A 72089-nucleotide genomic window follows, 5' to 3' on the forward strand; every position below is an offset into this window, starting at 1 on the left:
TGACATAATCGACATTTTGTATGTGGCCTCCATTATTTGAGACTGCTATGTAAATAACAACAGTATAATAGGTGGTATGCAAGTAGCCATATAGCAGTTTTTTTCTTTTTTTCCCTTTCAAGCTTATATCCAGATGTTTTTATTCAGATAACTATTTCCCCCCGTTTCTAAGTTCCTTGAATCAGAATTAACAGCATTGTGCATTAGGTTGTGTAAGTACCTCCTGCACATTGTACGCTCTATTTTTCCAAGACATTTTTGTGGATTTCATCAACATTTTGGATCTTCAGCTGGTTTCTTTAATAGTCCATGGCAATGCATTGGATAGGGGCATCAGTGTTACACTGAGTAAGCTAAATAACTATGGGGAGGAATGCCCAGTCATCTACTTGAGTTGTAAGCTACTGCCATGGGAAATAGCTTATTCAGAAATTGAAAAAGAATGCCTAAGCAACATTCGGCCACTTCAGAAGCTAAAATTATGTAGTTATGGGACTACATTTGCAGTGTATTCTGACCACAATCCCTTAGTGTGGTCACATTTGACTTACAACAAAAATAAAACATCCCCTTGTAAAATTACAACATGGTTATCAACAGAAATGTGGGGCTGGATTTTGCAGGGGGTCAGCGGGCATGATCTGTGGCGGGTCAGGTGGGAAAGTGTTTTTTTTCCCCAGCGGGTCGGGACTCCACTGTCAACCCGCCGCCACGCGCCTTTACCGAATGTCGGGTCTGTCAACACTGAGCAGACCCGACACGCAGTGGCGGGGAAGACAATTAAAATCATTAGTGGCTTGTTTACAACCACTTAACAATGGTTATTTCTCAGCTTTTTGAATTTGACAGGTCGCCCACCGGTTTCCCGCTGTGCCTAAACCGTGTCTATGAAACTGAGGCGGGAGGTCAGTGGCCATTGAATCAGCTGATGAGTTGACAGCTTCAAATATCAAGTCAAAGCTCCCAGTTGACTGAGAAATGTTCCTTTAACCACTAGCTTCTCTAAACTGCATTTCCACTACAGATTCAGAATGCTGCAAGTCTTTACACAATTCTACATCCATTCTGACCTTATTACCTCTTCCACTATTGACAGATTGCTTCTGTCATCTCTAGTTCACCTACCATCTATTCCATCAGCATGGGTGCCCTTCAAACTCTCTCACCTTGGTCCTCAGAATCCCACCACGATCAGCCCCAACACCAGCATCACCAGGCACAACAGCAGCACTAACCTTCTCTGCAATTAACTGATGCTGCACAGGACACAGGGCATCAGCACCCGAGCACAATGCTGCCTGGCAGGCCAGGGATGGCCTCACCATGGCCAGATTTACTTCACTTGATGCTGTACACCCTGGCTGCAACACGTTGCGCCAGGTTGGCACCATCCCAAACCAACACGATAAAGCATCCCTACAATGCCCAAGCCATTCCTTTCACACTCATCACCATTGACGGGGGGGGGGCGGGGGGGTGGCGGGGTACCGTTATGTCTCACTATTTACTGCTACTCACGAAGCCACTTCCAAAGGTGCACATAAATCTGTCCAAGAATGCAAAGTGTTGAAAATAAGGGTTTCAATGTTTCATTTAATTTATTCATTTACAGGATGTGGGCGTCACTGGGTGTTAAATCTGTGAGTTGCTCAAGTAATTAATACTCAGACTTAATCAGTAACAATAAAACAGGTCTTTACTGGTTGGAGGTAGGGACTATACGTAGGTCTTTACTTCATGCCCACAGGCGGGAACTGAGGGGAGATCAGTACCCACAGTACTATTTATACCCCTATGGCCAGGAGTGGTACTGCGTATCACTACGCCCTACAAGTAGTGCAGTCCTGTCCATAGGTTCAAAGTAGCACACATATTACATACACAACATTCCTCCCTTCCTAGCTTTACAGTCATCTCCCCATTTAACATAACGTAATAACATATATACATATATAACTTCAGGTTTACATAACAGAATAACATAGATACATAGATAACTTCATGTCAAAACAGATCACAGATTCAGTCTCTGCGGAAAACAGTTCACAGATTCAATCTCTGTGGTGTAGTCGGTTCACGTTGCTGGAGTGACTCATTCAATAGTCCTTCCATGGATTTAACAGTTTGAACTTCCGAACTGAATTGGCTCCGTTCGGAGGGACCACGTGTGTGATCTGGTAGAGGTAATAATGGTTCAGATGGGTCATCTTCTGTTTCGACTTTTCCTTTTCTGCTTCTTGGAGACTCTCTGGGCTCCACTGTCAGCTGCCAGCTGCATGCGCAGTTCCTCCTTCTCTTCCTCCTTTTTCCGTAGTAGAGCCACCTTCTCCCGATGTTCCGTAGACTTTCGGTGCTCCTCCATGATTTCTGTATGGTGGGAGTCGAAGTTACAAGTTGGGCAGGACAGGACATAGTAATATTCGGTGTCGTCCTGATCTAGGCCAGCGAGAGGGTCTTCTATTTCCTCCATACCCAGCTGGGCGTTAGCCAGCTTTTGTTCCAAGTCCAGACATCTTTCCTGAAGAGACTTCTTCATGCGTACCTCTTCATCCAGCTTTTTCTGGGCTTTCAGCAAGTCATTTACTAATGACCTCATTTGAGATTTTACTACTTCAACTTCTTTTGGAGATTGATTGATCGGACTATTCAATCCCTCTACCGGAGCAGCTGTTTCAGCGGTCTGTTGTTCTACGTTGACGTGAGTCAGCGTACTTTTGGCATCCAAGGGCTGCTCTGTTGCAGTCATCTCAGTCTGTGTTGCCACCTCAGCTCTTCCAATAACCTTTGAGAGCTCCGAACCCCTTTCGTTTGAATATTGAAGTTCGTGTTCAAGTTTTTCCCATTTCAGAGTCCTGTCCTTCAGCATATGCAGGAGTTGGCTGACCGTTAACTCCTCTGACATCAGACGTTTTGTGTGCTCCTGCTCCATATTCTCCATCAGCTGCTTCTGTTGTCTTTCCAGATTCTCCAACTCTATATCAAAGAACTCTTTCGTTGCATTCAACTCTTGCTCAAAACGGCGAAGCATTTGTTCTAATTGCTGTTGTAGTTTGAAATGGAGTTGAGTTCGAGCCCGGTGTCCCTCAGAAATGGGCACATCAGTAGACTTGCCAGACTCAGAATCCACAGTTAAACTATGTTGTTGTTGCTCAGTGGAATTCTGTGCTGAAACTTTGTCTTTTGCACCTGAGTTGGGCTTACCATCATCCGTTCCAGAGTCTGGGCCGACTATCTTCACCGAGTTCTCACTCGTTATTGTTTGTAGGAAATGCCAGTCCATATTCATTTTCCTAATCCACTCCCGTCCTAGTAGTGGAGGACCTCCTTCAGATATCACATATAAGTCCATTATTTGACTGTCTTCGCCCTTGTGGACCACTGCAACCTCTATTTTCCCGATGGGGTACACTCTTTGCCCCGTGTATGTTTTCAATATAATCCCCGTATCCTGTAGGGGAATATGTTGGAATAACTTTCCGTAATCTTTCTTATTTATGACCGTCAATGCCGATCCAGTGTCCAATTCCAGTTTTACTTGGACTCCTTCTATCTGAAGAGTGACCCAAATTGTCTGGAGGTCTGCACCCTTACCAGCGTTGAGTACTCTTAAGCTAGCCAGTTCATTACAGCTTAAGCTAGCCAGTTCATTACTGCTAGCGTCTGAATCAGACTCCTGTTCGGTCACCTTGTGTACCTTTGCGTATTTTCCTTGCGGTGACTTCTTGTTGCTGGTCTTCTTCCCTGACCTGCATACTCTAGCTATATGTCCAAGCCTACCACAAGTTCTACATTCTTGGTTTTTAAACCAACACTGGTTCTGATCATGCGTTGTCTTTCCACAACGATAACATTTGCCAGAACTCACACCCAATTTGTGTGCACTGAGCTCCGGTGACCGTAGCTGCATTACTGCCGTGCTTCTCGCTGCGGCTTCGTGTGCTGCTGCCATAGTGACCGCCTTCTCAAGCGTCAGCTCATTCTCCTCGAGCAGTCGCTTTTGTGTATCCTGTTTAAATAAACCACACACAAATTTGTCTCGTAGTGCATCTGTCAGTCCCGTTCCAAACTGGCAATATTTCGCTAATTTACGCAATTCCAGCAAATATTCAGCATTGCTTTCATGCTGTAGCTGCCTTCTGTCGTAAAATTTAAATCGTTCCGCTAGCATCAGCGGCGTGGGGTTTAGATGATCTTTCAGGACAGTAACAATCTCATCGAACGTCTTATCCGCCGGTTCATCTGGTGATAACAGGTGTTTCAATTGCCCGTATGTCTTCGCACCCATTAAATTTAATAATGTTAGAGCTTTATCTTGGTCACGAATTTTATTGGCCTTACAATAATTTTTTTACTCTTTCAACATATATGGCCCAATCTTCGAGGTCACTATCAAAGGTGCTAATATTCCCGTGTTTAGGCATTGTAGATTTGCAATTTCTCAGATTTTCTTTTCTTTACTTGTTATCAAAGATGGCGGCTTCCCGCTCTTGCCGTCGTCCTCCGCCCACAAAATGGCGGTTTTCCCGCGCTTGGCGGTCTTCACCCGTCCCCCGACGCCGTCTCCCTTCAGCCCCCCGAGTGCGGCCCTTATCTTCGCCGCGATCGCCCGAGTGCGGCCCTTATCAGCGGATGCGATCGCTGGATCGCGAAGCGGCTCTCGGCTCTTATCAGGAGATGCGATCGCTCTGTTGAAACGCCTCCCGCTCGAAGCGGCTCTTGCGCCCTATTCCTCCAGCTCCCCCAGCCCCGTTCGTGCGGCCAACGCGGTCGACTGCCTGTCGCGTCGCTGCCCGGCTCAGACAACGGCTTACCCACCACCAAGCTGGAGAAGAAGCTGACGGTCGCCGATGGAGGCTCCGAGGTCAGGATGTCTTCCAGTGGGGTGGAGAGGGTGGAAACCTCTCTGCAACGTCCTGGCTGTGGACGAAGCTGCCGTGGAGTGACTGCCGCAGGGTCCGAATCAGACTCGTCGCCAGTGTTAAATCTGTGAGTTGTTCAAGTAATTAATACTCAGACTTAATCAGTAACAATGAAACAGGTCTTTACTGGTTGGAGGTAGGGACTATACGTAGGTCTTTACTTCATGCCCACAGGCGGGAACTGAGGGGAGATCAGTACCCACAGTACTATTTATACCCCTATGGCCAGGAGTGGTACTGCGTATCACTACGCCCTACAAGTAGTGCAGTCCTGTCCATAGGTTCAAAGTAGCACACATATTACATACACAACACTGGGCATTATTGCCCATCCCTAATTGCCCTTGAGAAAGTGGTGGTAAGCCGCTTTCAGTCTGTAGTTACATAGTCACCATTACTGATTCTAGCTTTTTACTCCAGATTTAATTAATTAAACGAGATTAAATTCCCCAGCTGCCGTGGGATTTGAACTCATAGTTAACAGGAACTTTACATGCGGAGGCAGTGGACCTGAGAGGGAGCAAGAGCGGAGTCTGAGGATATAAAGAGCGCGGCAGAGCGAGGCCCGAGAGCGGAGGCAGCGGACCTGACAACAAAAACAAGGAGTGACATCACAGGAAAGCAGGGAAGTGATTGGTTGGTCAGTATTTCTCTCTTTATCTTGGGCATTGGTTTAAATTAAGAGCCGGGATTAAAAACTAAATGTCCAAAAAGAGGGAGCTGATTAGTGAGTATCTGGTAAGTGTATTTACTTGGCTTTCTTAAAGTTTTTAAGTTTATTCCAGCTAGGTTAGTAAATAGTCTGCTAATTAGAGGCATGGCAGGGCAGCTCACACCCGTGGAATGCACATCCAGTGACATGTGGGAAGTCCTGGACGCCTCCTGTGGTCTGGACAACCACATGTGTGGGAAGTGTCGCCAGCTACAGCAGCTCGAGCACCAGGTTACGGAGCTTGAGCGGCGGCTGCAGTCATTGCTGCGCATCCGCGAGACTGAGAGCTACTTGGATAGCATGTTTCGGGAGGTGGTCACCCTGCAGCTTAAGGGTGTGAAGGCAGAGAGGGAATGGGTGACCGTCCGACAGAAGAGGAGGACCAGGCAGGTAGTGCAGGAGTCCCCTGAGCCCATCTTGCTCACGAACCAGTATTCAGTGCTGAGTACTGATGAGGGCGATGGTTCCTCTGGGGAGTGTAGCCAGAGCCAAGTTCACAGCACCATGGGAGGTTCAGCTGCACAGGCGTGGGGGGGTGGGGGGCGGGGGAGAGGAGAGGGAGAGCAATAGTGATAGGGGATTCAATAGTTAGGGGAGCAGACAAGCGTTTCTGTGGCCGCAGATGTGACTCCAGGAAGGTATGTTGCCTCCCTGGTTTCAGGGTCAAGGATGTCACTGAATGGCTGCAGGGCATTCTGAGGGGGGAGGGTGAACAGCCAGAGGTCGTGGTTCATATCGGTACCAACGACATAGGTAGGAAGAGGGATGAGGTCTTGCAGACAGAGTTTAGGGAGCTAGGAAAGAGGTTAAAAAGCAGGACCTCAAAGGTAGTAATGTCCAGATTACTACCAGTGCCATGTGCTAGTGAGTACAGAAATAGTAAGATAGAGCAGATGAATGCGTGGCTGGAGAGATGGTGTAGGAGGGAGGGCTTTAGATTCCTGAGGAATTGGAACCGTTTCTGGGGGAGGTGGGACTTCTACAAGCCAGATGGGTTGCACCTCAACAGGAATGGCACCAATATCCTCGCGGGAGGGTTTGCTTGTGCTGTTGGGGATGGGAATCTAAGTATAGAGTCAATAGGGAGGGAAGAAAAACTGGAATTGGGAAACAAAAATGTAGAAAGTAAATAGGAAGGACAGAGGAATCAAGGGCTAGATAGTAGTCAACAAGGAGGTTTGCCTGTACTAAATGGTATATATTTCAATGCAAGAAGTATAGCGAACAAGGCAAATGAACTGAGGGCACAGGTAGATACTTGGGACTATGATATAATAGCTATTACAGAGACGCGGCTGAAAAAGGGGCAGGTATGGCAGCTCAACATTCCTGGTTACAGGATTTCCAGATGGGATAGAGAGGGAGGTAAAAAGGGAGGGGAGTCGCAGTATTGATTAAAGAAACTATTACAGCTGTGAGAAGGGATGATATGTTGGAGGGATCATCAAACGAGGCCATGTGGGTCAAATTGCAAAACAAAAAAGGGGCGATCACACTGCTGGGAGTGTACTACAGACCCCCAAACAGTGAGAGGGAGATAGAAGAACAAATATGTGGACAAATATCTGAGAAAAGCAAAAACTATAGGGCAGTAATAGTAGGGGGTTTCAACTACCCCAATATTAACTGGGATAAAATTAGTGTGAAGGGTATAGAAGGTGCGGAATTCCTAAAATGCATCCAGGAGAACTTTTTTAGCCAGTATGTAGCAAACCCAACAAGGGAGGGGGCAGTTCTGGACAGTTTTAGGGAATGAAGCTGGGCAGGTAGGGGGGGCATTTTGGTGCTAGTGACCATAATTCTGTTAGATTTAAGGTACAGGTAGTTATGGAAAAGAACAAGGATGGACCAGGAATAAGAATTCTAAATTGGGGAACAGCAAATTTTGCTAAGCTCAGAGGGGGTTTAACCATAGTGGGCTGGAAACAACTACTTGAAGGTAAATCAGTGTCAGAGCATTGGGAGGCATTCAAGGAGGAGATCCGGAAGGTTCAGACCAAATATGTGCCCTTTAAGAAAAAAGGTGGGACTAATAAATCTAGAACCCCCTGGATGCCTAGGGACATACAGGGTAGGATAAAGAAAAAAAGGGAGGCGTATGACAGATACCGAGGGCTAAATGCTCCAGAATCTTTAGAGGAGTACAGAAAGTGCAGAGGTACAATTAAAAAGGATATTAGGAAAGCAAAGAGAGAGCATGAAAAATTCTTGGCAAGTAAAATCACGGAAAACCCAAAGATGTTTTATAAATATATTAAGAGTAAGAGGATAATTAAAGAAAGGGTAGGGCCTGTTAGAGATCAGGAGGGTAATCTGTGTGTGGAGGCGGGAGGCATCGGTAGGATTCTTAATGAAAACTTTGCGTCCGTTTTCACAAAGGAGAGGGGCGAAGCAGACATTGCTATCAGGGGGAGGAGTGTGAAATACTAGATGAAATAAACATAGTGAGAGAGGAAATATTAAGGGGTTTAGCAGCTTTAAAAGTGGATAAATCCCCAGGCCCAGATGAAATGTGTCCCAGGCTGTTAAGCGAAGCAAAAGAGGAAATAGCAGAGGCCCTGACCATCATTTTTCAATCCTCTCTGGCTTCAGGTGCTAATGTGGTACCCTTGTTTAAAAAAGGAGAAAAGGATAGACTGAGTAATTACAGGCCAGTGAGCAAATTATTGGAATGAATTCTGGACAGGATAAATCTTCATTTAGAAAGACACGGATAGTCAGCATGGATTTATTAAGGGAAGGTCGTGTCTGATAAACCTAATTGAATTTTGTGAGGAGGTAACAAGGAGGGTAGATGAGGGTAGTGCATATGGACTTTAGCAAGGCTTTTGATAAGGTTCCACATGGCAGACTGCTCACCAAGTTAAAAGCCCATGGGATCCAGGGCAAAGTATCAAGTTGGATTCAAAACTGGCTCGGAGACAGGAAGCAGAGGGTAATGGTTGATGGGTGTTTTTGTGATTGGAAGGATGTTTCCAGTGGGGTTCCATAGGGCTCAGTACTAGGTCCCTTGCTTTTTGTGGTATATATCAATGATCTAGACTTGAATATAGGGAGTATGATTAAGAAGTTTGCAGATAATACTAAAACCGGCTGTGTGGTTGATACGGAAGAAGGACGCTGTAGACTGCAGGAAGATATCAATAAATTGGTCAGGTGGGCAGAACAGTGGCAAATGGAATTCAATCTGGAGAAGTGTGAGGTAATGCATTTGGGGAGGGCTAACAAGGAAAGGGAATACACATTAAATGGTAGGACACTGAGTAGTGTAGAGGAACAAAGGGACCTTGGCGTGCATGTCCACAGATGCCTGAAGGTAGCAGGCCAGGTAGATAAGGTGGTTAAGAAGGCATACATATAATACAAGAGCAGGGAGCTTATGCTACAACTGTATAAAACACTAGTTAGGCCTCAGCTGGTGTACTGCATCCAGTTCTGGTCACCACATTACAGGAAAGATGTGATTGCACTAGTGAGGGTACAGAGGAGATTTACAAGGATGTTGCCGGGAGTAGAGAATCTTAGCTACGAGGAAAGACTGGATAGGCTGGGTCTGTTTTCCTTGGAACAGAGGAGGCTGAGGGGAAACTTTATTGAGGTGTATAAAATTATGAGGGACACAGATAAAGTGGATAGAAATGACCTATTTCCCATAGCAGAGGGGTCAAAAACCAGGGGGCACAGATTTAAAGTAATTGGTGGAAGGTTTAAAGGGGATTTGAGGGGAAATTTCTTCGCCCAGAGGGTTGTGGGGGTCTGGAACTCACTGCCTGAAAGGGTGATAGAGGCAGGAACCCTAACCACATTTAAAAAGTACTTGGATGTGCATTTGGGATGCTCTATCCTGCAGGGCTACGGACCAAGAGCTGGGAAGTGAGATTAGGGTGGATAGCTTTTTGTTGGTCGGTGCGGACACGATGGGCCAAAATGGCTCCTTCCGTGCTGTAACTTTCTATGATTCTATGATTTTATGAACATTGCATAAAACACCCAAGTACCTACTCTTGAGTGTTGTTAGTTGGTATTATTGCACGAGGTTGAGGGTGAGTGTGTGGGGTGGCTAGTGAAATGGGGATATGATAATGTAGATAGACAGGGATGGGTGAAGGTACAAGGTAAGTTAGTGTGAGTAAGGATGTGTAGGAGTAGGGTAGGGAATGCAGATTGATGGGGATGTGATGAGAGGCATAGTAGGATGAGGTTGAGTGTGGCTTTGTACTAATGTTTCGTGATCTACTGAGATCATTGAAATGTTTGCGGCACTGCACCCAGGTCCTCCTGACCACATCTCTGCTCGTGCCCTCCTCTGTAATGTGCAACCTGGCTGTGTTGGTGTCCTGGGGATGTCTTTTCCGCCCATGGGAAGGGAAGAGGACCTCCCTCTGTGCTGTGACTACCTCCATAAGCATATGGAGGGAGTCATGGGACAGCTTGGGTTCAGCCTTGCACCTCTTTGCAGTGCTTGTCAGTGTTTGCAGCACCTCAGTGCTGAAGAACACTGACAGCACAAACGTCAAAAATAAGGTGGCTATGGTCCCTTTAAGGAAACCGGCTGATGACGTGTCATCAAATGATGTCACCAGACCCGCTTCCTCTAATTGGCCGGCAAATGCGTTGGGAGGGCTTAACAAACCCAATCAGGGGAAAATCATTTCAGACGCCGGGATGGAGACAAAAGAACATAAGAAATAGAAGCAGGAGTAGGCCATTTGGCCCTTTGAGCCTGCTCCACCATTCAATAAGATCATGGCTGATCTTCTACCTCGTCTCCACTTTCCTGCACTATCCCCATATCCCTTGTTTCCCTTAATATTCAAAAACCTATCGATCTCTGTCTTGAATATACTCAACGACTGAGCCTCCACAGCCCTCTGGGGTAGAGAATTCCAAAGATTCATCACCCTCTGAGTGAAGACATTTCTTCTCATCTCAGTCCTAAATGGTTGACCCCTTATTCTGAGACTGTGACCCCTGGTTCTAGACTCCCCAGCCAGGGGAAACATCCTCCCTGCATCTACCCTGTCAAGCCCTGTTTCAATGAGATCACCTCTCATTCTTCTAAGCTGTAGAGAATTTTGGCCTACTCTACTCAATCTCTCCTCATAGGACAATCCCTCCATCCCAGTCTGGTGAACCTTCGTTGCACTCCCTCTATGGCAAGTATATCCTTCCTTAGGTAAGGAGACCAAAACTGTACACAATACTCCAGGTATGGTCTTACCAGGACCCTATATAATTGCAGTAAGATGTCTTTACTCTTATACTCAAATCCTCTTGTAATAAACGCCAACATACCATTTGCTTTCCTAATTGCTTGCTGTACCTGCATGTTAACTTTCAGTGATTCATGTGCAAGGACACCCAGGTCCCTCCGAACACCAACATTTCCCAATCTCTCACCATTTAAAAAATGCTCTGCTTTTCTATTTTACCTACCAAAGTGGATAACTTCACATTTCTCCACATTATATTCCATTTTCCATGTTCTTGCCTGCTCACTTAGCCAGCCTATATTCCCTTGATGCCTCCTTGCATCCTCCTCACAACTTACATTCCCACCCAGCTTTGTATCATCAGCAAACTTCAGCCATCAGCAAACTTCAAACCATGTTCAGCCAGAAGTGCCGAGTGGATGATGCATATCGGCCTCCTCCTGAGGGCCCCACCATCACAGAAGCCATTCTTCAGCCGATTCAATTCAGTCCACCTGATATCAAGAAATGGCTGAGTGCACTGGATACAGCAAAGGCTATGGGCCCCGACAACATCCTGGCTATCGTGCTGAAGACTTGTGCTCCAGAACTAGCCGCGCCTCTAGCCAAGCATTTCCAGTACAGCTACAACACTGGCATCTATTCGACAATGTGGAAAGCTGCCCAGGTACATGTCCTGTCCACAAAAAGCAGGACAAATCCAATCCGGCCAATTACCACCCCATCAGTCTACTCTCAATCAAGTGGCACTTACTCACTAATAACCTGCTCAGTGATGCTCAGTTTGAGATTCACCAGGACCACTCAGCTCCAGACCTCATTACAGCCTTGGTCCAAATATGGACAAAGGAGCTGAATTCCAGAGGTGAGGTGAGAGTGACTGACTTTGACATCAAGGAGCCCTAGTAAAACTGAAGTCAATGGGAATCGGGCGGGAAAACTCTCCACTGGCTGGAGTCATACCTAGCACAAAGGAAGATGGTTGTGGTGTTTGGTGGTCTATCATCACAGCCCCAGGACATCGCTGCAGGAGTTCCTCAGGACAGTGTCCTAGGCCCAACCATCTTCAGCTGCTTCATCAATGACCTTTCCTCCATCATAAGGTTGAAAATGGGGATGTTCACTGATGACTGCACTGTGTTCAGTGCCATTCGTAACTCCTCAGATAATGAAGCAGTCTATGCCCGCAGGCAACAAGACCTGGACGACATTCAGGCTTGGTAGCTGATAAGTGGCAGGTAACATTCGTGCCACACAAGTGCCAGGCAATGACGGTATCCAACAAGCGAGTGTCTAGCAACTGCCCCATGACATTCAATGGCATGACCATCACCGAATCCCCCACCATCAATATCCTGGGGGTCACCATTGACCAGAATCTTAAGTGGACCAGCCACATAAATACTGTGGCAGCAAGAGTAAGTCAGAGGCTAGGTATTCTGTGGCGAGTGTCTCACCATCTGACTCCCCAAAACCTTTCCACCATCTATAAGGCACAAGTAAGGAGTGTAATGGAATACTCTCCACTTGCTTGGATGAGTGCAGCTCCAACAACACTCAAGAAGCTCAACAAGATCCAGTACAACTTGAATGTATGCAAGATAGTTTGTTAGATCAGTATGTTGAGGAACCAACTAGGGAATAGGCTATTTTAGATCTAGTATTGTGCAATGAGAACGGGTTAATTAATACCCTTGTAGTAAAGGGGCCTTTAGGGAAGAGTGACCATAATATGATAGAATTTTATATTGAGTTTGTAAGTGGTTTAGTTAAATCCGAAACTAGGGTCTTAAATCTAAACATGAGGGGCGAGTTGGCTAAGGTAGATTGGGAAACTACACTAAAAGGTATGATTGTAGACAAGCAATGGCTAGCATTTAAAGAATTAATACATAATTTACAACAAATATAAATTTCTTTAAGGCACAAAAACCCCACAGGAAAGGTAGTCCAACCATGGCTAACAAGAGAAGTTAAAGATAGTACTAGATCAAAGGAAGAGGCTTATAATGTTGCCAAAAAGCGTATTAAGCCTGAGGATTGGGATGATTTTAGAATTCAGCAAAGGAGGACCAAGAAATTGATAAAGAAAGGGAAAATAGAATATGAGAGTAAACTAGCAAGAGACATAAAAACAGACCGTACAATCTTCTATAGGTATGTAAAAAGGGAAAGATTAGCAAAAGTAAATGTAGGTCCCTTACGGGCTGAGACAGGAGAAATTATAATAGAGGATAAGGAAATGGCAGAGAAATTAAACAAACACCAACTAACAACACACAAGGGTAGGCACTTGGGTGTTTTGGGCAATGTCCATGTAAAGTTTCTGTTAATGTGGTGTTAAACATTGAAACCTTTATTTTCAACACTTTGCGTTCTTGGACACATTTGTGTGACCTTTCGAAGTGTGCGGTCTGCACAGAGTGGGATTAAAACAGAGTGTACTTAAATAGAGTGCTTTATTGGGAATTTGGAAAGAGTGGGAATTTCTGGTAAGTATTGGGTAAGTAATAGATGTAAAAAGTGAAATTTAGTTTAACATTTTGATTTTAACCTAGAACTTTAAAAACTGTAGTTAATAGAAGCTGCCTGCCAGTGGCAGTTAACTGTCAGTCAGCTGTAAGTGTTTGTCTCGAATAGGTGCAAATCACCAGGAGCAGGGGAGTCGAGCCAATACTTGTAAATTGGGTGATACTCCTAGAGTATAAGAGTAGGATGAAGGGTCAATAACGAGAGGGCACAGATTTATGGTGATTGGCAAAAAAAACAGAGGCGACACGAGGAAGAACTTTTTCACACAATGAGTGTTTAGGATTTGCATTGCCTGATAAGGTGGTGGATACAGATTCAATAGTAGCCTTCAAAAGGGATTTGGATAAATATTTGAAGGAGAAAAAATTGCAGGGATATGGGGAAAAAGCAGGGGAGCGGGACTAACTGGATTGCTCTTCAAAAGAGCGAGCGCAGACCTGATGGGCCGAATGGCCTCCTTCTGTGCTGTACTATTCTATTCTATAATTCTATTCTATAAGAGTAAACAGGTCTGCAGAGCACAGAACGGTCTGCACAGAGAGGGATTAAAAAGGAGTGTACTTAAACAGAGGCCTAGAAATTCAGTATAGCCACGTTTAGGGCGCTACAGCATGGCGTTCGCTAACTTTTGCGCACGGCACAACTTAGCGCCACCTTCACCGATATTCAGTTGCATCGCCCCAAGAGGTTGCTGCTGCACTAAAGCAGGCGATGCACGACTATCATTAGGCGCTAAGCCGGCGATCCGGGGTGCTAACACCGAGGGCGGGCGCAGCGCAGGTGCGGCGAGTTGCTCATTGAGGGCAGACAGTCAGGTGCCGGTCAGCACTTAAAGGGGGAGGGTGGAATTGTTTGGCAGCCACGCCCTGCACACTGCAGCCCTAAGGCAAGGGCTCAACACTGCTTCTGGAACAGCTCCACGCCCAGGAGAATGGAGAAGGCCAGGGAGAGAGCGCAGCGCTTCGGCGAGGGTAACCTGAGGCTGCTGGTTGGCGCAGTGGACCGCAGGCGCCATATCCTCTTCCCTGAGGGTGGCAGGAGGCCGCTCCCAGCCAAATATCGGAAAGCATGGAGGGATGTGGCAAACAGGGTCACGTCCAACAACGTGGTTGGCAGGACACCAACCCAGTGCCGGAAAAAAATTCAACGACCTCACTCGGGTTGTCAGGGTGAGTACCCTTTCCAGTATCCTCCTCATCCCTGCATGTGCACCTCACTTTATGGCCAAAGGGGCCTGAAAGCCCTAATGGCCAGCCCTCATCCAGCAGCTATGGGACTGTCATGAAAAGCACTTGCGCATTCAGAACTTTAGACACTGTCAGGGCTATTCGACCATGGGAGGCAGTGCGGGCAAGATCAGGGCTTGACACTGTCAGGGCTATTTGACCATGGGAGGCAGTGCGGGCAAGATCAGGGCTTAACACTGTCAGGGCTATTTGACCATGGGAGGCAGTGCGAGCAAGATCAGGGCTTGACACTGTACTTAGAGGCTGTCCTTTCTCTTGCAGGCCAAGCTGGCGCATAACAGAAGACAGCAGCGACAGACCGGGGGAGGCCGTCCTGACCTGAAACAGCTGAGCGACCTGGAGCTGCGACTGGAGCGGATCATGGCAGGCCGGCTGAGTGGCCCCGTTGCCACTGGAGATGCTGACCCTGTTCTGGGCACCAATGGTAAGGTCATCACCTTTTTGACCTCTCCCTTTCCACTTGCGCCTCACACCAGCATCCTTTGCCACTATCGAACCAATGCTATGCACAGCAGCACTCATGCCTCCTTCGCTGCCGCCCTGTCCTCACTCTAAAGCAACTCTTGTGCCTCCCTGCTTACAGATGGTGACTCGCCAGGTGAGGAGGCGGCCCCTCAAGCTGGCACTGTGTCCGAGTCAGACATAGAGGAGGAGGAAGAGGAAGCCAGCTCATCAGGGACACCCTCAGCCGAGGCAGCCCATGGCCATGATGGTAACACGTCTTCCCTGGAGGGGAGCAGGGGAGAAGGGTCGGAGGATAGTGAAGCTCCGGGGACCAGCGGGCTGCAGCAACGCGGGAGGGGTGGGGAAGCTCAGCGGCCTTCTCTCCGGAGGGTGAGTGCGGCCTCCAGTCCTGCTACCGTGAGCGCAGAGGAGGTGCGGCTCCTAGCGGAAATGGGCGCCCAAGCTGAGCGCAGGCACACTGAGCTCATGGCTGCAGTGGCAAGGATGCCTGACTCCATAGAGTCACTGGCAAGGAGTGTGCAGGAATTCGGGGCAGCACAGGCCAGGAGTCTGCAACAATTCAGTGCAGCACAGGCCAGGAGTCTGCAGGACATCGCGGCAGCACAGGCTAGGAGTCAGCAGGACTTCGCTGCTTCACAGGCGGCTTCTAGCCAAGTGCTCAGTCGTGCCATGCATTCACTGGCTGCTGTCATGCAGACACAGACCAGGGCCACACGGGCACTAACTGCTGCCACACTCGCTGGATCGGCCAGGCATCGCCGGGGCACTCGCCGTGCCGCAGCAGCCCAGCAGTCTGTGCCTCAGAAGATTGCTGCGCATGCTGCAGTGCTGGCCCGTGCGCGTGCCAATGTATCAGCCGACCAGGGAGTGCCTGTGATCTGTCAGGTTGGCAGCATTCCTGCAGCCAACACTGTCACTCCTCCATTGCAGCTGCCACCAGCTGTTGGACAGACTGCTGCCGCCCAAGCAGAGTTGGAGCAGTCAGCAGCCGGCTCCTCCAGGCCCAGAGCTGGTCCAGGCCGACCCCCAAGGGCATCTGCCGTCTCACCATCTGACCCTCAGCAGCCTTCCCCCAGCCTTGCTGCAGCCACTGGGGTCCCATTGAGGAGGAGCTGCAGGGCAGGTAGGGGCCAGTCACGGAAGCGAAACGGATCACCCTCGCAGGGGAAAAAGTAGAAGGTGTGGTCAAATGTTTTGTTTTATATATAAAGGCCGAGACTGGTGTATTTGTTTCATATTTAAAGGCCGAGACTGGTATATTTGTTTCATATATAAAGGCCGAGACTGGTGTATTTGTTTCATATATAAAGGCCGAGACTGGTGTATTTGTTTCATATTTAAAGGCCGAGACTGGTGTATTTGTTTCATATTTAAAGGCCGAGACTGGTATATTTGTTTCATATATAAAGGCCGAGACTGGTGTATTTGTTTCATATTTAAAGGCCGAGACTGGTGTATTTGTTTCATATATAAAGGCCGAGACTGGTGTATTTGTTTTACTTATAAAGGCCGAGACTGGTGTATTTGTGTTTTTGGGGGGGGTTTCTCTCCATTAGTTTGTCATGTGGGAAGGGCACAGAGGTATCACAGTAAAAAAAATTCTTAACTCGCTCTGTCCATGCTTTCTTTTGGAAGTCCTGGTTGCCCTACTCGGCTGAGGGCTTGTGGAGTGGCTACATTCATCTTCTGCCATTGGCACAAGCCATTCCCTGAGAGGGGGCCTAGATCCGACTTGCAATAAGCCGCCGACGGGCGGCCCTTGCATTTTCTGCCTCCCTCCTGTGCTGGTCCTCCTCCTCCTCCTCTGGTGGTCCTCCAATGTCTGCTGGCAATGGCTGAGTCCTGCGGATAGCCAGGTTGTGCAGCATGCAGCACACAACAACGAAATGGGAGACTCGCTCAGGCGAGTACTGTAGGGCTCCCCCGGAACAATCCAGACAGCGGAACTGTTGCTTCAGCACGCCGATTGTTTGCTCAATGATGTTCCTGGTTGCTTGATGGCTGTCATTGTATCCCTCTTCAGCAGGGGTGCTGGGCGCATGGAGCAGCGTCATCAGCCAGGTGCACAAAGGATTGCCTTTGTCCCCGAGAAGCCATCCTCGTGGGTGAGGCTGGGCCTCGAACATGTCTGCCACAGAAGTCTGGCGCAGGATGAAGGCATCGTGGCTGCTGCCTGGAAAGTGGGCATTGACAGCTAGGATGAGCTGCCTGTGGTCACACACCAACTGCACGTTGAGCGAATGGTAGCCCTTCCGGTTGCGGTAATCCTCGGCATTCTCTAGAGGTGCCCGCAAAGCCACATGCGTGCAGTCAATGGCGCCCTGCACCATGGGGAAGCCCGCTAATGCTGCAAAGCCCATTGCACGCTCTTGCTGCTTGTCAACGGTCATGGGGAAGGAGATGAACTGACGTCTCCTTCTGAAAAGGGCATTGGTCACCTGGCGGATGCAGCAATGTACCGCAAACTGGGAGATGTTGGAAATGTCCCCAGTAGCGGATTGGAAGGAGCCGGTGGCATAGAAGTTGAGAGCCACCGTCACTTTCACTGCCACTGACAGAGACGTCCTGCTCCTCAGCTGTGGCTGCAGATCTCCGCGAAGCAGGTGGCAGATCTCAGTGACCACCGCCCTTCTGAATCGCAGCCTCCGAACACACTGCTCCTCAAACATGTTCAGATATGAGAACTGCTGGCGGTATACCCTGGGTGGGTAAGGCCTCCTTTGCCGACGCCTGTTGGCCCTTCTCCATCTGGCCATGACTGGCACTCTCTCACGGCATCTCTGAGCCCTTTGAATGCAATGGAGAAGCTCAACGTTTCCACCCATTGCAGCCCCCATTATATGTTTCCAATCAATGCTATGACACTGAAGTTAAAGACAAGTGCAAAGCCGTGGCCTGAAGCCACAAGTACCTGTGTGGGTGTTGAGCCAAACCAGAAAGCTCTCTACCTTTGTCTCTCTCCAAGTATCCATCTCTCACAAAGAAGGAGTGGTGCAAAATGGCTGCCATTTAAACTGCAGGAGGAGTCCCCTTTAATTAGCGCCCCCCGCACCCCGCAGCGACTGGGAACCACTCCCGTCTACCAGTCACTAGGGGCACCAGGCGCACAATAGGCCGGTGCCACTGAATTTCCAGTTCGGGGCACACAAAGGGCGTTGCACCGTGAAATGACGTCAGGATCTGTGCGCGCAGCTGAGCGCGCGCAAAGGTTTTGCGCCGCCACTAAATCTTAACTGAAGTTCGCGAGAGGTGCAGATCGTGCCGCGCCCGGGCGCTAGCCGCTTAGCGCCCCACTTCTCCTCCTCCTAAGGCGCTAGCGGCTGGCGCAAACAACTGAATTTCTCGGCCAGAGTGTTTTATTTGGGAATTTGGAAAGAGTGGGAATTTGGAGAAGAGGGGGAAGGAGTTGCTGCTTTTTGCCTACACTACTTGTAGTGCTTTATGTTACAGGTAGATATTTAATTTCAGTACCCATAACTTAATCTAGATCAAGTAAGCAGTCAAGAAACTACACTGGAAACTAAGTTACCAAATTACAAATTTAATTAAATTTAATTAAATAAAACAAGGTCATATAGGGATGGTAGTGCAGGTGTGCCGCAACTGCCGCATGTGGGAGTTTGTGGAGAGCATTGTGATCCTGGACAATCACGTTTGAAGTAAGTGTCTGTATCTTGAGGAAATTCAGCTCAGAGTTTTTGAGCTGTAGTCTGAGGTGCAGACATTGCGGGGCATCAGGGATGGGGAGAGTTACACAAAATCATAGAATCATAGAAATTTACAGCGCAGAAGGAGGCCATTTGGCCCATCTTGTCCGTGCTGGCCAACAAAGAGTTATCCACCCTAATCCCACTTTCCAGCACTTGGTCCGTAGCCTTGTAGGTTATGGCACTTCAAGTGCATATCCAAGTAATTACCACCCTTTCAGGCAGTGAGTTCCAGACCCCCACCACCCTCCGGGTGAAAACATTTCTCTACCAATCCCCTCTAAACTTCCGACCAATTACTTTAAATCTATGCCCCTTGGTTATTGACCCTTCTGCTAAGGGAAATAGTTCCTTCCTATACACTCTATCTCGGCCCCTCAGAATTTTATACACCTCAATTAGGTCTCCCCTCAGCCTCCTCTGTTCCAAAGAAAACAACCCCAGCCTCTCCAATCTTTCCTCATTGCTAAAATTCTCCAGTCCAGGCAACATCCTGGTAAATCTCCTCTGTGCCTTGTCTAGTGCAATCACATCTTTCCTGTAATATGGTGACCAGAACTGCACACAGTACTCCAGCTGAGGCCTAACTAGCATTTTATACAGTTCAAGCATCAGTCCATTGATATCTTCCTGCAGTCTGCAGCTTTCTTCTTCATTATCCACCGCACGGCCAATTTTTGTATCATCTACAAACTTCTTAATCATGCCCCCTACATTCAAGTCTAAATCATTGCTATATATCACAAAAAGCAAGGAACCTATTACTGAGCACTGCGGAACCCCACTGGAAACAGCCTTCCAGTCACAAAAACACCCATCGACCATAACCCTTTGCTTCCTACTTCTGAGCCAATTTTGGATCCAACTTGCCACTAGCTTTGCTAAACTCCATATAGACTACATCAAATGCACAGCCCTCATCGACCCTCCTTGTTACCTCCTCAAAATATTCAATCAAGTTAGTCAGACACGAGCTGCCCTTAACAAATCCATGCTGACTGTCCTTGATTAATCCATGTCTTTCTAAATGAAGATTTATCCTGTCCCTCAGAATTTTTTCCAATAATTTTCCCACCACCGAGGTTAGGCTGACTAGCCTGTAACTATTCGGTCTATCCCTTTCTCCCTTTTTAAACAACGGTATGTAGGAATTAACGAATTCCAATGAATAATGGAGATCGACACAAGAGAACAACTAAACAGGTCTTTACTCAACGGAGATGCCACAAGGACTGCCTGGGCAGCCCCGTGGTTTGCGATGTGACGTCATCGCATTTGCCCGCGCTCTTAAAGGGGCCACGCCCCGTACATGCAAACTCTATATACAAAACACAGTAATGCCTAACACAATGGTACAGGTTTAGGCTGGTGTTAGAACATCATTATAGAGAATTATATACAGTTAGCCAGAGTCATTCAGTGGTTCTGCCACATGCGCCCCCCCAGAATTCGCTTTAACGGACAAAGTCAAATGGTGAGCGGGTCTGACGAGCCTGTCAGAACGACTCCTGTACTCTCGAGGCGGAGGCTGCTGGTCGGCTGGCGGTCTGGCGGGCAGTCGCACTCGGTCTGCTGGAACGACGATGGGTGGCCGACCCCGTATCGGCGGTTGTGCTGTCTCGATGGGGCGGTCGAGGTCTAACTGTGCTGGCTTTAAGCGGTCAACCGAAATGTGGTCCGGTTTACCACCGACATCTACCGTGAAGGTTTTGTCCCCTGCTTCCAACACGTGGAAGGGATTGGTATATGGGGCCTTGAGCGGATCCCTATGTGTGTCATGGTGAATAAAAATGTATTCAGCCTTGTGAAGCTCCGTGGGAACGTGTGACCTCTGCAGCCCGTGGTGAGAAGTGGGCACCGGTGCGAAACATCTGGCCACCTCTTGGTGACTAGCAAGCTGGGCAGACGCAGACCATGGCTCCGTCGATGTTGGTAGGAAGTCCCCTGGGACTCGCAGCAGCTGACCATACACAAGCTCCGCTGATGAAGAGTGAAGGTCTTCTTTGGGGGTTGTGCGAAGGCCCAACAGGACCCATGGTAGCTTGTCTGCCCATCCAGCGTCCTGAAGGCTGGCCCTTAGGGCGGCTTTCATTGACCGGTGGAAGCGTTTGCAGAGACCATTCGCCTGTAGGTGGTAGGCTGTGGTGCGGTGTAATTTGACACAGAGTCCTTGGGCCACTGCATTCCAGAGTTCGGAGGAAAACTGCGGTCCCCTGTCTGATGAAATATCTGCGGGCACTCCGAAACGGGCGATCCAGGAGGAAATGAATGCCCTGGCCACGTCCGCTGAAGTAGTGGATGACAGGGGGACCGCCTCCGGCCATCTGGTGGTGTGGTCAACCATGGCCAGGATGTGTGAAAAACCATGGGAGGGTGGGAGTGGTCCTAACAGGTCCACGTTGACATGGTCAAAACGTCGCTCCGGAACTGTGAAGGTGGCCAACGGAGCTTTGATGTGGCACTGTACCTTGGCCTTTTGGCAGACCACGCAGGTGTTGGCCCAGTCGCGGACATCTTTATGCATGCCATGCCATACAAATTTCGCTGACATCAGTTTCTGAGAGGCCTTCATTACTGGGTGTGACAACCCATGTATGGCGTTGAACACTTTGCGGCGCCAGATAATCGGCACGACAGGGTGAGGATCCTGTACGGAGACGTCACACAACAGCGTGGTACCTGCCAAATGGAACTTGACGTCGGCCAACTGGAGGCCAGTGATGGCCGTTCTGTAAGCTTGGACTTCTGGGTCTGAGGCTTGGTCTGCTGCCATGAGGGCATAGTCAATGCCCAAATGAACCGTATTGACGATCGCGCAGGAGAGGCAGTCTGCCACCAGGTTGTCCTTACCGGCCACGTGCTGTATATCCGTGGTGAAATCGGATATGTAGGTCAGTTGACGCTGCTGTCGGGCTGACCACGGTTCGGCGGTCTTGGACATTGCAAAGGTTAGCGGCTTATGGTCCACAAAGGCGGTGAAAGGACGTCCTTCCAGTAGGAACCGAAAATGGCAGGTGGCCAGAAAAAGGGCGAGCAACTCCCGGTCGAACGTTCTGTATGCTCTCTCGTTCTGCCATAGTTGACGGCTGAAGAATGCCAAAGGCTGCCACGTCCCGTTCACCCACTGCTGTTGCACGGCACCGACTGCGTAGTCCGACGCGTCGATGGTGAGGGCGATGGTGGCTCTTGGCAGCGGGTGCGCCAGCATAGTCGCGTTGGCTAAGGTGCTTTTGGTGTCGGCGAATGCTCGGGCCATGTCATCCATCCAGTCTACCGGGTTCTTGCCAGTCTTGCCCTTGAGGGTCTCGTACAGGGGCTGCATGAGTAGTGCCGCCTTAGGCACGAACCGGTGGTAAAAGTTTACCATGCCTAGGAATTCCTGCAGGGCCTTTATGTTCTGCGGGTGTGGAAAGGATGTCACCGCCTCTACTTTCGAAGGTAGAGGAACCGCTCCCTCTGAGGTGATGCGATGCCCCAGGAAGTCAATTTGGTGCAGGCCAAACTGACACTTGGCCGGGTTGATAATCAGGCCGTGTTGGCTGAGGCGTCGAAAAAGGGTGTGCAGGTGACAGGTATGTTCTTCCTTAGTAGGACTGGCAATTAGAATGTCATCCAGGTAGACAAAGAGGAACTTGAGGTCCCGCAGCACGGAGTCCATCAGGCGTTGGAAAGCCTGGGCGGCGTTCTTTAAACCAATCGGCATTCATAAAAACTTGAAGAGGCCGAATGGGGTGATGACTGCGGTCTTCTGGACGTCTTGTGGATGAACTGGGACCTGGTGGTAGCCCCGGACGAGGTCGACTTTTGAGAACACGGTGTTCCCTGCCAAATGGGCAGAGAAATCCTGGATGTGGGGGATCGGGTACCGATCAGGAGTGGTGGCGTCGTTGAGGCGTCGATAGTCGCCGCATGGCCGCCATGCTTCGGGACGATATGGAGGGGTGAAGAACAGGGACTATTCGACCGGCAAATAATCCCTAACTGTTCCATGCTTGCAAACTCCGCCTTTGCGACCGCCAGCTTGCCAGGTTCCAGGCGCCGGGCCCGCGCGTAGACCGGGGGGCCGTTGGTGGTGATGTGGTGTTCCACACCATGTTTCGTGGCCATTGAGGAGAACGTGGGTCTTGTCAGGTCGGGGAATTCGCCGAGCAGGCGAGCAAACTCATCAGGAGTCGGGAACGCACAGCAGACGGTGCGAGACGTAGTGTTACTGCGGTAACACGGAAGAGAATTAAAAGTTGCTGCGTTGATCAGCCGCCGGTTCCTAACGTCGACCAGGAGGCTGTTGGCGCACAGGCAATCCGCGCCGAGGAGGGGCTGGGAAACTCTGGCCGTAACAAACTCCCAGTGAAAACGTTGCCCCCCGAGACACACCTCCACTCGCCGTCTGCCGAAGGTCCGAATTGTTCCGCCATTGGCCGCTTCAAGGGTGGGGCCATGATTCCCCGTCTGCACATCAAGGGCGGACGCGGGTAAAATGCTGCACTGTGCCCCGGTGTCGCACAGAAAACGACGACCGGAGAGAGTATCAGTGATGAACAGCAATTTTCCCGCGTTGCCGATCGCCATCACGGCCGCGGGGTGCCCGTTGGACCCGTTCCTCGGTGGTCGCCGTGTCAGTTGTTGTTTGTTTTTTTGGGGAAAACTGCAGGGAGGGCGGCAACGCTTCGCCTTCGCGCCGAACTGCGCGTGGTAGAAACACAGCCCAGCAGGCTGACGAGCTGCGGCAGCGTCTGCGGGGGATGGGTGCCTCGTGGCGGCACAGTCCTGCCGAGTTACAGCGAAAATTTTATCAGCCTCCGCAGCGAGTGTTGCGCAGTCTTCAATTTCAGATCTGGCCAGGGCAGCTTGTACCTGTTCAGGCAGTTGGCTGAGGAAAATCTCGCGCAATAGGAAACATTCCCGTTCTGAGCCCAGGAGTGTGAGCATTTGGCTCATCAACTCTGAAGGCTTGGAGTCCCCGAGCCCGGGCATAGCAAGTAATCGACGGGCGCGCTCCGATTTTGTGAGCCCGAAAACCTGCAGTAACCGCGCTTTGAGGGTTTCATACTTGCGCTCCGTTGGGGGGTTTTCGAGGAGGCTGACGATCCGAGATGCGGTAGAGCTGTCGAGTGCGGAGACCACATAAAGGTACTTGGTCTGATCCGTATCGATGTTCCTCAGGGCGAACTGGGCCTCGACCTGAATAAACCACAAAGGCGCTTGCTGCTCCCAGAACTGCGGTAGCTTTAGCAAAATGGCGTTTGCTTCCATGCTGTGCTCTTCTTATGTGAAAACGTTCACAAAAACGGGGTCACCAATGTAGGAATTAACGAATTCCAACGAATAACGGAGATCGACACAAGAGAACAACTAAACAGGTCTTTACTCAACGGAGATGCCACAAGGACTGCCTGGGCAGCCCCGTGGTTTGCGACGTGACGTCATCGCGTTTGTCCGCGTTTTCCCGCGCTCTTCAAGGGGCCACGCCCTGTACATGCAAACTCTATATACAAAACACAGTAATGCCTAACACAATGGTACAGGTTTAGGCTGGTGTTAGAACATTGTTAAAGAGAATTATATAGTTATCCAGAGTCATTCAGTGGTTCTGCCACAGGTACAATGTTAGCAGTCCTCCAGTCCTCTGGCACCACACCTGTAGCCAGAGAGGATTGCAAAATGATGGTCAGAGCCTCTGCTATTTCCTCTCCTACTTCTCTTAAAAGTCTGGGGCACATTTCATCTGGACCTGGGGATTTATCCACTTTCAAAGATGCTAAACCCCTTAATACTTCCTCTCTCACAATGTTTATTTCATCTAATATTTCACACTCCTCCCTGATTGCAATGTCTGCATCATCTCTCTCTTTTGTGAACACAGCCGCAATGTATTCATTAAGGACCATACCCCCATTACCTGGACACTTTGATCCAGGAGGCAGTCACACCCCTTAGGTTAGGTAGTGGTACAGGTCTGGTTAGTGGTCAGGGCAGGAGGGTGTGACTGCAACTCAGGCAGGTAAGGGGACCCCAGGTGGAGTGCTGGAGGAGCCTCAGCCTTTGCCCTTGTCCAACAGGTATGGGGTTCTTGCTGCCTATGTGGATGAGGGAAAAGTCTGCTGGATGGATGAGCAAGCTGACCATGTCACCATGGTGCAGGAGGCCATTCAAGTGGGGGGAGTGAAAGGGAATGTAGTTGTGGTAGGGGACAGTATAGTCAGGGGGATAGGTACTCTTGGTATTGGTTGGTAAGTATTTCTCCCTTTTTAAGCTTAAATCTCTTTGGTTTATAGTTTCTAAGGTGTGATATTCACCATCTAGAATCGGGGCAGAGGGTATTTAAGAATAATATTAATAAATTTAATTAATTACATAGAAAGGGAGATCAGGTGATGTGTTGCTGCTGCAATATGTGGGAGCTGGTGGACACCATTGATGCTCACGGTGATCACATTTGCAGTAAGTGTTGGCTGCTCGAGGAATTCCGGCTCCGTCTTGAAGAGCTGGAGTCCGAACTTCAAACACTGAGACACATCAGGGAGGGGGACAGTTACCTGGACTCTGTGTTTCAGGAGGTATTCACACCAATTAGATTAATTAATTCAGATGTAGTCCGTGGCCAGGGTCAGGATGGTGTGACTAAAAGTGAGGCAGGTACGGGGATCCAGGAGGTAGTGTTGGAGGAGCCGCAGCCCTTGCACTTGTCCAACAGGTTCGAGGCTCTTGCTCCCTGTGAGGATGGGAACAGGGACTGCGGGGAGGATGAGTAACCTGGCCACAGCACCGTGGAGCGGGGGGCCATTCTAGTGGGGGGAGTTAAAAGAAATGTTGTAGTGGTAGGGGATAGTATCGTTAGGGGGATAGATAGAGTTCTTTGCAGCCGAGAGCGAGAGTCCCGAAGGCTGTGTTGCCTGCCCAGTGCCAGGGTTAAGGACATCTCCTCTGGACTGGAGAGAAACTTGGAGTGGGAGGGGGAGGATCCAGTTGTCGTGGTCCATGTTGGTACCAACGACATAGATAGGACAAGGAAGGAGGTTCTGCTGAGGGAGTTTGAGCAGCTAGGGGCCAAATTAAAAAGCAGAACCACAAGGGTAATAATCTCTGGATTATTACCTGAGCCACGAGCGAATTTGGCTAGGACAAATAAAATTAGAGAGTTAAATGCGTGGCTCAAAGACTGGTGTGAGAGAAATGGGTTTTGCTTCCTGGGACACTGGCACCAGTACTGGGGCAGGAGGGAGCTGTTCCGTTGGGACGGGCTTCAGTTGGCCAGTGCTGGGACTAGAGTCCTGGCGGATCATATAACTAGGGCTGTAGAGAGGGCTTTAAACTAACTAGTGGGGGGGAGGTTCCTAGATAGCAAATAATAAAAATGACAACAGAGAAGGTCATAGACTTGGGTAGCAGTGGGGAAATTAAAAACCAGAGCATGTCAGGAAGGGGCAGAAGGTATGGAGTAAAAGGTAAAGTAATAAAAAGGGCAAAAGCAGGAACTAAGTGTCACAAAACATATTTGAAAGTTCTCTATCTGAATGCACGTAGCATTCGTAACAAAATAGACGAGGTAATGGCACAAATAACTATATATGGGTATGATCTTGTGGCCATTACAGAAACATGGCTGCAGGGTGACAATGCCTGGGAATTAAACATACCAGGTTATTTAACGATCAGGAAGGACAGGCAGGAAGGAAGGGGAGGTGGGGTGGCTATGTTAATAAAGGAAGGAATCACTGTAATACAGAGAAATGATATTGGTTCAAATGATCAGGATAATGAAACAGTTTGGGTGGAGGTAAGGAATAATAAGGGGGAAAAAACACTAGTGGGCGTAGTCTATAGGCCTCCGAACAGTGGCAACTCTGTTGGACGGAGTATCAATCAGGAAATAGTTGAGGCTTGTAATAAGGGAACATCTATAATTATGGGGGATTTTAACTATCATATTAATTGGACAAATCAAATTGGGCAGGGCTGCCTTGAGGATGAGTTCATTGAGTGTATTAGGGATGGGTTTCTTGAGCAGTATGTAACTGAACCGACCAGGGGGCAAGCAACCTTAGATCTGGTCCTGTGTAACGAGACAGGATTAATTAAAAATGTCCTAGTAAAGGATCCCCTTGGAATGAGTGACCATAACATGGTTGAATTCCATATTCAATTAGAGGGTGAGAAGGATGGATCTCAAACAAGCGTGCTAAGCTTGAATAAAGGAGACTATGAAGGTATGAGAGCAGAATTGAGTAGAGTGGATTGGGAAAATAGATTAAAGGGTAAGACGATACATGATCAGTGGTGTACATTTAAGGAGTTATTTTACAACTTCCAAAAAAAATATATTCCACTGAGAAGAAAAGGGTGTAAAAGAAAAGACAGCCATCCGTGGTTAAGTAAAGAAATTAAGGATAGTATTCGACTAAAAACAACGGCATATAAGGTAGCCAAATCTAGTGGGAGGACAGAGGATTGGGAAAACTTTAAAAGACAGCAAAAAATAACAGAAAGATTGATTAAGAAAGGGAAGATAGATTATGAAAGTAAATTAGCAAAAAATATAAAAACAGATAGTAAGAGTTTTTATAATTATATAAAAAGAAAAAGGGTGGCTAAAGTAAATGTTGGTCCCTTAGAGGATGAGACCGGGAAATTAATGGTGGGAAATATGGAGATGGCAAAAACACTGAATGAATATTTTATATCAGTCTTTACAGTAGAAGACACTAAGAATATCCCAACACTGGACAAACAGGGGGCTAAAGGGGGGGAGGAGCTAAACACGATCAAAATCACTAAGGAAGTGGTACTCGGTAAAATAATGGGACTCAAGGCGGATAAATCACCTGGACCTGATGGCTTTCATCCTAGGGTCTTGAGGGAAGTGGCGGTAGGGATTGTGGATGCATTGGTAATAATTTTCCAAAACTCCCTGGACTCGGCAAAGGTCCCGGCAGACTGGAAAACTGCTAATGTAACACCCTTATTTAAAAAGGGCAGTAGACAGAAGGCTGGAAACTATAGATCGGTTAGCCTAACATCTGTGGTAGGTAAAATTTTGTAGTCCATTATTAAGGAGACAGTAACAGGGCATTTGGACAATCATAATTTAATAGGACAAAGTCAGCATGGTTTTATGAAGGGGAAGTCATGTTTGACAAATTTGCTGGAGTTCTTTGAGGAAGTAACATATAGGGTGGATAAAGGGGAACCAGTCGACGTAGTGTATTTAGACTTCCAAAAGGCATTTGACAAAAGATTATTGCTTAAGATAAAAAATCACAGGATTGGGGGTAATATTCTGGCATGGATAGAGGATTGGCTATCTAACAGAAGGCAGAGAGTTGGGATAAATGGTTCCTTCTCAGACTGGCAATCAGTAACTAGTGGTGTTCCGCAGGGGTCAGTGCTGGGTCCCCAACACTTTACAATCTATATTAACGATTTGGAGGAGGGGACCGAGTGTAACATATCAAAGTTTGCAGATGATACTAAGATGGGAGGGAAAGTAGTGAGTGAGGAGGACATAAAAAACCTGCAAGCGGAAATAGACAGGCTAAGTAGGTGGGCAGAGATTTGGCAGATGGAATACAATACTGGAAAGTGTGAGGTTATGCGCTTTGGCAGGAAAAATCGTAGAGCAAGTTATTATCTTAATGGCAAGAAACTGGAAAGTACTGAAGTACAAAGGGATCTGGGGGTCCTGGTGCACGAAACTCAAAAGATTAGTATGCAGGTGCAGCAAGTGATTAAGAAGGCCAATGGAATGTTGGCTTTCATTGCTAGGGGGATAGAATATAAAAATAGGGAGGTATTGCTTCAGTTGTACAAGGTATTGGTGAGACCGCACCTGGAATACTGCATACAGTTTTGGTGTCCATACTTAAGAAAGGACATACTTGCTCTCGAGTCAGTACAAAGAAGGTTCACTCGGTTAATCCCGGGGATGAGGGGATGGACATATGAGGAGAGGTTGAGTAGATTGGGACTCTACTCATTGGAGTTCAGAAGAATGAGAGGCGATCTTATTGAAACATATAAGATTGTGAAGGGGTTGGATCGGGTGGATGCCGGGAGGATGTTCCCGATGATGGGTGAAACTAGAACTAGGGGGCATAGTCTTAGAATAAGGGGCTGCTCTTTCAAAACTGAGATGAGGAGGAACTACTTCACTCAGAGGGTGGTAGGTCCATGGAATATGCTGCCCCAAAAAGCTGTAGAAGCTACATCATTACATAAATTTAAAACAGAAATAGACAGTTTCCTAGAAGTAAAGGGAATTAAGGGTTATGGGGAGCGGGCAGGAATTTGGACATGAGTCTAGGTTCGGATCGGTCATGGCCCTGTGGGTAGCGGAGCGGGCCCAGGGGCCGTGTAGCCTGATCCTGCTCCTATTTCGTGTGTCTAATTCTGTTAGATTCAGGAGATGGTTCTGTGATAGTGGATTGGCGGTTAGGATCAGATCAGCCATGATCTTATTGAATGGCGGAGCAGGCTCGAGGGGCCGATGGGCCTACTCCTGCTCCTATTTCTTATGTTCTTATGTTCTTACATGGCAGCTGTCTCTCATTCTGCCAGCACATTTCACACCTAATCTAGAGCTGTCTTCTGTCTCCACTGGTCCTATCACCATCTCGTCTCATTTTGAATACCTCTTAATGTCTCTTCACTTCTCTTTTGTTCTCTCCCAGCCTGGCCTTTCAATCTATTTCATTTCTTGTGCCTTTCCAATCTTGACAAAGGGTTTGACCCGAAACATTGACTCTATTTTCTCTCCACGGATGTTGCCTGGCCTGCTGAGTTTTTCCAGCATTTCCTGTTGTTAATCCAAATTCAGTACCCTGTCCCTGCTTTCTCCCCATATCCCTTGATCCCTTTAGCCTTAAGAAATATATCTAACTCCTTCTTGAATATATTTAATGAATTGGCCTCAACAGCCTTCTGTGGTAGAGAATTCCACAGGTTCACCACTCTCTGGGTGAAGAAATTCTTCCTCATCTCAGTCCTAAATGGCTTACCCCTTATCCTTAGACTATCTCCCCTGGTTCTGGACTCCCCCGCCTTCCTGTATCTAGTGTGTCCAGTCCTGTTAGAATTTTATAAGTTTCAATGAGATCCCCTCTCATTCTTCTAAACTCTAGCGAATATAAGCCTAATCGACCCAATCTCTCTTCATACGTCATTCCTGCCATCCCAGGTATCAGCCTGGTGAATCTTCGCTGCACTCCCTCCATGGCAAGAACATCCTTCCTCAGATAAGGCGACCAAAACTGCACACAATACTCAAGGTGTGGTCTCGCCAAGGCCCTGTATAACTGCAGCAAGACATCCTTGCTCCTGTACTCGAATCCTCTCGTTGTGAAGGTCAACATACCATTTGCCTTCTTAACCGCCTGCTGCACCTGCATGCTTACCTTCAGCGACTGGTGCACAAGGATACCCAGGTCTCATTGCACTTCCCCTTTTCCCAATCTATTGCAGTTCAGATAATAATCTGTCTGTCACTGAAGCCTTTTATAAACATATAAATAGGGAAAGAACAATCAAAGGAATTTTGGGGCCAATTAGGGATCAAAAAGGTCTTCTTGTGGAGGCAGAGGGTATGGCTGAATTACTAAATGAGTACTTTGCATCTGTCTTCACAAAATAAGAAGATGCTGCCAATGTCACAGTAAAGTTGGAGTTAGTAGAGAGATAGGATAAAGATAATGAGGAGGTACTTAAAAAGTTGGTAGCGCTCAAAGTAGAAAAGTCATCTGGTCCAGATGGGATGCATCCTAGGTTGCTGAGGGAAGTAAGGGTGGAAGTAGCGAAGCTCTGGCCACAATCTTTCAATCTTACATGGGTATGGGAGTGGTGCCAGATAACTGGAGGGTTGCAAATGCAAATGCAAATGTTCAAAAAAGGGGCGAGGGATAAATCCGATAACGACAAGCCAGTCAGCCTAACATCGGTGGTGGCGAAGATTTTAGAGACATTGGCCGCGATTTTCTCCAGGTAGGCGGGAGGCCGGGTTTCCCGCTCGCCCTGCTGATTTTACCGGCAGGGCCTAATTTGAGTCTCAGGCCTCGGATTCCCACCCGCAGCCAGCCAGCTTGAGAGGCGTCACCTGTCCGGGGTTCGGAATCGCCGGAGGGGGGTCTGAGATCACCAGTCCAGGGGTCAGCGTCGCCGGAGATGGGGTCAACGATTGGGGGGAGGGAGTTCAGTGATCAAGAGGAGGGGGTTCCGCGATTGCGGGGGTTGGGGGGGTCAACGATCGGGGGTGGGTGGGAGGCGGAGGATCGGGGCCGGCCACCGGAGGATCAGGGATGGCCTCATCATCATCGGTGGGTAGGGGGAGACCTGGGGTTGGCGGGGGATGGGGGAGGCCTGGGGCTTGGGGGGAGCGGGGGGTGTGGGGGGAGGCCTTATGCTGGTGATCGGAGGCCTTGTGGGGGTCGGGTCCCTGGAAACCAGGAGGTAGTTACCTGGATGCAGCAGTTCCCGCTATGTTTTAACTGCTGGGTTTCACGAATTGTGTGAAACCCCTCCCCAGGCAGTTAAATTTAAAATGGAGGGGAAAATAGAGGCTTCCAGCCTCATTATAATATTTAAATTGATGTATCACCCACTGGGAGCGGGTTGGCTGCCCGACCCCTGTCCCGCCTCTGGGAAAACTGGAAGTGGGTGGGTTGGAGGCGGGATCAGATCAGGAATCCCACCCTTTTTTTAGGGGAAAATTCTGGCCAATAATTCAGGACAAAATTAATTGGCACTTGGAAAAACATGGGGTAATAAATGACAGCCAGCATGGATTTATGATCTGCAAGTGAAGAAGTAGCGGAGAGGGTTGATGAGGGTAGTGCAGTTAATGTTATATATATGGACTTTCAAAAGGCGTTTGATAAAGTGCCACATAATAGAATTGTTAGCAAAATGGAAGGCCATGGGATTAAAGGGGAAGTGGCAGTGGCAGCGTAGATACGAAATCAGCTAAGGAACAGAAAGTAGAGAGTAGTGGTAGTTACTTTTCAGATTGAAGGAAAGTATACAATGGTGCCCCCCAGGGGTCGGTGTTGGGACCACTGCTCTTTTATTTAGATATATATTAATGACCTGGATTTGGGTATAAAGGGCATCATTTCAAAGTTTGCAGATGACACAAAACTCGAAAATGTAGTAAACAGTGAGGATGATAGTAGCAGACTTCAGAAGGACATAGACAGACTAGTGAAATGGGCAGACACATGCCAGCTGAAATTTAATGGATAGAAGTGTGAAGTGATGCATTTTGGAAGAAAGAATGATGAGAGACAATTTAAACTAAATGTACAATTTTATAGGGGGTGCAGGAACAGAGACCTGTGGGTTTATGTACACAAATTTTTGAAGGTGGCAGGGCAAGTTGATAAGGCTATTAAAAAAGCATACAGGACCCTTGGCTTTATAAATGGAGGCATTGAGTACAAAAGCAAGGAAGTTATGCTAAACCTTTATAAATCACTATTTAGGCCTTAGCTGGAGTATTGTGTCCAATTGTGGGCACCATACTTTAGAAAGGATGTCAAGGCCTTGGAGAGGGTGCAGAGGAGATTTACCAGAATGGTACCAGGGATGAGGTACAGGAAACTTTGCGATATCCGGCACCGATGGGACCGGCGTGATGCCGATCTATGAAAACTTCCGGACAGACCAGCGCTAATGTTGAAGGATACGGAGGTTTTCATCTCCGTATCTGACAACAGACACTGTTGCTCAGCAACAGCTTGTAAACAGTCGGCCCGTACCTTGGAAGCGTCTCTGTAGCTTAGCAACAGCTTCAGAGAGGCTTTCCAGAGACTGACTGTTTAAAAAAATGCTAGGAGAAGAAAAAAAAAGAAAAAAAAACTAACAAAACAGCTGCTGATTTCTGCCGTTTGATTGAGGTTTCCGGACATACAACCTCCGGATAAACCAAAGTTTCCTGTACTTCAGTTATGTGGAGAGGCTAGAGAAACTGTGATTGTAATCCTTTGAGCACAGACGGTTAATAAGAGGTGTTCAAAATTATGAGGAATATTGATAGAGTAAATAGTGAGAAACTGTTTCCACTGGCAGGAGGGTCAGTGATCAGAGGACACGGGGGTAAAATTCCCCTCGTTTGTGCCTCCAGTGGGAGGCGCTAATGGGGCATGAATGGCTTTGCGCCACCCCCACCCCCCCCGAGGCGATAACTGCGCCTCCTGCGAAATTCCGCGGAGGTTAGCAGCGGTGCTGGCACCCGATCTTCTGCGCCCAGGAGATCATGACGTCATCTCCGGGCGCAGCACCCCGGTAGCGCCTCGAAAGAAAAATTCGTAATCGCCCCCCGCAGCAGCGGCGGGCGATGTTACCGACTGCTGAAGAGGTTGCGAACAGTGAGGTTGGCAACTCGCGGGGCGCAACTTAAAGGCACGTTGGGCGGCCGGCAAAAAAAAATCTGGCGCTAACTTTCCAAACATTTTTTACTTAGCACCCCAAATGGCCCTCTAGGGGAATTTCACCCCCACAGATTTAAGGTAACTGACAAAGGAACCAGAGGGGAGATGAGGAGATTTTTTTAGGAAAGGATGGTAGAAGCAGATTCACTAGTAACTTTCAAAAGGGAATTGGATAATTACTTGAAGGGGAAAACATAGTTGAGCCTGTAACTACTGTAAATCTACCGTGTGTCATTGCTACTGTTCATTGATCTACAGTATTTGCTGTTTTATGAATTTTTGACAGTTTATAGCCTAAGCCAATATATAGTGAAGTGTTGATTCTACTGTTCTAAATCGAGGAAGATTGTGTGAAGGTATTTGATATAACCAATAATCTGAAACAACGGCCGTGATTTTGCCAATGCCCAGAGGGCGGGTTCAGAGGCGGGTCAGGTGTTAAAGTCGCAATGATTGACGGCGGGTTGGCGGGTAAGGGATTTAAGGCACTTAACTCCTTGTTAAGTGCTTGTTCACTGCTATTTTGAGAGCCTTCTGCAATTTTCCAGCATTTTATTCGGGTTTCATAACGTTCAGAGATCACGCCAGGTAAGTGTGTCGGGAAGACCAACGAGCTGGAAACTTCACAGCTGCAACTGCAGTCTAAAAGCTGTACTCTCAAATCTGCTCAATTTCAAATGTCAGAGGTTGCTGATTTCACGATTTGGGAGCCTGTCTTGAGGCTGTAAGTGTCTGTTTTTAACTCTATATCCACTGTCACCTGCATTGCTGGACATAAAAAGCGCCCTCCCCCTTCACTGCCACCTCAAATTGTGAGCACACAAATGGCAACGATGTCAAACGTTCATACAAGATTAATTTATTCCAAAATAATAAAAGAACAGAAATTTAACATTGAATTCTATCAGAACACCCAAGTGAGTACCCTTGTCATCATTTATGTGTCAGCTTTCTCTTACGCGTGCTTCTACGTTGTGCTACCCCTGTGGCTCAGCAGATGTAGAGACAGCCTGCTCACTTCCCTGCTGCGCCTGCTTAGATGCCTTTGGCGATCTTCCTCTGGGTTTTGGAGCCTTTGAAGGCCCTGCCAAAGTCTGCTTCTCCTGCAGCTGCACAGGGGCAGACTCGGCCATCACTGCTCCGGCAGTCATCTGGGACTCTGACTGAGCGGCTGGCAAAGGGATGGGAGTTGGAGCACTTGGAGAGGAGCCCCCATTTGCATGTTGCCTCCCACCATCATCTCTCTCATGGGCCACCCACACTTCTCTGCTAGCAAGTAGCTGGAGAGCACCTTGCTGCACATCAGTGGGGCCATGAGGACCCGTCTCTGTACTGACAGTCCTCATAACGGGAACGTCCATGTACCTCTGGTTCCTCTCCATGATAGATGCTCATCTATCCTCCATAGCTGACCATCTATTTAGAAGAGTCACCATGTTCATTTGAGTCTGGCGATTTATGTCCTCTATGGAGGTTGCTATCCTTTCCATGGCGGGACCTACATTCGCCATTGCGTGCACCACGGCATTGCTCATGTTTGAGATGGACTCCTCCATTCTCTGCACACTCGCAGTCACCGTGGTTGCAAACCCAGTCACAGCCTCCTGCACTTGTTCCTGAGACTCCAGCACTGCTCTCTTTCTGGATGGCCCCCGAGGCTCAGCGTCAATATACAGCTGAGCAGAGCTAGGAGCGCCCTGCGGCCTCCGATTAGGACTCTCCACTGCTGTCACTGTCTCCACCATCTGCACTTGCTCACTTGTGCGTTGTGATACACCAAGTAACAACACTACTCTATCACGCAAATGACCCACTGAGGTGTGCGTCTCTGTGCTGGTGCTGGGTGCACTCATTGCTGCTGATGCTGCTCCCTCAGAGGATGCAGCATCCTCTGAGGAGTCCTCCTGCTCATCCTCCTGGACAGTAGGGAACGGGGCTCTTGCTGGTCCTGTGGGAGAGTAAAGACATGAGTTAGACATGTGATCTGTAGATTGCAGACACATCTCATTGTGCACATGATGAACATTCAATTTCTATTGACATCAGATGCCATATGTGTCACTCATGAAAGCCAAATAAGATGGATGGAGAAGCATTCTGTCACCAGGTTGTTCAACTGAGCCCATCTCTCCGTCCCCCACTTCGAGCTGTTCCACCGATCCCACAATATCCACAGCGGCCTCCTCAGCGTTGCTCAGCTGTGATAAGGATGGTGGTCCTCCTCCTGTTCTCTCCCTCTTATTGTGGCCTCTCTTTTCCTGCAATGAGGGAAAGAAATAGAGTTTCAGTGGGAGTGATGGAATGCGTGTAAAGAATGGATAGGATAGATGTTTAGAAGGAGACTGTGAAGGAGTGGGTTCCCATTACGGAGTTCCCTCCTTTTGAGTTGTTAGTTGTTGTCAGTGCATAACCTTGAGGATGTGTGTGAGGGGTGCATAGTTAGATGGGGAGAGAGGGATGGGGGATGGTGCAAGGAATGTTGGGTTGAGTTAAGATGTGCAGGAGTAGGGTTAACAATGCAGAGTGATGGGGATGTGATGACAGGCACAGCAAAATTAAGGTAAGAGTGCTTTTATACTCACTTTTCCAAAGCGCAGGAGATCATTGAACCTTTTCCTCCATTGGACCCAGGTGCATCTATCTGTACATGGACCTGGCACTGACCTCCTCAGCTATTCCCAACCAGGCTGCCTTTGTCGGCTGAGGAGGTTTCCTTCTTCAATCAGCTAGGTATAGGACCTCCCGACGTCCTCTGACTCCCTCCACAAGAACATGGAGGGTGTCTTCGTTGAAGCGGGGAGCTGCCTTTTGTTTCTCTGCAGGCATCATGGTAAAAAGCAGCAGTCAAAAGCACCAGAAACGACCTGAGATCTAATGGTGAAATGGCCTCCTTAAATGCACTGGCTGCAAACACGTCAGCATGTCAGCTGAACAAACCCACACCTTGTGATTAGGGCGGGTAACCTGTAATGATATCAGCAAATAGTGATGGTATTTGCCTGTTTGGTTATGATGCCTTACCAGCATCTTTGCCTGATTGATTACTTATGCCTGACCAGCAGAGGGCATGTGAGAGACAAGCAGTTTAGTTTTAGTTTCGCTTTAGATGAATCTCAAAGATGGTGTCTCCTGTGATGCAGTTAAATTACTGTACAAACTTTAGATTAAAAGACATTCTCTTTCATGAATGTATCGTCATTGAACCCACATACAAATCGATACAAGGTGTCAGAAGTGATTGAAAGAGAAGAAGAGGAAAAATCTGAAGTTAAATCAGCTCTCCACATATTAGCAAGCCAAAAGAGAACATCGTTACTTACCAGTGGAGAATAGCTAACGAAGTGAAAAAATGGAAGGATTACACCCACTGGTGAAGCTTCAGTTGACAGGTAATGTGGCTGAAAATTGGAGAAGGTTCAAACAACGTTTGGAGTTGTATTTATCAGCAATCGGAGCTGACGAGAAAAGTGATAAAATGAAAGCGTCAGTGTTCTTACATGTCGTGGGTGATGAAGCGCTGGAGGTGTATAATAACTTCACATTCGCTGCTGATGGAGACAAAATGAAGCTAGATAAAATAATGGAACAGTTTGAGGCCTACTGCATACCTAAACGTAACATGACGTTTGAGAGGCACAGATTTTTCACATGTGTACAGAAAACGGGAGAGACTATTGATCAGTATGTGACTGAACTGAGAAACCGAAGCAAAACATGTGAATTTGGGGGACTGACAGACTCGCTGATAAAAGACAGACTGGTGTGTGGAATTCCAGATAATGGTCTAAGGGAAAGACTGCTAAGAGAGCAAGATCTAGACCTGGGAAAAGCCATAGCACTGTGTAGGGCTACAGAGACTGTGAAGTCACAGGCAAAGGAGCTGTTCAGTGACAGTAGCTGCAACGTGGATGCAGTGAGTAAGAACGGACACAAACCGTTTAACAAAAAGAGCGTCAATGTGAAAAAAGAGGCGTGGCCAGCGAACAAAAGTGAAAGGGACAATCGAAAGTCATGTAGTCGATGCGGTACACAGCATACACCAAGAAAGTGTCCAGCATATGGTAAAACATGCAATAGTTGCAACAAAAACAACCATTATGCCCGTTGCTGTAAGAACCAAGCGCAACAAAGCAAGGTCCATGCAGTAGATGAAAGCGAGATAGAGGAGTTCTATGTAAATGTTGTGTCTGAAAACAAAAAAGAAAAAAGAGACTGGATGTTGACACTAAAAGTGAATGACATACACATTCCATTTAAATTGGATACTGGAGCACAAGTTAATGTGATATCAGAGACTGATTTTAAGAAAATTAGACCCAGACCAAAGATACATGGAATAAAAGTGAAAATAACAGAAAGGTGTCCGCCATTGAGAATATGCCAAAGCCACAATGCAAAAAGGATGTGCAGAGGTTTAATGGAATGATCAACTACGTGGGTAAATTCATATCCAACCTCTCAGAAAAGATGGCGCCACTGAGAAGACTAACTGAAAAGAACATAGTATGGGAATGGAATCATGAGCATGAGAAGTCATGGAGCAATCTAAAGAAACTGCTCACAGAGGAACCAGTTCTGAGGTTTTATGACCCAGCGAGACCCATCAAGATATCATCAGATGCATCACAGAGTGGGCTCGGTGCCGTTCTTCTGCAAAAATATGACTACTGGCAACCTATTGCATATGCATCGCGCTCAATGACAGACGCGGAGACGCGATATGCTCAAATAGAAAAGGAGCTGCTCAGCATCACATACGCCTGTGAAAGATTTCACCAGTTTGTGGCAGGACAAGCAATCAGTGTAGAGACTGACCATAAGCCCTTGATTGCATTGTTCCAAAAGCCACTAAATAGCTGTCCGCTTAGAATACATAGAACGATGATCAGGCTGCAACGCTATACACTGAATGTTGCATACACACCGGGTAAGCTGATGTATACAGCAGACACGTTGTCCAGAGCTGTTGACCCAAGTGAGCCCGCAAACACCAAAATGGATGAAAAAGTGAACGCCTATGTGGACATGATCACAAGTGCACTGCCCATAGCAGATGCAAAAATGGAGCTCATAAAGACTGAGACAAACAAAGACGAAACAATGAGACGACTGAGGAAAAGCATCTTGGATGGATGGCCCAAAATGAAGCAAGACTGCTCACCTGACATAGCAGAGTACTGGAACTGCAGAGCGGAACTATCAGTGGTCGAAGACATCATCTACAAAGGAAGTAAAATAGTTATCCCAAAGAGTCTGAGAAAAGAGATGCTAAAAAGGATCCATGGAGGACATCTGGGAATCGAAAAGTGTAAGAAAAGAGCACGAGAGGTGATGTACTGGCCACGAATCAACCAAGATGTGACAAATGAGGTGTCAAACTGCACAATATGCCTGAAATATCGAGCAAGCAATCCGGTAGAACCACTAAAGCCACACCCAGCGCCAGACAGACCTTACCAGAAGGTAGGCGCTGACCTATTCGTATGTCAAGGGAAGGACTATCTTGTAGTCACAGACTATTACTCCCTGTATCCAGAGGTGTGTAGACTGTACACCACCACTGCAGATGCTGTGATAACATGTATGAAAGCCATATTCTCCAGACATGGCGTGGCAAGCGAGGTCTTCACAGACAACGGACCCCAGTTTTACAATGCAAGTTTCCGACACTTTGCCAAAGAGTGGGACTTTGTCCACACAACGTCAAGTCCTCACTTTCCTCAGTCCAATGGACTAGTGGAAAAATCGGTCCAGACAGTGAAAAGACTGATGTACAAGGCAAAAGACAGTGGAACTGACTTCTACCAGAGCATGCTTGTATACCGCACAACGCCGCTCGAGTGTGGTAAGTCACTAGCCCAACTCCTTATGGGACGTCAGCTAAGGTCAAACCTACCCGTCCCGGAGAACCTCCTGAAAACAAAAGAGGGGGAGAAAGTGAGGAAGTTCAAAGAACAACAGAAAGAAAAGCAAAAGTACTACTATGACAGAGGAACACAAAACCTACCTGAACTCCACACTGGTGACCAAGTAAGGTTCAAAGACAAAACAAACATATGGTCTCAGAAGGGAACTGTCCTGAGTGAAGTTCAACCAAGATCATACACCATTCAGACAGATGAGGGTGCTGTTCTGCGAAGAAATCATCGAGATCTTCTCATGGGACCAGCCACAGCAAGTCAAAAGACTGATACTGTTGAACAACCTGATCACTCAGCAGGTCAAAAGACTGATACTGTTGAACAACCTGATCACACAGCTGAGAAACCATCATCTGAGGCAACAACTCAGATTCAAGGACAATCAATCAGAAAATCCTCAAGACACGTGAAGCCTCCTGAGCGACTCATTGAGCAAATTTAAGGACTATTGTTATAGAAGGAAGTAATGTTATCTTATTCTTTCTTCAAGTTCTAGTGTATTTACATATTTCATGTGAACACACAAAGCAAGGTTAAAAAACCTTGATAATGATAATGATAATGTAAGTTCATTAAGTGTTACAGTTAAAATGCAGATTAATACAAAGAAAACATGTTGTTAGTTAAAAGTAAAATACTTTTGTTTTAAGAAAGGGAGATGTAGTGATATCAGCAAATAGTGATGGTATTTGCCTGTTTGATTATGATGCCTTACCAGTATGTTTGCCTGATTGATTACTTATGCCTGACCATGTGAGAGACAAGCAGTTTAGTTTTAGTTTCACTTTAGATGAATCTCAAAGATGGTGCCCCTGTGATGCAGTTAAATTACTGAACAAACTTTAGATTAAAAGACATTCTCTTTCATGAATGTATCATCATTGAACCTACATACAAATCAATACATAACCCACACGGCAGGCTTAACTAGCCTAATTAATGAAAAATTGTGTCAGCAGGCCGGCTGGAGCTGGCAGCGAGACTGGAACCCGCCGAATACCGTTCCCAATGCCAACCCGCCTCCAAGAAGAAAATCACGGCCACAGTAACGATGGAGCCAATTTTAACTCAGGGGTGCAAGGGCCAAAGCAGGCGTGAACTGTCCAGTCCCGAAGGGCTTCAGGCACAGGAGTTAAAATCTCCCATGCCTTATTTACATGCCCCCAAACTAACAACCACACAAAGCAGGCAGGGATGACGTCACAGCTGGCGGACGGGCGGGAGTCAAAATTGGTGGGTTCAGACCACAGCCAGGGACTCACTGAAATGTCCCCGGCAAGGTCATTACAGGTTTGGGGCATGGAGCCCGGCTGTTACAATTGACCGAGCCTCCCTGCTCCCTAGACAGGACGGCAACTCGCTATGACGTGTTTTTGCCCGGGAGCCAAAATCGAGCCAATTGTATCTGAAAAAATATCTAGAGTAAAAACCCAAAATTGACCAGAGGATTGTTCATAAGTATTATAGCAAGAGATAAAAGGCAGGCAAGCTTATTAGCAGCTGAAAAGATTGTACAGCATATAAAACTGATTAAACAAAAATACTCTGCTTTTCCATCTTTGTCTAGCAAGGTATTTCACTAGACTGACCAATATGTACATTGCTGTGTGACCTTTCTTTTTCTATGCAAAACTTAATCTTAAGTAAAGGTTCTTTCCTTCGCAGAAAAACATGAGTTTGACAGGTGCCACCATGCTAAGAATGGGACTAGAACACAGCAGGTAAAATCCCTTAACTGCAACAAGGAGGGCCTGTGGGGGACGATGAAGCTCATGGAGATGACAACACCCTTGGTTTGTGCAGTGATAACGCTATGACAAGTTTCACTTTCATCAGATTGTGAAATGTGTAGCAATACTCATCTTTTGTCATTTTTTTAACAGAAAGGCCACAAACTCAAGATGAAAAATGTGGTACTGGAGAACCATCACCACAGCGCTATGTGTCACTCATCTATGCCAGCCAGGCACACACACTTCGGAGGGTATTAGTGAGTTTGAAGGGGCTTCATGGGTGTGGAAAGGGCTGAATCAGGAAGGAGTGAAGGTACAGCTGCTGAGTTACTTTATAATTCTGTTCCCAGGGGGGTCACCAATGTTATGGGATAATACTTCATGAGCATGAATTCCATGAGACAATGGATTCCATCTCCCAGTATTGGACTGTTGTACATTGCCACTGACCAGCATACAGTTTTTTCATGGTAAGAAGGCTGTCTGACAAACATGAAAACCCACCATCGTGCAAATGAGTCTCCGACCCAAATGACTCAGAAATCTATATGGGTAGAATATTTGTTGGCACAAAATGGATTTTCTCACCATAGTTACCAAGTCCACGGATCTTACTCCAGGTTGACAAGAGCTAAGGCTTCGGGATCCCCAAATGTGCACATGAGTACTGCTGAGGGTAAGCAAGCGAAAATCTTTTAGTCTGCTAGCACAGAGCATTGGTAGCCATGCCACTCTTTGTCTATCGAGGAACAACCTACTGGCTAGGCACCTGGATTACAACATTATCTGGAGCAGTGAGAAGAGAATGGTGTTAGTGTGTGGTGTGGAGAGAAAAGGAAGAGGTGAGTGTGTTTGGATTAAGAAAGATAGGTGTTCTCGTATGGCCTTATGACTGGTGAATGATGTGGAGGTAGGGAATAGTTTATTTTTATTCGTTCCTGGGATGTGGGCATTGTTGGCAAGGCCAGCATTTATTGCCCATCCCTAATTGCCCTTCAGAAGGTGGTGGTGTGCCACCTTCTTGAACCGCTGCAGTCCGTGTGGTGAAGGTATTCCCATAGAGCTGTTAGGGAGTTCCAGGATTTTGACCCAGCGACGATAAAGGAACGGCGATATATTTCCAAGTCAGGATGGTGTATAACTTGGAGGGAAACGTGCAGGTGATGGTGTTCCCATGCACCTGCTGCCCTTGTCCTTCTAGGTGGAAGAGGTCGTGGGTTTGGGAGGTGCTGCCGAAGAAGCCTTGGCGAGTTGCTGCATTGCATCTTATAGATGGTACACACTACAGCCACGGTGCGCCAGTGGTGGAAGGAGTGAACGTTTAAGGTGGTGGATGGGGTGCCAATCAAGTGGGCTGCTTTGTCCTGGATGGAGTCAAGCTTCTTGAGTGTTGTTGGAGCTGCACTCATCCAGGCAAGTGGAGAGTTTTCCATCACACTCCTGACTTGTGCCTTGTAGATGGTGGAAAGGCTTTGGCGAGTCAGGAGTTGAGACACTTGCCACAGAATACCCAGGCTCTGACCTGCTCTTGTGGCCTCATTATTTATGTGGCTGGTCCAGTTAAGTTTCTGGCCAATGGTGACCCCCAGGATGGTGGGGAATTCAGCGATGGTAATGCCGTTGAATGTCAAGGGGCAGTGGTTAGACTGTCGCTTGTTGGAGATAGTCATTGCCTGGCACTTGTGTGGCGCGAATGTTACTTGCCACTTATCAGTCCAAGCCTGAATGTTGTCCAGGTCTAGCTGCATGTGGGCATGGACTGCTTCATTACCTAAGGAGTTGCGAATGCAACTGAACACTATGCAATCATCAGCAAACATCCCCACTTCTGATCTTATGATGGAGGGAAGGGCATTTATGAAGCAGCTGAAGATGGTTGGGCCTAGGACACTGCCCTGAGGAACTCTTACAGTGATGTCCTGGGGCTGAGATTGACCTCCAACAACCATAACCATCTTCCTTTGTGTTAGATATGACTCCTGCCAGTGGAGAATTTTTCCCCTGACTCCCATTGACTTCAATTTTACTAGGGCTCCTTGATGCCACACTCGGTCAAATGCTGCCTTGATGTCAAGGGCAGTCACTCTCACCTCACCTCTGGAATTCAACTCTTTTGTCCATGTTTGGTCCAAGGCTGCAATGACTTCTGGAGCTAAGTGGTCCTGGCAGAACCCAAATTGGGCATCAGTGAGCAGGTTTTTGGTGAGTAAGTGCCGCTTGATAGCACTGTCGATGACACCTTCCACCACTTTGCTGGTGACTGAGAGTAGACTGATGGGGCGGTAATTGGCTGGATTGGATTTGTCTTATTTTTTGTGGTTAGGACATACCTGGGCAGTTTACCACATTGTCAGGTAGATACCAGTGTTCCAGCTGTACTGGAACAGCTTGGCTCGAGGCATGGCTAGTTCTGGAACACAAGTCTTCAGCACGACAGCCGGGATGTTGTCGGGGCCGATAGCCTTTGCTGTATCCAGTGCGCTCAGCCATTTCTTGATATCAGGTGGAGTGAATCGAATTGGCTGAAGACTGGCTTCTGTGATGGTGGGGACCTCAGGAGGAGGCCGATATGAATCATCCACTTGGCACTTCTGGTGGAAGATGGTTGCAAACGCTTCAGCCTTGTCTTTTGCACTCACGTGCTGGGCTCCACCATCGAGGATGGGGATATTCATGGAGACTCCTCCTCCCATTAGTTGTTTAATTGTCCACCACCATTCACAACTGGATGTGGCTGGACTGCAGAGCTTTGACCTGATCCGTTGATTATGGGATCGCTGAGCCCTGCCTATAGCATGCTGCTTCCGCTGTTTAGCATGCATGTAGTCCTGTGTTGCAGTTTCCGTAGGTTGGCATCTCATTTTTAAGAACGCCTGGTGCTGCTCCTGGCATGCTCTTCTGCACTGTTCATTGAACCAGGGTTGGTCCCCTGGCTTGATGGTGATGGTAGAGTGAGGGATATGCTGAGCTATGAGGTTGCAGATTGTGGTGGAATACAATTCTGCTGTTGCTGATGGCCCACAGCGTCTTGTAGATGCCCAGCTTTGAGCTGCTAGATCTGTTCTGAATCTATCCCATTTAGCACAGTGGCAGTGCCACACAACACGATGGAGGGTGTCCTCAGTGTGAAGACAGGACTTCGTCTCCACAATGACTGAGCGGTGGTCACTGCTACCAATGCTGTCATGGACAGGTGCATCTGCGACAGGTAGATTGGTGAGGACGACGTCAAGTAGGTTTTTCTCTCGTGTTGGTTCTCTCACTGCCTGCTGCAGACCCAGACTGGCAGCTATGTCCTTCAGGATTCTGCCAGCTTGGTTAGTAGTGATGATACCGAGCCACTCTTGGTGATGGACATTGAAGTCCCCCACCCAGAGTACTTTCTGTGCCCTTGCTACCCTGTGTTTCTTCCAAAATGGAGTAGTACTGATTAATCAGCTGAGGGAGGGCAGTAGGTGATAATCAGCAGGAGGTTTCCTTGCCCATGCTTGATCTAAAGCCATGGGACGTTATTGTAATGTATGTACCTTTAAGGGAGAGAAATACTTTTTACAGCTCCTGTATATTGTAGTACCGGCAGTGACCACACCTGTATATAAACCCTGAATAGTGATCTGTACACTTAGTTCTAGAGTAACCCTCATTCAGTAAACACCTGTTGTACCGTTTCTCCTGCAGTCTGTGTCTTATTATACACAGACACAACATTGGCAACGAGCAGATTCGAACCTACCTGCAACTCTGCATCACCTCCCAGGGATTCGCTCCTGGAGAACAGTGGAAGGAGGTCGAGTCCAGAAGCACGGGCGCTGACCACGGGCAACCGCCCAGTCATCCAGCGGAGATTTGAGCATCGCAGGGGAGGCTGTCGAGAGCCAGGCTTGGTTTTCTAGTCACGGTGGTGCAGCGAAACGGGCTGGTAACAGGTACTGTGCAGACCCTTCCCGGACAGCGGCGGCTAGAGCCGACCGAGCGGCACAGAAAAAGGCCGAGCAGCATCGACGGGGGAGAGAGAGAGGGCAGAGCGCACAGGGCGCAGCCGGTGTTCAGGACCGAGCGGCGTCAACGGTGAGAGAGACGAGAGAGAGCAGAGTGCAGCCAGTGTTCAAGGGCCGAGCAGCGTCAACGGGGGAGAGAGAGCAGAGCGCAGCTGGTGTTCAAGGGCCGAGCAGCGTCAACGGGTGAGAGAGGCGCGCAGGAAAATGCGAGGCGCTGCCATTGCCATGAGGACCGCAGAGAGCGGCACTGGCAGCAGCGCAGGAGCAGTGCACGAAACCCACAGTGCGTCGCCATTTGCCACGACGACCGCCGAGAGCGGCGTTGGCAGCAGCGCGGGAGACGCCATTTTAAGTCGCAGCGGGGAAGAAAGGAAAGCGCGGGAGACGCCATTTTAAGCCAGTTTAACCACACCCAAAAATGCCGAAGAGTGGCAGTATCACAGCGTTCGACAATGAAGTCGAAGATTGGACGACATATGTCGAACACATAGAAGTATACTGCAAGGCAAATGAAGTGGCAGATGGCAAGAAAGCGCTGGTATTGTTGAATTCAATGGGTGCAAAAACGTATGGCTTACTACGAAACCTAGTAACCCCCGAGAAGCCAGTAGAAAAGGATTTTGAAAACATAGTGTCAATCCTACAGGACCACTTAAACCCCACACCGCTGCTGATAGCAGAAAGATTTAAGTTTCACAAAATGAACCAGCATAAAGATGAAAGTAACGCTGAGTATTTAACGGAACTGCGCAAGCTATTGAAACACTGCCAGTTTGGAACAGGACTAGCAGATACTTTAAGGGACAAGTTTGTGTGTGGGTTTCAAAGTGAAGGAACGCAGAAACGGCTTCTATCAGAAAAGGATCTTACGCTGGACAAGGCTTTCAGCATTGCAGTATCACACGAAGCAGCAGCACGGGGCGCTGCAGAGATACAACGGAGACCGCAAGAATATGGCACAAATGAAATGTCATACGGAACAGTGAAGTGCTATCGCTGCGGCAGAACAACACACGACCATAATGATTGCTGGTTCAAGGACAAAGTGTGCAGACAGTGTGGAAAAGTAGGACACATAGCAAGAGTCTGCAGGTCGGGAAAGAAAACCAGCAGCAAGAAATCTCCACAGGAGAAGTACAAGAAGGTACATAAGGTGACGGAGAGTAGTTCAGACGAACAGAAAAGTGATACAGACTCTGGAAGCAAGGAGCTGGGTTGTCTGAAACTACATAATGGCCCAGAACTTGGTGTCGGGGGCTTGCCGCACGTGCAAGCCCCCGATCTGCACTCACCCTGCGTGCTGACATCTGAAGCCCGGGCCTGCTTGCATTTCCTGTCACAGGCCCGGTTCAGATGTCAGCGCGCAGTGCTTACCTGATCCAGCGGTGTAGTTAGTGCGATGTGCCGGCTGGGATCAGGTGAGCACTGTACAACCAATCAGGGGAGGGGAATGTTCATTCATGAGTTTGAGAGTAAGAACTGTCAAACTCATGAAAACTACGGGGGCCCAAAACACTATTTAAACTTTAAATAAAAATTTAAATAACTTCCCAATCATTAAATTAAGTATAAATAAGTTAAAAAAAATAATTTAAACAATAATTTTTTTTTTTGAAAATTTTTTTTTTTTAATAAAAAGGGTCTAAAACTAAACTTACCTTATTGTAGATTCTTTAAAATAATAAACCTGTGGAAAAAAATTCTAATTTACACTAAAACACCACTTACCTGTAAAAATAAATACTTACGTGTGCTTTTTACAAGCGTAAAGACCAGAGGCCTTTAGACATGCGCAAATCCCCCAAAACAGAGGAAATCCAAGATGCACGTGCTGCCCCCTACAGCGCACGTGCTAGCCTCTTCACCTCTTGGGTTGGAGGAGAGGAAATGCCGGTTTTCAGCGCATGCGCTGTGCATGCTGAAAACCGGCATTTCCTCCGGCCAGACGCGTGAGTACCCCTTCCGTACTCATGTGTTTGGGGAGGAATTACTGCCCCAATGTGATCAAAATGGAGGATCACCAAACTATCTGGGTCACGCTCAAGATAGCAGGAGTCCAAGTGAAAATGGAATTGGACACAGGATCAGTCCTAACAGCCATAAACCGAAGGGACTACAAGCGGCTATTCTCACATATACCCTTGAGAGATACAAAGATTGTCTTGAAGACGTACACGGGGCAAAAAGTCTACCCCAAAGGAAAAATAAGGGTGAACGTTATATATAACGGCAAGGAAACACCAGAAATGGACCTATATGTATTGCCAGATGGAGGACCACCACTACTAGGACGTGAATGGATCCGGAAGATACAGCTAGATTGGCATTCCACACAAGCACTGACTGTAGATGCCAAAAAGGATGACGCTGTCACACCTGGACGACTGTCAAAAATGCTAACTGATGCACAAGAAGTGTTCCAGCAGGGACTCGGAAAACTAAAAGGCATAACAGCGATGATCAAAATAGAGGAAAATGCAAGACCAAAGGTTTTTAAGGCCAGACCGGTACCTTATGCGATCTGCCCAGCCGTCGAAGCAGAGCTGGAAGGTTTGCAACGTTCAGGAGTACTGTCCAAAGTGGACTGGAGTGAGTGGGCTACACCCATCGTTCCTGTAATGAAGAGGTCATTGAGTAATATGCCTGGGGAACCAAAGAAGGTTCGCATCTGTGGGGACTTAAAGGTGACAGTGAACCCAGTCCATCACACTGTACAATATCCGCTTCCGCGGATTGAAGATACTTTCACCTCGCTATCTGGAGGGAAACGCTTCACTAAGATTGAACTGGCCCAGGCGTACCTGCAAATGGAGGTAGAAGAAGCCTCGAAACAGTACCTCATGATCAACACTCATAAAGGTCTCTACCAATACAACCGGCTGGTGTTCGGGGTAGCATCAGCTCCGGCTATTTGGCAAGGGGCAATGGAACAAGTCCTGCAAGGGATTCCAGGGACCCAGTGTTATTTGGACGCCATCCTGGTCACGGGCGAAAATGACAGTGATCACCTCGCCAACCTGGAGCAGGTGCTCACTAGATTGAAGGAATATGGGCTCTGAGCTAATCGCCACAAATGCGAGTTTTTCCAGAAGCAGATCTCGTATTGTGGCCACGTTATTGATAAAGAGGGGTTACATAAGTCCCCTGAAAAGATTGAGGCAGTAGTCAAGGCTCCAGCACCGGAAAATGTGTCACAACTGAGGTCCTTCCTCGGGCTGGTGAACTACTACCATAAGTTCTTGCCGAATTTGTCTGCAGTACTACACCCACTGAACACCCTACTGCAAACGGGGGTACCATGGAAGTGGAGTGACGAATGTAAACGAGCTTTCCAGAAGAGCAAAGCATTGATCACATCAAAAGAGGTGTTGGCTCATTTCAACCCAGCACTACCAATTCGATTGGCGTGTGATGCATCACCCTATGGCATTGGAGCGGTGCTGTCGCACAAATTCCCGGACGGCTCAGAGAGGCCAGTCGCCTTTGCGTCTCGGTCACTAACCTCAGCCGAGCGTAACTACGCCCAGATTGACAGGGAGGCCCTCAGCCTAGTGTGGGGAGTGAAAAAGTTCAATGACTATCTGCATGGGCAGAAGTTCACCTTGCTGACTGACCACCAACCACTTGTCTCCACCTTTAATCCAAAGAAGGGCGTTCCGGTGATGACTGCGCAACGGCTACAAAGATGGTCCCTTTTTCTAGGGGCTCACCAATATGAAATCGAGTATAAGGGCACGAAACAGCATGGAAACGCTAATGGGCTATCACCCCTGTGACTGCCTACTGCGGAGGAAGCACCAGCAGTGGATCCTGTCGAAATATTTCATTCGACTATAATTGAATGCTTGCCAGTAACTAACGCTGGTATAGAGAAAGAGACCCGAAATGACCCGACACTGTCTCGGGTATGTGATTTGACGGTGAAGGGATGGCCAGCACATGGCGACTCACTGTTGCCAGCATTCTCATCCAGAAGAGAACAGCTGTAAGTATGCCAGGGGACCTTGATGTGTGGATCCCGAGTGGTAGTTACACCCAAGTCAAGGGATAGAGTGCTCAATGAGCTTCACGAAGGTCATCTGGGAGGGGTGAAAATGAAAAGCCTTGCTAGGGCTTATGTGTGGTGGCTGGGGATCGATCGGCAAATCGAGGACCTGAAAAGAGCTGCTCAGGATGCCAGAAGGTCTAAAATGCACAACCACATGCCCCTCTACACCCATGGAGTGGCCCTCATCTCCATGGCAACGGGTGCATATTGATTTTGCTGGTCCATTCATGGACTCAATGTTTTTAATAGCCGTGGATGCGCACTCGAAATGGCCTGAGGTGATCAAAATGTCCTCCACCACCACGGAGAAAGCTATTGCAGTCCTACGGACCATTTTTGCCAGGAACGGCTTGCCAGAGCAGATTTGCTCTGATAACGGACCACAGTTTGTGTCCGAAGAGTTTCGAAGATTTATGAAAAGGAATGGGGTAAGGCATTACACATCCGCCCCGTATCATCCAGCCACAAATGGATTGGCTGAGAGGTTCGTACAAACCTTTAAAAAAGCAGTAAAGGCCATGTGCGATGATGACATTCCACGGCAGCATAAGGTGGACAATTTCCTGTTAGCCTACAGAAATGCGACACATGCAATCACCAACCAGGCCCCGGCCATGATGTTCTTTAACCGAAGGTTGAGATCTCGTCTGGATTTGCTCAGACCAAATGTACGAAGAGATGTTGAGAGTAAGCAATTCCAGCACATCAATGAGAAGCCGACAAGGAGCTTCAGTGTAGGGCAACCAGTCTTGGCCCGCGACTACCGAACAGAGAAATGGCAACCAGGAACGATATGCTCAGGGCAGGGGCCACTGATGTACACAGTGGATGTTGGGGAGAACATTGTGAGATGCCATGCTGACCAGATCCTAGAGTCACAGGAACGAGTCAACCCCATGTCTCGGCCATACGTACCTGGTGAGGAACCCGACGTACACGTCGCATCTACCTCAGAAACAATAGCATTGGAAGCTGATGTATCAACTGATGACAGGGTGCTAGATTCGCCTCCGCACCAAGAGCGAGACACTCGGGAAAGGCGTTATCCAGAAAGAATCAGGAAGCCTCCCCAAAGACTGAATTTATAAATAGACTATTTTCAGCTAATGTTGCATGTTAAAAGTGTTAATTGTAATTAGTTTGATATTTAATTGTTAAATGAGTGTTATGGTACTGTTAATCTAAAAGGGGAGGAATTGTAATGTATGTACCTTTAAGGGAGAGAACTACTTTTTACAGCTCCTGTATACTGTAGTACCGGCAGTGACCACACCTGTATATAAACCCTGAGTAGTGATCTGTACACTTAGTTCTAGAGTAACCCTCATTCAGTAAACACCTGTTGTACCGTTTCTCCTGCAGTCTGTGTCTTATTATACACAGACACAACAGTCATGGGATCCAGAGTCAATGTTGAGGACTCCCAGGGCCACTCCCTCCCGACTGTATACCACTGTGCCGCCACCTCTGGTGTGTCTGTCCTGCCAGTGGGACAGGACAGGGATGGTGATGGAGGAGTCTGGGACATTGGCTGAAATGTATGATTCTGTGAGCATGACTATGTCAAGCTGTTGCTTGACTAGTCTGTGGGACAGCTCTCCCAATTTTGACACAAGTCCCCCAATGTTAGTGAGGAGAACTTTGCAGTGTTGACAGGGCTGGGTGTGCCGTTGTTATGTCCGAAGCTGGTGCTGGTGGTCCGTCTGGTTGCATTATTATTGGCCCAAATTTTCCGACCCCCACTTGTGCGTACGAGGTGTGTACGCGCCCATAATGACCGCGCAAGTTCTGGGTTTAGGCATGCAAAGCTTATGCGCTGAAACCCGGAACTTGTGATCTGTCAAGATCTTGACAGATCCAACGCATGTCCAAGAAAAGTGCCTCTGCGGGTGGAGAGTTGCGCTATTTGCTCAACTTACGCCCACTGAAAGGCCATAGAATTCTTATGCCTAAGAGTTTAAAAAAATAGAAAAATAAAATTTTATCACTCACTTATGTATTGATTTCTTTGTGGGTTCAATGACGAGACATTTATGAAAGAGAATGTCTTTTAATCTAAAGTCTGTTCAACTCTTTATACAGCTTTACAGGAGACACGATGCTAGTGATGCATCTAGAACGAAACTAAAACTAAACCAAACTGCCTTGCTTGTCTCGGTCACATGCCCTCTGCTGGTCAGGCACAAGCAATCAATACATGCAAACATGCTGATAAGGCATCGTAATCAAACAGGCAAATACCATCTCTATTTGCTGATATCATTACATCTCCTTTTCTTAAAACAAAAGTGCTTTACTTTTAACTAAAACATGTTTTCTTTGTATTAATCTGCACTTTAACTGTAACACTTAATGAACTTACATTATCATTATCATGATCAAGGTTTTTTAACCTTGCTTTGTGTGTTCACATGAAATATGTCAATATACTAGAACTTGAAGAAAGAATAAGATAACATTACTCCCTTCTATAACAATAGTCCTTAAATTTGCTCAATGAGTCTCTCAGGAGGCTTCACGTGTCTTGAGGATTTTCTGATTGATTGTCCTTGAATCTGAGTTGTTGCCTCAGATGATGTGTTCTCAGCTGTGTGATCAGGTTGTTCAACAGTATCAGTCTCTTGACCTGCTGTGGCTGGTCCCATGAGAAGATCTCGACGATTTCTTCTCAGAACAGCACCCTCATCTGTCTGAATGGTGTATGATCTTGGTTGAACTTCACTCAGGACAGTTCCCTTCTGAGTCCATGTGTTTGTTTTGTCTTTGAACCTTACTTGGTCACCAGTGTGGAGTTCAGGTAGGTTTTGTGTTCCTCTGTCATAGTAGTACTTTTGCTTTTCTTTCTCCCCCTCTTTTGTTTTCAGGAGGTTCTCCGGGATGGATAGGTTTGACCTTAGCCGACGTCCCATCAGGAGTTGGGCTGGTGACTTACCACACTCGAGCGGCGTTGTGCGGCATACAAGCATGCTCTGGTAGAAGTCAGTTCCACTGTCTTTTGCCTTGTACTTCAGTTTTTTCACTGTGTTTGCGGGCTCTCCTGGGTCAACAGCTCTGGACAACGTGCCTGCTGTATACATCAGCTTACCCGGTGTGTACGCAACATTCAGTTCATCATAGACTGTCTCTCCTTCGCTTTCCACAACGAGGACTCTCTTTACCAGGTTCAGTCTCTCACAGGCTTTTAAACCTAGTATGGCTTGCACATCCTTTGGCACCACGATTAATGCTAGCGTGTGCTCTCTGTTCTTGTGTGTCACTTTGACAATGCATCTTCCTTTCACTGGTATATCAGTACCTGAGTATCCTGTCACTTTCACTTTTATTCCATGTATCTTTGGTCTGGGTCTAATTTTCTTAAAATCAGTCTCTGATATCACATTAACTTGTGCTCCAGTATCCAATTTAAATGGAATGTGTATGTCATTCACTTTTAGTGTCAACATCCAGTCCCTTTCTTCTTTTTTGTTTTCAGACACAACATCTACATAGAACTCCTCTATCTCGCTTTCATCTACTGCATGGACCTTGCTTTGTTGCGCTTGGTTCTTACAGCAACGGGCATAATGGTTGTTCTTGTTGCAACTATTGCATGTTTTACCATATGCTGGACACTTTCTTGGTGGATGCTGTGTACTGCATCGACTACATGTCTTTCGATTATCCCTTTCATTTTCGTTCGCTGGCCACGCCTCTTTTTTCACATTGGCGCTCTTTTTGTTAAACGGTTTATGTCCGTTCATTCTCACTGCATCCACGTTGCAGCTATTGTCACTGAACAGCTCCTTTGCCTGCAACTTCACAGTCTCTGTAGCCCTACACAGTGCTATGGCTTTTCCCAGGTCTAGATCTTGCTCTCTTAGCAGTCTTTCCCTTAGACCATTATCTGGAATACCACACACCAGTCTGTCTTTTATCAGCGAGTCTGTCAGTCCCCCAAATTCACATGTTTTGCTTCAGTTTCTTGGTTCAGTCACATACTGATCAATAGTCTCACCCGTTTTCTGTACACATGTGAAAAATCTGTGCCTCTCAAATGTCACGTTACGTTTAGGTATGCAGTAGGCCTCAAACTGTTCCATTATTTTATCCAACTTCATTTTGTCTCCAACACCAGCGAATGTGAAGTTATTATACACCTCCAGCGCTTCATCACCCACGACATGTAAGAACACTGACGATTTCTTATTATCACTTTTCTCGTCAGCTCCGACTGCCGCTAAATACAACTCTAAACGTTGTTTGAATCTCCTCCAATTTTCAGCCACATTACCTGTCAAATGAAGCGTCGCCGGTTGGAGTAAACCTTCCATTTTTCCACTTCGTTAGCTATTCTCCAATGGTAAGCAACGATGTTCTCTTTTGGCTTGCTAATTTTTCAGAGCTGATTTAAGTTCAGATTTTTTCTCTTCATCTCTTTCAATCACTTCTGACACCATGTATCGATTTCTTTGTGGGTTCAATGACGAGACATTTATGAAAGAGAATGTCTTTTAATCTAAAGTCTGTTCAACTCTTTATACAGCATTTACAGGAGACATCATGCTAGTGATGCATCTAGAACGAAACTGAAACTAAACCAAACTGCCTTGCTTGTCTCGGTCACATGCCCTCTGCTGGTCAAGCACAAGCAATCAATACATGCAAACATGCTGATAAGGCATCATAATCAAACAGGCAAATACCATCTCTATTTGCTGATATCATTACAACTTATAAATTAAAAACCCTGTCCAATAAGGTAGATTTATATTAAGCCCCGTTAAAACATATTTAAAAAATTCAAAAAATTAAATTTTTCTTTAACATAACCATATTAAATACCATTTAAATTAATTTTATATAAGCACTGGTTTTTCTTTATTTATTTCAGTGTGTTGGTGCATTTTTGTAGTCATCCCCGTTCATACTTTTGACAGTCCCATACATAAGGGGAATTCCCTTCTTCGATTGGTTGAGCTGGTTCACGTGATCCCAGGGGCACTTGCAAACCTGCAATACGTGGGCCTCTGCGTATTTCCAAGAAGAGAGGCCCAGGATCGGAAGCCTCCATATCTCCGGGACCAGCAGGTAGGTTCGCAGAGTTTTTGCTGATCGGAGACATCCGCCTGCAGGAAGCCTCCAATTGGAAATTTAGGGCCATTATTTTTCGTAGCAGTTTGTTACAACTGAGTGGCTTGCTAGGCCATTTCAGAGGGCAGTTAAGAGTCAACCACATTGCTGTGGGTCTGGACTCACATATAGGCCAGACCAGGTAAGGATGGCAGATTTCTTTCCCTAAAGGACATTATGAACTAGATGGGTTTTTAGGACAATCTGGTAGTTTTATGGTCACCATTATTTTTACTAGCTTTTTATTCCAGATTAATTTAGTTAACTTAATTTAAATTCCCCAGCTGCTATGGTGGGATTTGAACTCACGTTCAATGATCATTAGTTCAGGCCTCTGGATGGGCACGGACATACCTCGTACGCACAAGTGGGGGTCGGAAAATATGGGCCAATAATAATGCAACCAGACGGACCACCCAGCACCAGCTTCTGGATTACTAGTCCAGTAACATAACCACTATGCTGCTGCGATAGCAAAACTTGACAAAAGGTTTACCCGAAACGTTGACTCTATTTTCTCTCCACGGATGTTGCCTGGCCTGCTGAGTTTTTCCAGCATTTTCTGTTGTTTTTTCACTAAGCTACTGTTCCCATTTCAAGTATGGTAAGGGAAGGGATGGGATGAATGTTGTGAAATGCTTTTGCGAGTTGGAGAGATGTAGAGCTCTACTCACCCTTGCTGCTCTTGTGAGGTCATTGAACATTGAAGCCAGGTTCTGGGCTAATGCTGGGGGCACGGACCTTGTCAGTCCCCTCTGTCTAGGCCTGCTTCATCCTGGCCTTGGGATTCCCTTGCGGGTTTTAGGGAAGAGCTATTTCCTCCTAGTCCTCATTTCCTTGACTAGGATTTCAAGGGAAGCATCACGGGGCAGCCCTTTGACTAATCTGTTTTGCCAAAGGTATCGTGAATCACGCCAAAAATTGCACGGGTCATGTGGGCATGCTGCCCGATTCTGCACGTGATCCAAAGGGCAGCCCATCCATTAAATTTAAATGAATCCTGGGAGGTAAAATGACCTGTGCCTCATGAGGTGTGAAGAATCCCATTCCCCCAGTGATGGGTCTACTGCTCCAGATTCCATTAGTGAGCGAGACTTGGCTGGTGATTCATCAATAGTGTCAATCTCATGGATATCAGCCTTGCCTTTAACTTGAGGTGGATGTGGGGCAGGTAGGAGCCCAATGAACTCCTCCTCATGAAATAAAGAATAAGAAAGAGAGGTGTTTTAGTATGGTCTTGTGATTGTATGGTGAATGATGTGGCGGGTAGGGAATAGTTCTCACAAACTACCACATGCACAGTCACCAACTACTCCCACCACTCCTTCCTCACTTTACATGCCACATACATTCCTTTACATTCACCACCTCCACTTCCTCATTCCATCTTGCTTCTTAAAAACCTCTCAACTCATCCACTATATGCACAAGCCCCACATATCTCCACTTACCTTCTCAACAGCCACTCACTGGGCACGAAACTGCTAAACAGACTGATAGCAAATTGGCAGCCCATTTTACACCATACCTGATCTGACTTCAAAGGAAAGGAAAATTGGATGCATTGTAAAAAGGACTGCCGTTTCACTGCGCTACTGACATTGACCAATTTCACCCCCATTAACTCTCACCCTCCCTTTCTGCAGGAGAGGACTGTGGATAATACCAGGGAGTGGATCACGACAGGGGGAGGAATCCCCAACATCATCGCCCTCACATTGGCAGAGCAAGAAGACCTAGACATCACTGGCCGAGGCCCTAGGCTTGAGTTATGAGTATTGGGGAAGGAGAGGCTGGTACCCTACCTTAGCAGGGTGTCTATATATTACTTACTAGCTGGAGTGCCCGGCGGTGCCGAGGGAACTCAAGAACCCTGTGCCAGACAGAGAGAGGGGGGGAAGGAGAGAGAGAGGGGGGGAAGGAGAGAGAGAGGGGTGAAGGAGAGAGAGAGAGAGAGAGGGAAGGAGAGAGAGAGGGAGAGGGAAGGAGAGAGAGAGAGAGGGAAGGAGAGAGAGAGGGAAGGAGAGAGAGAGACAGAGAGTGAAGGAGAGAGAGAGGGAATGAGAGAGAGAGAGGGAGAGAGAGACAGAGAGAGAGAGGGAGAGAGAGACAGAGGGAAGGAGAGAGAGAGGGAAGGAGAGAAAGGGGAAAGGGGTGAGGGAATCGGGTGGGGGGAAAGGGGTGGGGGGGAAGGGGTGGGGGAAGGGAAAGGGGGAAGGGAAAGGGGGGAAGGGAAAGGGGTGGGGAAGGGAAAGGGGGGAAGGGAAGGGGAAGGGAAAGGGGTAAGGGAAGGGGGGAGGGGGAGGGAAGGGGGGAAAGGGGGGAAGGGAAGGGGGAAGGGGGGAAGGGGGTGTGTGGGAGGGGAGTGGGAAGGGGGTGTGGGGGGGAAGGGGGGGTTGAGGGGGAAGGGGGTGTGTGGGAGGGGGGGAAAGGGGGGTGCGAAGGGGTTTTGGGGGGAAGGGGGTGTGGGGGAAGGAGGGGGAAAGCGAGGGGGGAGCCAGCAGACCCTCTCCCCTCTGCCAGTGTTGAGAGTTGCGCTGCCGGCGGTTGGAGAAGGCTAGGCCCCGGGACCTCGGGCACCCGCACTGACATGGCCCAGCCGAGCCCAGCGCCCCGGGCAGCCCAAGCTCCGCAGCCGCCGTTCGGCCGCAAGCCACAAAGCACCCGAGCCCAGCGCCGGAGATGGCTCTGCGGAGCTCTGTACCACCACGCCAACCTTTACAAAGATGGCGGTGGTGGCTACGCTTGGCTCAGTCCCACCCCGCCAGCCTTTACAAAGATGGCGGCGATCGCGGGCCACTTGTTGAGCGGGAAGGGAGGTGCCTAGCTCGGGCGTGGCTGGGGAGGAGAGGCCGAGGCTTCGAGGCCTGCAGGCGGGGTAACCCTGGAAGGTTGCGGCGCCTGGCGGAGGTAGCGAGTCAAGAGGGGAAAAAAAGGGTGAAAGGTAGGAAAATTAATGAGGTTAGAGAAAATATTTACAAATTAATTAACTTTATTTAAAAACAATTTAATTGTGTTTTAAAAGCAACTTTTTTTTTGCTGGAAATCTATGTTTGAAAATAAACACGCAGAAAGTGGGAAAAATTAAAGGAATAGTTAGGAATCAAGATGGCGGCCACTCACCTCAGCTCAGAAGGATTAGGCCCGCCCACACACGCAATGAAATGCCCCCTGTGACGCACCAATTGGTCAACCATCAGGTTAATCCCCTGTACGATTGGTCAACCATCATGTCACTCAACGCTAATGAGCGGAATGTTGCCGTTTTTTGAAACTTTTTTGTATACTGTCTGAACAATTTTTGTCTGACCAAAAAGTAAATACACCTATTAGACTCCCCTAATGATAAGCTTTCTTTTGATATAACATGTGTGTAGGTACACTCTATAACTTTTGATTGTATAGCCGGACAGACAGAGAGACAGACAGACAAACAGACAGAAAGACAGAAAGACAGACGGACCAATCGGTTTATACATATAGATATCACTTTGTTTAGCTTAGCAAATATGCAGCAAGCTTAAAAACTTCAACCTACATTTTAGGAACATAGAAACGTAAGAAATAGGAGCAGGAGTAGGCCTTACGGCCCTTCAAGCCTTCTCCACTATTCAACAAGATCATGGCTGAACTTCGACCTCAACTCCACTTTCCTGCCCTATCCCCATATCGCTTGATTCCCTTAGTGCCCCAAAATCTATCGATCTCAATCCTGAATATGCTCAATAACTGAGCATCCACAGCCCTCCTGAGTAGAGAATTCCAAAGATTCACAACCCTCTGAATGAAGAAATCTCTCCTCATCTCAGTCCTAAATGGCCGACCCCTTATCCTGAGACTATGACCCCGAGTTCTAGACTCTCCAGCCAGGGGAAACAGCCTCTCAAGCATCTACCCTATCAAGCCCTCTAAGAATTCTATACGTTTCAATGAGATCACCTCTCATTCTTCTAAACTCAAAAGAATATAGGTCCTTTCTACTAAATCTCTCCTCACAGGATAATCCTCTCATCCCAGGAACCTTTATTGCACCCCCTCTAAAGCAAGTATATCCTTCCTTAGGTAAGGAGACCAAAACTATATACAGTACTCCAGGTGTGGTATCACCAAAGCCCTACATAATTGCAGCAAGGCTTCCTTACTCTTATACTCCAACCCCCTTACAATAAAGGCTAACATACCATTTGCTTTCTATACCGGCATGTTAACTTTCTCTGATTCATGTACAAGGACACCCAAATCCCTCTAAAGCCCAACATTTACCTTTAAAAAATATTCAGCTTTTTTGTTCTTCTTACCAAAGTGGATAATTTCACATTTCCCCACATTATACTGCATCTGCCACCATCTTGACCAATCACTTAACCGGTCTATATCCCTTTGCAGCCTCTTTACGCCCTCCTCCCAGCTTACTTTCCCACCTAGCTTTGTATCATCAGCAAACTTGGATATATTACACTCGGGCCCCTCATCTAAGTCATTGATATAGACTGTAAATAGCCGTGGCCCAAGTACTGATCCTTGTGGCAGTGCACTAGTTATACCCTGTCATCCCGAAAATGACCTGTTTATTCCTACTCTTTGTTTTCTGTTCATTAACCAATCGTCAATCCATGCTAATATATTGCCCCCATTTCCATGAGCCCGAATGTTGTTTAACAACCTATTGTGTGCCACCTTATCGAGTGCCTTCTGGAAATCCAAATATACTAGATCAACTGGCTCCCCCTTATCTACCCTGCTAGTTATGCCCTCAAAAAATTTAATAGATTTATTAAACATGATTTCCCTTTCATAAAACCATGTTGACCCTGCCTAATCATATTGTGATTTTCCAAGTGCCCTGTAACCATGTCCTTAATAATAGATTCTAGCATTTTCCCTACTACTGATGCCAGGCTAACTGGTCTATAGTTCCCTGTTTTCTCTCTCCCTCCTTTCTTGAACAGCAGAGTTACATTTGCTACCTCCAATCCGCTAGAACCATTCTAGAATCTAGGAAATTCTGGAAGATCAACGCCAATGCATCCTCTATCTCTGCAACCACCTCTTTTAGAACCGTACGAGTTAGGCCATCAGGTCCAGGGGATTTGTCAGCTTTCAGTGCATTAATATCTCCAGTACTTTTTCTTTAGTAATATTAATTATTTTAAGTTCCTCACTCTCATTAGACCCTTGGTTTCCCACAATTTCTGGTATGTTCTTTATGACTTCTACTTGAAGAGACACAAAATATTTGTTTAACGTCTCTGCCATTTCCTTATTTCCCCTTTATAATTTCTCCTATCTCCGCTGTAATGATATCAGCAAATAGTGATGTTATTTGCCTGTTCGGTTATGATGCCTTAATAGCATGTTTGCATGTATTGATTACTTATGCCTAACCAGCAGAGGTCATGTGAGATACAAGCAGTTTGGTTTGGTTTCAGTTTCGTTCTAGATGCATCACAAGCATCGTGTCTCCTGTAAAAGCTGTATAAAAGAGTTGAACAAGCTTTAGATTAAAAGTCATTCTCTTTCATAAATGTCTCGTCATTGAACCCACGAAGAAATCAATACATGGTGTCAGAAGTGGCTGAAAGAGATGAAGAGAAAAAATCTGAAGTTAAATCAGCTCTCCACAAATTAGCAAGCCAAAAGAGAACATCGTTGCTTACCATTGGAGAAGAGCTAACGAAGTGAAAAAATGGAAGGTTTACTCCCACCGGCGACGCTTCAGTTGACAGGCAATGTGGCTGAAAATTGGAGGAGATTCAAACAACGTGTAGAGTTGTATTTAGCGGCAATCGGAGCTGACGAGAAAAGTGATAATAAGAAATCGTCAGTGTTCTTACATGTCGTGGGTGATGAAGTGCTGGAGGTGTATAATAACTTCACATTCGCTGCTAATGGAGACAAAATGAAGCTAGATAAAATAATGGAACAGTTTGAGGACTACTGCATACCTAAACGTAAAGTGACGTTTGAGAGGCACAGATTTTTCACATGTGTACAGAAAACGGGTGAGACTATTGATCAGTATGTGACTCAACTGAGAAACAGAAGCAAATTGTGTGAATTTGGGGGACTGACAGACTCGCTGATAAAAGACAGACTGGTGTGTGGTATTCCAGATAATGGTCTGAGGGAAAGACTGCTAAGAGAGCAAGATCTAGACCTGGGAAAAGCCATAGCACTGTGTAGGGCTACAGAGACTGTGAAGTCGCAGGCAAAGGAGCTGTTCAGTGACAATAGCTGCAACGTGGATGCAGTGAGAATGAACGGACATAAACCGTTTAACAAAAAGAGCGCCAATGTGAAAAAAGAGGCGTGGCCAGCGAACGAAAATGAAAGGGATAATCGAAAGACATGTAGTTGATGCGGTACACAGCATCCACCAAAAAAGTGTCCAGCATATGGTAAAACATGCAATAGTTGCAACAAAAACAACCATTATGCCCATTGCTGCAAGAACCAAGTGCAACAAAGCAAGGTCCATGCAGTAGATGAAAGCGACATAGAGGAGTTCTATGTAGATGTTGTGTCTGAAAACAAAAAAGAAGAAAGAGACTGGATGTTGACACTAAAAGTGAATGACATACACATTCCATTTAAATTGGATACCGGAGCACAAGTTAATGTGATATCAGAGACTGATTTTAAGAAAATTAGATCCAGACCAAAGATACATGGAATCAAAGTGAAAGTGACAGGATACTCAGGTACTGATATACCAGTGAAAGGAAGATGCATTGTCAAAGTAACACACAAGGACAGAGAGCACACGCTAGCATTAATCGTGGTGCCAAAGGAGGTGCAAGCCATACTAGGCTTAAAAGCCTGTGAGAGACTGAACCTGGTAAAGAGAGTCCTCGTTGTGGAAAGCGAAGGAGAGACAGTCTATGATGAACTCATGAAAGAGTACAAAGACCTATTTAAGGGTCTAGGCTGCATTCCAGGAGAACACATGATCAGAGTAGATAAAAGTATGACACCGGTCATACATCCATGAAGAAAAGTTCCGTTTGCTCTTCAAAAGCAACTGAAGGCAGAGTTGGACAGGATGGAAAGCCTGAACGTGATTCAGAAGATAGATGAGCCAACTGAGTGGGTGAGTTCCCTCGTCATTGTGGACAAAAAGAATGGAAAGCTCAGAATTTGCCTGGATCCAAGAGATCTAAACAGAGCAATAAAGAGAGAGCACTTCAAGCTTCCTACACGTGAGGAAATCATGGCACAGTTTGCAAATGCAAAATATTTCAGCAAGTTAGATGCATCATCAGGATTTTGGCAGATGAAGCTGGACGAAGCAAGTTCAAGACTGTGCACGTTCAACAGTCCATTTGGCAGATACAGATTCCTAAGGTTACCATGTGGCATTGCCTCAGCTCCTGAAGTGTATCACAAAACAATCCATATGATCTATGAGCACCTGGAGGGAGTTGATACATCAATGGATGACATCATAGTATGGGGAACCATGAGAACTGAGCATGACGAGAGACTGAAAAAAGTGCTGGAAGCAACAAGGAAAACAAACCTGAAGCTGAATAGAGAGAAATACCAGCTCAGGGTGACAGAACTGACATTCGTGGGAGATATCCTTAGCAGTGAGGGCATCAGACCAGATCCCAGAAAGGTGTCCGCCATTGAGAATATGCCAAGGCCAGAATGCAAAAAGGACGTGCAGAGGTTTAATGGAATGATCAACTACATGGGTAAATTCATATCCAACCTCTCAGAAAAGATGGCGCCACTGAGAAGACTAACTGAAAAGAACATAGAATGGGAATAGAATCATGAGCATGAGAAGTCATGGAGCGATCTAAAGAAACTGCTCACAGAGGAACCAGTTCTGAGGTTTTATGACCCAGCGAGACCCATCAAGATATCATTAGATGCATCACAGAGTGGGCTCGGTGCCGTTCTTCTGCAACAATATGACTACTGGCAACCTATTGCATATGCATCGCGCTCAATGGCAGACGCAGAGACGCGATATGCTCAAATAGAAAAGGAGCTGCTCAGCATCACATACGCCTGTGAAAGATTTCACCAGTTTGTGGCAGGACAAGCAATCAGTGTAGAGACTGACCATAAGCCCTTGATTGCATTGTTCCAAAAGCCACTAAATAGCTGTCCGCTTAGAATACAAAGAATGATGATCAGGCTGCAACGCTATACACTGAATGTTGCGTACACACCGGGTAAGCTGATGTATACAGCAGACACGTTGTCCAGAGCTGTTGACCCAAGTGAGCCCGCAAACACCACAATGGCTGAAAAAGTGAACGCCTACGTGGACATGATCACAAATGCACTGCCCATAGCAGATGCAAAAATGGAGCTCATAAAGACTGAGACAAACAAAGATGAAACAATGAGATGACTGAGGAAAAGCATCTTGGATGGATGGCCCAACATGAAGAAATACTGCTCACCTGACATGGCAGAGTACTGGAACTGCAGGGCGGAACTATCAGTGGTCGAAGACATCATCTACAAAGGAAGTAAAATAGTTATCCCAAAGAGTCTGAGAAAAGAGATGTTAAAAAAGATCCATGGAGGACATCTGGGAATCGAAAAGTGTAAGAAAAGAGCACGAGAGGTGATGTACTGGCCACGAATCAACCAAGATGTGACAAATGAGGTGTCAAACTGCACAATATGCCTGAAATATTGAGCAAGCAATCCGGTAGAACCACTAAAGCCACACCCAGTGCCAGACAGACCTTACCAGAAGGTAGGCACTGACCTATTCGTATGTCAAGGGAAGGACTATCTTGTAGTCACAGACTATTACTCCCTGTACCCAGAGGTTTGTAGACTGTACACCACCACTGCAGATGCTGTGATAACATGCATGAAAGCCATATTCTCCAGACATGGCGTGGCAAGCGAGGTCTTCACAGACAACGGACCCCAGTTTTACAATGCAAGTTTCCGACACTTTGCCAAAGAGTGGGACTTTGTCCACACAACGTCAAGTCCTCACTTTCCACAGTCCAATGGTCTAGTGGAAAAATCGGTCCAGACAGTGAAAAGACTGATGTACAAGGCAAAAGACAGTGGAACTGACTTCAACAAAGCATGCTTGTATACCGCACAACGCCGCTCGAGTGTGGTATGTCACCAGCCCAACTCCTGATGGGACGTCGGCTAAGGTCAAACCTACCCATCCTGGAGAACCTCTTGAAAATGAAAGAGGGGGAGAATGTGAGGAAGTTCAAAGAGCAACAGAAAGAAAAGGGACGGTCTACACCTGTGCAGAGATGGAACTGATGTTCTCGGGGTAATTTTTGATAAAGCAGTTCGGGAGCATTTAAACTAGTATGGCAGGGGGCTAGAAACCTATGTAGTGAAATAGAGGAAAGTGAAAGGCAGACAGAAATAAATGGTAAAAGGGTGAGGAACAAAAAACAAAGGGCCAAACTAATTCATAAAAAATGTGAGCATAAAAAAAGCCTGAGGGTTTTATACCTTAATGCGAGAAGCATCAGGAACAAGGTAGATGAATTAGCTGTGGAAATAGAGGTTAATAATTATGATCTAATTGGGATTACGGAAACATGGTTGCAGGGTGAGCAGGGCTGGGAGCTTAACATACAGGGGTATTCAGTATTTAGGAAGGATCGACAAAAAAGAAATGGAGGAGGGGTAGCATTGCTAGTAAAAGAGGGGATAAATGCAATTGAAAGGAAGGATATTAACTCAGTTAATACAGAATCTATATGGGTGGAGCTAAGAAATAGCGAGGGGCGAAAAACATTAATAGGAGTGGTATATAGGCCTCCAAATAGTAAAATAGAGGTTAGGGAGGGCATCACGAGGGAAATTAGAGAAGCGTGCAATAAGAGCACAGCTGTCATCATAGGTGACTTTAACTTACATATAGATTGGACTAGCCTAATCAGTAAAAATAATGAGGAGGAGGAATTCCTTGAGTGTTTAAGGGATGGTTATCTGGATCAATATGTCGAGGAACCAACTCGGGAACAGGCTATATTGGACTGGGTACTGTGCAATGAGAAGGGACTAATCAGTAATCTTGTTGTACGGGGACCCTTGGGTCAGAGCGATCATAACATGATCGATTTCTCACTCGAAATGGAGAGCGAAGAAATTGACTCAGAGACTAAGGTCCTGAATTTAAACAAGGGGAATTATGATGCCATGAGACGGGAACTGAGTAGGTCTGATTGGACAACGTTCCTGAGAGGACTGGAGGTAGATAAACAATGGCAAACATTTAAAGATAGAATGACAAAATTGCAAAAATTGTTTATACCAATCTGGCATAAAAGGAAATCTAAAAAGGTGACTCAACCGTGGATAACAGGGGAAATTAGAGACAGCATAAAATCCAAAGATAGGGCGTATAAAATAGCCAAAAAAAGCGCCAGAGCGGAAGATTGGGAACAGTTTAAGATAGAGCAAAGGAGGGCAAAGGGCATGATCAAGAGGGGCAAAATAGCTTACGAAAACAAGCTGGCGGAAAATATAAAAACTAACTCCAAAAGCTTTTATAAATATATCAAAAGGAAAAGACTGGTGAAAACCAAAGTTGGTCCATTGCAGTCAGATACGGGGGAATATATAATGGGAAATAAGGAAATGGCAGATCAACTAAATGCATACTTTGGGTCAGTCTTTACGAAGGAAGACACAAAAAACCTCCCTGGGATATCGGGAAAAATAGGGACATTGGCAAAGGAGGAACTGACGCAAATCAATATCTCTAAGGATATGGTGTTAAGGAAGCTAAAGGGATTGAAGGTGGACAAATCCCCAGGGCCTGATAACATGCATCCTAGGGTACTGAAGGAGGTGGCCCTAGAGATAGCGGATGCACTAAGGATGATTTTTCAGAATTCATTAGACTCGGGAACAGTGCCGATGGATTGGAGGGTAGCTAACGTTACCCCACTATTCAAAAAGGGGGGTAGGGAAAAAGCAGGTAATTACAGACCTGTAAGCCTTACATCAGTTGTGGGCAAAATGCTGGAGTCCATCATTAAGGATGAAATAGCGGAGCACTTAGCAAATGGGGACAGGATAGGACAGAGTCAACATGGATTTACAAAGGGTAAATCGTGCTTGACTAATCTATTGGAATTTTTTGAGGGAGTAACTGGTAGAATAGATGGGGGAGAGCCAGTAGATGTGGTGTACCTGGACTTCCAAAAGGCCTTCGATAAGGTCCCACATAAAAGATTAGCATGGAAAATTGAGGCTCATGGGATAAAGGGGAAAGTTTTGGCGTGGATAGGGAACTGGCTGTCAGATAGAAAACAGAGAGTTGGAATAAACGGCTCATTTTCTGAATGGCAGGCAGTAACAAGTGGGGTACCACAGGGATCTGTCCTGGGCCCCCAGCTGTTCACAATTTACATTAATGACCTGGATCAGGGAGTCGGATGCAGCATTTCCAAATTTGCAGACGACACTAAACTAGGAGGTGGGGTGGGCTCAGAGGAAGAGACCAGGAAGCTCCAGAGCGATTTGGACAGACTGGGCGATTGGGCGGATAAATGGCAGATGCACTATAATGTGGACAAGTGCGAAGTTATCCACCTTGGGTGCAGGAACGGGAGGGCAAATTATTATTTAAATGGCAATAGATTGGGAGAGGGGGAAGTACAGAGAGACCTGGGTGTTCTTGTACACCAGTCACTGAAGGCGAGCATGCAGGTGCAACAGGCGGTCAAGAAGGCAAACGGTATGCTGGCCTTCATAGCAAAAGGGTTAGAATACAGGAACAGGGATACCTTGCTGCAGCTGTACAGGGCACTGGTGAGACCACACCTCGAGTACTGTGTACAGTTTTGGTCGCCTCATCTGAGGAAGGATGTTCTTGCCATGGAGGGGGTGCAGCGGCGATTCACCAGGCTGATACCAGGAATGGCGGGAATGACCTATGAGGAGAGACTATGTAGTTTAGGGATGTACACACTGGAGTTTAGAAGATTGAGAGGGGACCTCATAGAAGTGTATAAAATTCTGACAGGTCTAGACAGACTGGATGCAGAAGGAATGTTTCCCTTGGCGGGTGAGAACAGAACTAGAGGACATAATTTAAGGATAAGGGCTAAACCATTTAGGACAGAGATGAGGGGGAATTTCTTCACTCAGAGAGTGGTGAACCTGTGGAACTCATTGCCACAGAGGGCAGTGTACGCCAGCTCATTAAATATATTTAAGAGGGAATTAGATATATTTCTACGGGCAAAAGGGGTTAAGGGTTACGGAGAGAAGGCGGGGACGGGATACTGAATTAAAGGATCAGCCATGATCTCATTAAATGGCGGAGCAGGCACGAAGGGCCGAATGGCCTACTCCTGCTCCTATCTTCTATGTATCTATGTATCTATGTAAAAGGAAAAGTACTACTATGACAGAGGAACACAAAACCTACCTGAACTCCACACTGGTGACCAAGTAAGGTTCAAAGACAAAACAAACACATGGACTCAGAAGGGAACTGTCCTGAGTGAAGTTCAACCAAGATCATATACCATTCAGACAGATGAGGATGCTGTTCTGAGAGGAAATCGTCGAGATCTTCTCATGGGACCAGCCACAGCAGGTCAAGAGACTGATACTGTTGAACAACCTGATCACACAGCTGAGAACCAATCGTTTGAGGCAACAACTCAGATTCAAAGACAATCAATCAGAAAGTCCTCAAGACACGTGAAGCCTCCTGAGAGACTCATTGAGCAAATTTAAGGACTATTGTTATAGAAGGAAGTAATGTTATCTTATTCTTTCTTCAAGTTCTAGTGTATTGACATATTTCATGTGAACACACAAAGCAAGGTTAAAAAACCTTGATCATGATAATGATAATGTAAGTTAATTAAGTGTTACAGTTAAAATGCAGATTAATACAAAGAAAACATGTTGTTAGTTAAAAGTAAAATACTTTTGTTTTAAGAAAGGGAGATGTAATGTTATCAGCAAATAGTGATGTTATTTGCCTGTTCGATTATGATGCCTTAATAGCATGTTTGCATGTATTGATTACTTATGCCTGACCAGCAGAGGTCATGTGAGAGACAAGCAGTTTGGTTTGGTTCAGTTTCATTCTAGATGCATCACAAGCATCGTGTCTCCTGTAAAAGCTGTATAAAAAGTTGAACAAGCTTTAGATTAAAAGTCATTCTCTTTCATAAATGTCTCGTCATTGAACCCACAAAGAAGTCAATAGTCTATGGGACTGATGTTTACTTTCGCTAATCTTTTCCTTTTTACATACTTGTAAAAGCTCTTCCAATCTATTTTCATATTTTTTGCTCGTTTACTCTCATATTCTATTTTCTCCCTCTTTTTACCACTTTCTTGGTCATCCTTTGCTGATTTTTAAAACCCTCCAAATCCTCAGGCTTACTACTCTTTCTGGCAACATTGTAAGCCTCTTTTTTAATCTAATACTATGCTTAACTTCTCTAGTTAGCCATGGTTGTACCACTTTTCTAGTGGCGCTTTTATTACTCAAGGAAATGTATATTCAAGACTATCACCTGCTAATGTCCAGCTTCGATCTCTCATTCTTTCCGCTTCCTTATAGATCCTTCTCAACAGCAAGAGGTTCCTGCACAAAAAGACACCTCAGAGGAGAACAATATCCATTGAGGATGCAGCGTTACATGCTCCACCCCTCCCAGGCAGCAGCTCAAACATTGGCAGTGTGGGGTAGATAGAGAGTTAGAGGGGTCCGCACATGGTGAAACACCCAGCACTAATGGGAAGCAGCAGGTAGTGATGGCAGGGACAGTCTAGGAGAAAGCTCGCTGGAGGGTGAGGTCATCTCCCAGCTCTGCTGAAGACAGAAATGAGGACTTAATGGGCTCAGCCATGAGAAGAAAACTGCTGGCCTCACACAAGCAGTTATATAAGGTATTGGAATGTCTGCCAAGGAGTTTCAGCATTATGGCTGAGACTGTGGAGGAGTCCACATCTAGCCTCTGTGGTGTCACCTCGTACTCCATCAGCACTCTGCAGTCTACCTGGGAAAGTGTGGCCATCACCAGGGATGTTGCAGCTGGGCACTCACAACAGGAGTCCATGTTCGCAAGATTTGCAGCTTTGGTGAAAGCTCAAACAGCTGCAATGCAGACACTGCATTCCATAATGGAGAGATTAGTGAATGGAATTGATAGTGGCTTTGAAGGAGTCGCTCATCTTCTGCAGTCTCCTATACATCAATGGAAGTGCTGAACTCCAGCCCCAAGCAGTGGCATAATGGAAGCAATACATGCTCGTCTCTCTCAGGATCTGTCTTCACAAAGGAGGACACAAATAACCTCCCAGAGACGTTGGGGAACATAGGGTCTAATGAGAGGGAGGAATTGAATAAAATCAGTATTTGTAGAGAAATGGTGTTAGGGAAATTGACGGGATTGAAGGCCGATAAATTCCAGGGCCTGACAATCTATATCCTAGGGTACTTAAGGAAGTGGCCCTAGAAATAGTAAATGCATTGCTGGTCATCTTCCAAAATTCTATAGACTCTGGAACAGTTCCCATGGATTGGAGGATAGCTAGTGTAACCCCACTATTTAAGAAGGGTGGTAGAGAGAAAACGGGGAATTATAGACTGGTAAGCCTGACATCGGTAGTGGGGAAAATGCTAGACTCCATTATAAAAGATGTAATAGCAGCGCACTTGGAAAACAGCGACAGGATCAGACAAAGTCAACATGGGTTTACAAAAGATAAATCATGCTTGACTAATCTACTGGAATTTTTTGAGGATGTAACTGGTAGAATAGATAAGGGAGAACCAGTGGATGTAGTGTATTTGGACTTTCAGGAGGCTTTCGATAAGGTCCCGCATAAGAGATTAGCGTGTAAAGTTAAAGCACATGGGATTGGAGGTAAGGTACTGTCTTGGATAGAGAACTGGTTGGCAGACAGGAAGCAAAGATTTGGAATAAACGGGTCTTTTTCCGAGTGGCAGGCAGTGACTAGTGGAATACCACAGGGATCGGTGCTAGGACCCCAGCTATTCACAATATATATAAATGATCTAGACGAGGGAACTAGATGTAATATCTCCAAGTTTGCAGATGGCACAAAGCTGGGTGGGCGTGTGTGCTGTGAGGAGGATGCAGAGAAACTCCAGTATGATTTGGACAGGTTGGGTGATTATACTGCATTTGCCATGCATCTGCCCAATGTGGATAAATGCGAGGTTGTGGCATACCGATCACAGAAAGGACACAATCCGCTTTCGGTCCGTAGACTATAAATCAGGCGTCATGCCTTTAAGAAGGATCACACCTTTAAGAAACTCGATCTGCAACATAGTTAAGCCCAGAGCGGGGGAGGAGCAGTCGAAGCTGTGGACTGATGAAAGGCAGTCGGACTTGGTGTAGGCTCTGACTCCATTTTGTGTTCAACATGCAGCCTCAACAATTAAACCTTTTCTGTTGAACCTCTCCGAGTTCAGTATTTTTTGCTAGGAGTACGTAGACTCCTACATTGGTGACCCCGATGCTCAGGACGACTCCTAAGTGTAACCATGGCTGACACAAACGCAGTTTCTGTGAAGCTGCCGGAGTTCTGGGAGAACCTTGCCACCGCCTGGTTCCTTCAAGCCGAATCGCAATTCCGGCTCCGTGGCATCACCGCTGACGCAACGATGTACGACTACCTCCTCGCCTCCCTGGGCAGCTCCACAATCACGAAAGTCTGGACAACACTACAAAACCCTCCGGAGGAAGGCAAGTACGCACATCTCAAGGCCACGCTCCTTAAAAAATTCACAGCCTCCCAATTTTTGCACAACTGCCACCTCCTCGACCTCTCGGGCCTCGGTGACTCCACGCCGTCAGACTTGCTCTTACACATGCTTGCTCTGACCGACGAGAAACCGCCCGGCTCCCTCTCCCGCACGCTCTTTATTCGCCAACTACCTCCCAGCATCCGCCCAGCGATCGTGGCGTCCAGCCTCACAGACCTCGAGGCCCTGGCCGATGAAGCCGATAAGCTCCTGTTCACCGGCTCCAACCACGCCGCCACCCCCGACCTGGCCTCCGCAGCGTCGGCGCGCGCTCCACCCTCGATCGCGCGGCCACACAGCTCGGCCACGAGGCCCCCCAGGCCCCCACGTCCCCCAAGCCCTCCGACCCAGGGCTACTGCTACTTCCATACCCGGTTCGGCACACAGGCACGCCGCTGCAGCCATCCCTGCACGTTTCCAACCGCCCCCACGCCGGCCTACACGATGGCCGTGGGGCAAGCAGGCGCGCTGCTGTACATTACGGACAGCGCCTCCGGACGCCGTTTCCTATGCGACACGGGCGCGCAGCGCAGCATCATCCCCACGTCCGCCCTCGAGATCCAACGAGGCAGCCGCGGCCCTGCGCTGGCTGCCGCCAACGGCACCGACATCCAGATGTACGGCACCCGCACCGTCACCATCGACCTCGCAGGCCGCCGCTACCACTGGGAGTTTATCACCGCCAAGGTGCTCTCCCCACTCCTCGTTGCGGATTTCCTGTGCGCCCACGGCCTGTTGGTCGACATGCCTCAGCGCCGCCTCGTGGACATGAACACCATGTCACCTATCCCGGGCGCCATGGCCCCCCCCAACCCACCGAAATGGCGTGGCAGTGCCGCGCCAGCTCAACGGACGACTACTCAGCACTCCTGGCTGAGTTCCCAGCCCTCACCAACCCGACCTTCTCCACGAAAGTTGCTAAGCACGGGGTAGAACACTTCATCCCCACCACAGGCCCACCGGTGTATGCCCACGCCCGCAGGCTGGACCCGGCCAAGCTGGAGATCGAGCAGGCCGAGTTCACCACAATGGAACAGCTCGGCATCATCCGCCGCTCCAACAGCCCCTGGGCCTCCCCACTCCATATCGTCACCAAACCCGACGGGGGATGGCGCCCCTGCGGGGATTACCGGCGCCTAAACGACGCCACCACGCCGGATCGGTACCCCATACCGCACATTCAAGACTTCTCGGCTAGACTGGCCGGCTGCTCAGTCTTCTCCAAAGTCGACCTGGTGCGCGGTTACCATCAGGTGCCAGTCCACCCCACGGACGTTCCCAAGACGGCCATAATCACCCCTTTTGGGCTATTCGAGTTCCTCCAAATGCCCTTCGGCCTCAAAAACACGGCCCAGACCTTCCAGCGGCTCATGGACTCGGTCCTCCAGGACCTGAAGTTCCTCTTTGTCTACCTGGATGACATCCTGGTAGCTAGTTCCTCCAAGCAGGAACACATCGAGCACCTCCGCACCCTGTTCCAGCGGCTCAGTGAGCACGGGCTCATCATCAGCCCAGCCAAGTGCCAATTCGGCCTCAGCAGGATCGAATTCCTCAGCCACCACATCACGCAGGACGGAGCCATTCCCCTGCCCGCCAAGGTGCAAGCCGTCCAGCAGTTCCCCCGGCCTACCACCATCAAAGGCCTCCAGGAGTTCTTGGGGATGATCAACTTTTACAACCGCTTCATTCCCGGAGCGGCCTCCCTCATGCAGCCCCTATACGAAGCCCTCCGGGGTAAGAAAGACAGAATGGCGATCGAGTGGTCGGCGGACATGTTGACCGCTTTCGACTCGACCAAAAAGGCGCTCGCCGACGCCACCATGCTCGCTCACCCGCAGCCGAACTCCAGGGTGGCCCTCACCATGGACGCCTCCAACCACGCGGTCGGCGCCGTGTACAAACAGTGGGTCAACGGGGCCTGGCAACCGCTAGCCTTTTTCAGCCACCAACTGCGCCCCCCGGAGGCCAAATACAGCGCCTTTGACCGCGAGCTCCTCGCACTGTACCTGGCAGTCCGCCATTTTAGATTTCTTCTGGAGGGCCGCCACTTCACCGCGTTTGTCGACCACAAACCCCTGACATTCGCGATGGCGAAATCTGCGGACCCGTGGTCAACCAGGCACCAGCGCGTCCATTAGACTGGTGGCCAACCAATTTGTCTGGCGCGGCCTGCGCAAAGATGTGCACGTCTGGTCCAGATCCTGCATAGCTTGCCAGCGTGCCATAATCCACCAGCACGTCAAAGCCCCACTCGAGGAGTTCACCGTGCCAGAAAGAAGGTTTGACCACATCCACATCGACC

The sequence above is a fragment of the Somniosus microcephalus genome, chromosome 8 (assembly GCF_052327205.1).
Source record: "Somniosus microcephalus isolate GS21.2 chromosome 8, FLI_Smic_1.0, whole genome shotgun sequence".
NCBI classification, from domain to species: domain Eukaryota; kingdom Metazoa; phylum Chordata; class Chondrichthyes; order Squaliformes; family Somniosidae; genus Somniosus; species Somniosus microcephalus.